The sequence below is a fragment of the Hakea prostrata genome, chromosome 9, assembly GCF_041222555.1.
Source record: "Hakea prostrata isolate BN-2017 chromosome 9, UWA_Hpros_2, whole genome shotgun sequence".
NCBI lineage: Eukaryota > Viridiplantae > Streptophyta > Magnoliopsida > Proteales > Proteaceae > Hakea > Hakea prostrata.
Window position 1 is genome coordinate 40,849,328 of NC_142608.1, and position 72,089 is coordinate 40,921,416.

The 72,089-nt window shown below is 40.5% G+C and overlaps 1 protein-coding gene and 1 pseudogene across 7 annotated transcripts; one reads left to right on the forward strand and one right to left on the reverse strand.

Annotated features, from left to right (window-relative positions):
* The first annotated feature begins 16,982 nt into the window (after positions 1–16,982).
* LOC149005236 (potassium channel KAT3-like) lies at positions 16,983–23,440 on the forward strand. Of its 6 annotated transcripts, none has more exons than XM_089167618.1 (11): positions 16,983–17,154; positions 17,714–17,929; positions 18,054–18,209; positions 18,309–18,366; positions 18,482–18,799; positions 19,234–19,473; positions 19,898–19,996; positions 21,758–21,790; positions 21,871–22,056; positions 22,221–22,950; positions 23,298–23,440. In XM_089167618.1, the coding sequence occupies exons 1-11, from the start codon at positions 17,063–17,065 to the stop codon at positions 23,438–23,440; spliced, it is 2,271 nt and encodes a 756-aa protein (XP_089023744.1). In that variant the 5' UTR covers positions 16,983–17,062. The 6 variants fall into 6 exon arrangements, with proteins under 6 accessions (XP_089023744.1, XP_089023745.1, XP_089023742.1 ...); XM_089167616.1 differs by having other exon boundaries at positions 17,062–17,620; XM_089167617.1 differs by having other exon boundaries at positions 17,062–17,620; positions 18,087–18,209.
* Positions 23,441–24,931: 1,491 nt separating this feature from the next.
* LOC149005237 (ubiquitin carboxyl-terminal hydrolase 15-like) lies at positions 24,932–53,407 on the reverse strand (annotated as a pseudogene). Its single transcript, XR_016169951.1, has 11 exons — positions 52,950–53,407; positions 52,420–52,857; positions 52,170–52,324; positions 51,977–52,065; positions 38,225–38,309; positions 37,971–38,131; positions 37,666–37,789; positions 37,398–37,555; positions 37,209–37,293; positions 36,784–36,996; positions 24,932–26,098 (listed from the first exon to the last, which is right to left on the reverse strand). The product of XR_016169951.1 is annotated as a ubiquitin carboxyl-terminal hydrolase 15-like (transcript).
* Positions 53,408–72,089: the final 18,682 nt, after the last annotated feature.

Consider the following 72,089-nt stretch of genomic DNA (forward strand, 5'->3'; position numbering starts at 1 on the left):
ATGACACTGTGTGGGTGATTGTCGATAGGTTGACCAAATCAGCCCATTTCATTCCTATGAAGATCACTTACACTTTGGACAAGCTAGCTAGACTTTATGTGGACAATGTGGTTCGTTTGCACGGAGTGCCTGTGAGTATTGTCTCTGATCGTGATCCCAGGTTTACTTCTAGATTTTGGAATGGGTTACAAAAGGCTTTGGGAACCCAATTGAATCTGAGTACAGCTCATCATCCACAGTCTGATGGACAATCTAAGCGGACAATTCAAATCTTGGAATATATGCTTAGATCTTGTGTTGTGGATATGGGTGGAAATTGGGACGAACACTTAGCTTTGGTTGAGTTTGCCTATAATAACAGTTATCAATCAACAATAGGCATGGCTCCATTTAAAGCTTTGTACGGTAACACTTGTAGGACACCTTTGTATTGGACTGAGATGGGTGAAAGAAGAGTCTTAGGTCCGGAAATGATTGAAGCTACAAGTGCGATGGTCGACATGATTAGAGAAAGGATTAAGTCTGCCCAGTCACGACAGAAATCTTATGCCGACAAGAGAAGGACCGATTTGGAGTTTCCAATTAGAGAGAAAGTTTTCCTTAAAGTGTCACCTATGAAAGGGGTGACGAGATTCAATGTGAAAGGAAAGCTTATCCCTCGCTTCATTGGACCTTATAAGATCTTGGAGAAGGTTGGACCTGTTGCATATCGCTTGACCTTGCCCCCATCTCTTGCTGGAGTTCACAATGTGTTCCATGTTTTGATGCTTTAAAAGTACAAAGAGAACCCGGAACACATACTATAGCAAGCACCCGAAGGACTTAGTGCCGACCTTTCTTACAATGAAGGACCAGCCGAAATCCTAGATAAAAAGGACAAGCAGCTGCGGAATCGCACCATCCCTTTGGTGAAGATTCGGTGGAAGAACATACCCCGGAAGAAGATTCATGGGAGAAAGAAGAAGACATGAGAAAGAAGTTTCCTCATCTTTTTGGAAGCACAGGTACGCTTTCAATTTATGTATCAAATGTATGCGATATGATGAACTTGAGTATGTGATTGCTTAGGTATAACTTGGGATTGGGGAGTGTCCTATTGACGCTTCTGTCCTTGGGCATCAGAGGGAATAGTATGGGATGTTCTCCGAAGATGCCTATCGACACTTTCCCGGGTTATTGGATGACATACATAGAATTATTTAGTTGTTTGGTTAGGATGTCCCTATCGTATCAGACCCGAATCGGAAGGGCATTGAGACCGAACGACCCATGGTAGCAGTGGGGATTTGTGGGCACTCAAAACCAATGAAATGATCCGTGAGAGGTCATAAATCTCATTGTGGGAGCCATTTATTGGTAGGGTTGCAAATGGATAGACTTGGGCTCACTGGTGCTCGAGGATCGGTGGGTCATATCCATGAGGGGATGTGAGAGCTTCCCGTCTACTATTTGTGGATGACCAATAGGGTTGATAAGTCTGGTGGGTAATATCCATGACTCTAGTGTGAAGGATTCCGGGATGGGAGGAATGGATGTATCTGGATCTGACATGATATGACTAAGTAAATGACTTGCATTGGGCTAGGCTTTACCGTGACATGCGCCAATACTTAGACCAAATGGTGATGTGAGAGAGCAATGACCGAAACCCCAACCATGGATTTGTCCTAGAGGGATGCAGGTTCCAATTCCCCCCCCGGTGATTGAGTGACTGAGACTTATCTAAAGAAGTATGGTGCTATGACTTAAAGCATGTCTACCTTAGAGACTAGCATTCATAGAGTTAGAATCATACTTGCATCATGTGTCATATCATATTGCATCATGTTGTGGTTTGTATCATATGGCTTATGTTGTATGGAATAATTGCCTTGCTGAGTTTTTTTGAACTCACTCCTTTTTGCAACATCTTTGTTAGACTCTATTGCAGGTACTACTACTGTCGACTTTGACAATCAACACTCTGAAGACCAAGTTGATGACTCGTACCCCTCTGGTCACGGTGTACAAGTTGGTAAAGACTAGTAGTCCGAGATTGGGACTCATCTGGAGCAGCTTAGTTTTGCACTTAGGTGTTAGGGATGGGATATCGTCTCATTCCCTTTTTAGTCTTTTTTTTTTATTCGTTGAGACCGTAGTTTAGTTTGTTCCCTTGTCACTTTGGGAATCGGTTGTAAATCCTTATTTTAGTCGATCCACCTTCCACTATTCTTATAGGGTGGGTTTCCCCCTCCTTTTCACACTTTGACTATATATCCTATTTGTATCTTTTATGCACTCTGATGTTCTTTGTGATCCTTCTGAGATCATTCCTTGACTTTTATTATTAAATTATTTGATTACAAAAAATTGTTCTTGCTTTTGATTATATTATTGTGCTAAGTGACTATGATCGTTCCTAAACTTGATCGGCGGGACCGTGTTTCACTCCCCCAGGTAATCCAGATAGGGTACCCCCTTGGTGGATTTTAGGGTGGGATGTGACAGGCAACAACTGAAACATCAGACTGTGGATTCTACATGTTGATGGCTCGAGTAGCTCTTCAGGTTCGGGAGCAGGATTGACACTCAAAAGTCCCGAAGACTTCACAGTCAGCTATGCATTAAGATTCAATTTCCTGGCCTCAAATAATGAAGCCGAATACGAAGCTGTTATAGCAAGCTTGAGTTGCCCGAGCACTCAGAGTACGGGAACTGGAAATAAGAAGTGACTCCCAACTTCTTGTGAATCAAATCAAGGGGGAGTATAATGCAAAAGATGAGAGAATGGCAAAATATCTGCCTAAGGTTGAGCAACTTCAAACACTTTTCGATCGGATAACTTTTCACCAAACACCTAGGAAAGAGAATGAACGGGCAGATGAACTATCTCGGCTATCTTTAGCCAATTACCAGAATCTGGATTCAGCAGTCTACATTGAAGAATTAGATATCCCGAGCACACAAGAGCCGGAGTCTTTCGAGATTAGCAATGATCCCGACTGGACAACACCTTTGGTAACTTACCTAAACGATAGCAAGCTCCCGACCGATCCAAAGGATGCCAAGAGAATTAAGAATCAAGCTGCCCGATTCACCATTATAGATGGACAGTTGTACAGAAGATATCAATTAATTACATGACTCAAGAACAAAGAGAGCTTGGACACTTAGTTACATGACTTGCGAACAAGGAGGTATAGGCCTCGGGACACAAAAAACTTCAACATCACAGCAGCAAAGAGATGTTTCATAGTAATTGATATACTAAAGCATCTTTGAACTCTTCGTAGTCGCCGAGAGCAAGATTCATTTGCCGATCGAAAGCCATGAACTTACCAATGAGCTAACGGCCATCTTGAATTGTCACTCGCATTCTGTCCCGGACGCCTCAATCAACCCTCAAGGATGGACTCTGGGAAGCTTTCTCCTCAACAAATGGCTCAACAAAACCTTCATTCGACACATTAGTGTCAGCAATGGTGTCAGTCGGGGACCCTCTGGCATCGTCTTCAGCTTAAGATTTCTTGGGTCCTCCATCCTCCTCATCCTCAGACTCGCCCTCATCCTCATCCTTGGCTTCGTCCCCGGTCTCCTCCTCCTCGGCCTCCTCCTGAGGTTTCTTCTCGGGAAGATCAATATAATTTGCAAGATCAGGATATGGGAAGTCAGGGATCTCAGGAAGATCTTTTGGCTGAGGAAGTTTAAGGTCATCGTACAACTTTGGGTCCAAAATCTTCTGCAGTTTCTCAGGATGGGGAAGTTATGTTTGCTCGAGGGTAAACCTGAAGGCCTGTCGAAACCCTCTCTTGAAGGCAGGAGTAGAGAGAGCCATAGTCAAATCTTTAAACTCTTTACTCGTAAAATACTCCTCCAGCACCTCCCTCTTAAAGTTCTGAGGCCCCTTGGCCCTCAGCTCCTCGAGTTCCCTACCCAGTTGTACGTTTCTCTTTTTTTCCTCAGCCAAATCCTCGGTAGCTTTCCCGAGTTTCTTCTCGAGCTCCTTGACCTTTCCTTTGTATTTACCTTTACTTTTAGAAAGGTCATCATTGTCCTTTTTCAGGCCAGCGAGTTTCTCCCAAGTCACCTCAAGCTCTTTCTTCGCCTGAGTAGATTCAACATTGGTTTTTTGGTGAAGCTGCTCAGCCAGCTTCAACTGCTCCGATTGGTCACGAGCCCGACTCAGTGACTCGGCAAAGACGTGAGCTTCCCTGGTCAGATACCTAAAGAAAAGACAGTAAATAGATGGCAAAAGAGTAAAAAATAAATTCAGACGGGAAGAAAGGATACATGTATCTATCAGCAAAAAATTCTTTATTCGGGAGATTTCTCAGATACTCCCGATCAGCTTGGAGAGTGGTTTCCTCGACCCACTGTTCAGCAAAACCCGGGTCCCCAAAAATCAAGTTAAGCTTGGCAATTGCAAGAGTGGTGGAAGGCTCAGCACAAAGCTGAGGCTCAAAATTTGAACCTTCTTGGCCGGGGAGGGATGAGGGTTCTCTGCCATAATCCCTTTTTCTCCTCCGGGAGGGGTTTTTCTCTTTGGGCTTTTTACAGCCCTAGCTGCAGTAACAAAGGTTTGGCCTTTGGCCACAAAAGACTTGGCCGGAACATCCCCCGAGGCAGGGGGTTTGCCCAAAGCAGCGCCTGAACCCGAAGCCTTAGACTTAGAGGCAGGTTTCCTCCTCCGGGCTTCCTCATGGACCCAGTCGCCATGGCCAAAAGATCTTCATCCGGGATGTTAGCAGCCACTGCAAGACAAAAAGAAATATAATGAGGTCAGAACAACGGAATACAAGGTAAAGTCAATCGAAACAAAAGCTTACCTGGGGAAAAGCCCCACAATTGAAGAACCAGAACATACTCCATGGAATAACCATGGACTACAAAATCATCCCCCTCAACCTAATTAATGATCCCAACCCTTTCTTCTTCATCGGGATCTAGGCCGACAGGGGTATTCAAGAGGTCAATATCATCCTTGGACCTCTCCTGGAATTCTGTAAGAAATGGCTTGGGAGAAGGAGGTTTGAAGAACAAGAAGAATTCTCTCCATTTCTTGGTTGTGGACGGGAGAGAATCCTTCTCAAGGAAGTTCCCTTGGAAAGAAGAAGACACCCTCTTTGCTATGTAAAACCAGCCACACTGGGAGTGAGGGTGTAAAGAATAATAATGGTGAAACAAGCCAACGGTCGGGAAAACACCTAAGGCATAGAAGAAACCAACAAAGCCAATCATAATACGCCAACTGTTCGGGCTCAAGTTGGTCGGGCTGATGGCGTAATGCTTCAAGAAATCAACAAAAAAATCGTGCAAGGGAAGACGAAGCCCCCCGATGAAGGCATCATAATACAGGGGATAAAAACCCTCCGAGGGACTGGTCACCCTTTCGTTCTCCTTCAGGAGAACAACTTCATACCCCTCGGGAATATTGAAGCTAAAAATAAACCTCTCTAAATCATCAGAAAACAGATAGCAAGCATAAAATTCAGGTCCCGAAGAGGATTGAACTAAATCAACATGCCAAGGAGTTAGAGGCTAAGCCTTTGCCAATGCCAAAGCATCCTCATCTAAGGTTCTCTTATCTGGCTTACGAGGAATGGCTCCCTGGAAATCACTAGGATGGTGGAAAGGTGGACGGGGTGGACCCTTTCGGGAAAGAACGACTTGAGAAGAGGCCGAAGTCTCTGGCCTCAAGTAGGCTCGGGAAGATGAAGCCGAAGGGTCACAAGAAGTGGCCGTAGATTTAGGCCTTAAAGCACTTTGGGTAGAAGGGGTGGCAGAATTAGAAGCAGTGGCAGACTCAGAGGCATCTCGAGGCTCAACACTAGGAACATCATCCACTTGAGCCTGAGCGGCTTGCATTTCCTTATCCCTACAGTTCATCTCAGCTATTTCCTCGAGGACACTAAGATCATCGTCGGGAGTACTATCGCTAGAAGTATGGGTACACTCATCATCTGAGGACTGCTCATGAAGATCTTTCAGACGATCTCTAGTTAGGTTAACTCCTCTCATTTGATCACTATCGCCCTCACTCACATACCCTAACGACGTTTTCTTTCCCGATATACCAAAACGGGAATGCTGGGTTGATGCCTAAAACCTTTCAAACTCACTGTGAAATCTCGCCTAATCCTAACCTTGCTACTGTGCCAAATGCATACCTAACATATACATTGTTAGGTTTATTCTCTGTCGTATGAGTTGCCTAGTTTCAATTGGTAGAAGTTTACCCCGATATTGATCTTTCCTCTCTACTATTTCTTCTTGTGCCTTCTATTCCCTTTGATAGGAGGGTGATCTTAAGTCATTCCCATGATTGATCCTCCTATCCTTGCTATTCTAGAGTGGATCTCCATACACTCTATAACCTTGTGAATTCTCTACATGATGATTTCGAAGAGAAATCAAGTGTGATCTTCACGATTGTTATTCCTTCTAATTGTTTCAAGACCTCCAGCTTTTCATCTCCTATTCTTCAATCAAAGGTTAGTAATCTCTCTTCTGTTGTATTGATCTACTCTTACTATGTTTTATTCTTTGTGATTGAGATTTAGAAGAATATGTTGCATCCTTGCAACCATCTCTTCTATGATCTCCTGTCATTCTTAAGGTTTTATGATCTTCATATTGATCTTCGCCATGATCCTCGTGAAGTCTTCATGAAGCCATGATCATACTTTCGATTTGATTTCAAAGCATGTTAGATTTATTCCTTGTTTTCTTACAAAAGAATTATTGTTAATTGTTTTCTGGAGATTTTGGGAGAAGAAAGTCAAGGTAAAAGCGATGTATCTCCATCTCCTTCGAAAACCTAGTACTCTCCCAATTTCGAGGACGAAATTATTTTAAGGGGGGGAGAATGTGACATCCAGCCCAAACCTAACCAGGACACCCTATTTGTTTTGGGTGAAGAAAGACTTGTTTGATATTAGACCTTAAAGTTGGACCTTGATTTCAGTGTTATTATCTTTGAAAGCCTTAAGAAGTCATGCCAGACCTTTCCTTTAGGGTAGACCTGTAATATCTGGCCTTATCCTAACCTTGACCCGGTCCGGAATCTGTTATGTTTGTAGGTCTGAAGACCCATAGTGGGGGTAAAAGAGACTTTGGGACCCTTTTGGTTGATGATTTGGTGTCGGAGCCCAAGCCCATAGACATTGACTATGATGCCCCTCACTTGAGAGCATTGTCAGTGTTAGTTTTGAATCTGCGCACAGAAGAGGGGTGAATTAGTTGAAATAACTAATGAACCCCTATTCTCAATCCAAATGTATTTCCCAAAACTAGACTTCTTGATGGACTTGTAGAAGAAAACCCCATTCAATTTGACCCCATATAGCCCTCCAAATCCCTGTCCGAAGTTGCTGAACTATGTCTGGCAAATCCTGCTTGCGCATCAAAGAAGGTGAGCTTAGTTGGTGGACCTAATGAACTCCCATGCTTGATCTGAATGTATTTATAGAAACTAGACTTCTTCATTGATTTGTAGGAGAAAACCTCACTCAATTTGACCTCGTATAGCCCTCCGAATCCCTGTTCGAAGTTGCTGAACTATTTCTGGATTTTCTGCTTTGAAACCTGTTACTGTTTTGGTCGATGCCATCAACCAAGGACCATCGACCAAAGTTACCCCAGTTCGAGAAAAAGATGCTTTTTGGATATTCCTTCCTCTATTTAATTGAAACCTCAAACCTAGAACCATATTTCACTCATTTCAACACCTGAGAAAGTGGGAAGGCTCCTCTTAGGCTCCTCCTTGGCTTGGGTGATGATCTTCTACAAGAATCATTGTCTCTCTTCTCTAATCTCTTCTCCAAGGTATGTAATCTCTCACTCTCTCTCTAATCTACTTCTACCCCATCTTTTTCTTGCTACTGAGTTCGTGAAGAAGGTCCTGCAACCTTGCAACCACCTCTTCTACAAGCTCTTTTGCTTTGATTAAACCTCTCTTTATCCTTTCCATGCTATGATTCTCATACATGATGTTCTTGCTTTCTTATTTTGATTTTCCTTTTCATTACAACATGAATGCATCTCTTAATCTGATTTTCTCTTTCAATTAGGTCTGATTATATGTTAGTAATTGTCTATATTCTGTTGTTCATCATTCTATTGATTAAATTCCTAAGTTCTCTTGCAATTTCAATTGATTTCATTGAAGAACATGATTCTTGCAAGTTTGAACCTAAGGCTTCAAATTGGGGGTTTTCAATTTGACCATTGGATCATGTTAATTCTCGCTACGTAGTCTCCTGCTACTGTTCCTAGCATTCCCTCCAAGTTTCCAATCGATCCGACCCCGGAAGACCCATTTCGGACCAAAATCCCCAAAACCCATTATGCAGCCCCGAAGACAATTTTGGTCAATCCTCTTTGGTCGATGCCATCGACCAAGGACCATCGACCAAACTTGCTACTGACAGCAACCTTGCTCCGTTTTGACCCGTTCGACCTCCGATTTTCTCGATTTCTTTTCTAACCTTTCATTTATGTTTGTCTAGGGTCTTATTACCATCTTTGGATCATTCTTTTGAGATTGTAGGAATATCATCATCACGACCTAAGGTAAGGACGGTTGTTACCATAACTCCATAGATTATGTGATTCTTGCTTCTATGTTAGAGACTTAGTAGATTTATCTTCTTTATCGTAATTCCTACAGTATATGACTGTTATAAGTACTTCAAGTATAGTAGTGCCATGTTTACATATTATTTTGTTATCATGATTATGTATTCTTAATAAATTCATATGTAACTGATCATGTCATGGTATGTATCTTTCTATATGATGAAATGTCAATTATGTATGATATGATGGAATTAAGAATGTGATTGAATAGGTATGATTTGGGATTGGGGAATGTCTTATTGACATTTATGTCCTTGGACATCGGAGGGAATAGTATGGGATGTTCTCCGAAGATGCCCATCGACGCTTTTCCGAATTATTGGATGACATAAATAGGACTTGTCTAGATGTATGGCTAGGATGTCCCTGTCGTATCAGACCCGAATTGGAAGGGCATTGATACCGAATGACCCGTGGTAGTGTATGGTTTGATGGGCACTCAAGGTCGGTAACCAACCCGGGAGAGAACATAAACCATGCTACGGATACCCGAAAGGGGCCATTTATTGGTAGGGTTGCAAATAGCTAGACTTGGGCTCATGGGCGCTCAAGGATCGGTGGGTCATATCCGTGAGGGGACGTGAGAGCTTCCCATTTACTATTTGTGGATGACCAATAGGGTTGATGAGTCTGTAATCCGGGATTACGCTGACTCTAGTGTAAAGGATACCACAAAGGATCGCCCGAGGCGAGGAATGGACGTATCTGGATCTGAGTTGATATAACTGAGTAGAAGACTTGCATTGGGCTAGGCTTTACCTTAACATGCGCCAATACTTAGACCAAATGGTGATGTGAGAGAGTGGTGACCAACACCCCAGCCAAGGTTGTCCGGAAGGTTTCAGGACCCAATTCCCGCTGGCTTGAGTGATTGAGACCTACCCAAAGAAGTATGGTGCTATGACTTAAAGCATGTCTACCATAGAGACTAGAATACATAGAGTTAGAATCATAATTGCATCATATGTTTCATATCATATTGCATCATGCTATGTTTTGTATCATGTATCTATGTTATTGTGGAATAACCTGCCTTGCTGAGTTCTTTTGAACTCACTCCTTTTTGCAACATTTTTGTTAGACTCTACTGCAGGTACTACTACTGTTGACTATGATGGTTAACACTATGAAGACTAAGTTGATGACTCTTAAACTACTGATTATGGTGACTACATTGGTGAAGACTAGTAGTCCGTGATTATTACTTATCTGGAGCAGTTCGGCCTTTGCACTTGTGTGCTAGTGTTGGGATATCGTCCCATTTTCTTTTTAACCTATTTATTTGATTTGTTGAGACCGTAGTTTAGTTCATTCCCTTGTCATTTTGAAAACCGGTTGTAACCCTTAATTTTATTCGATCTACCTTCAGGTAATGTTGTAGAGGGAATTTCCACCTCATTTCTGCATGTTGATCATTTATTTTATTGGTATATTTTCCACACTCTGATGTCCTTTGTGATCCTTCTGAGATCCTTTATTGACTTTATTATTAAATGATTTGAAAACAAAGAATTGTTCTTGCTTTTAATTATATTATTGTGCTAAGTGACTATGATCGTTCCTAAACTTGATTGGCGGGACCGTGATTCACTCCCCCGGGTAATCCAGATAGGGCACCCCCTTGGTGGATTTAGGGCGGGATGTTACACTCACCCTAGGTTTCTTCGGAGCCATGATTGGAAGAAAAGAACTTACTGTTTAAAGGTTGAAGGATCTCAAAGCTTAGTCGGGAGAAATTCTTGGTCGAGAGCAACGAAAACAGTGGATTGAAACAAAGAAGGAAAGGCAATATTTATACTACCGGATGAGGCGTTACTTTTCTTGATCAAACGGTTACAACGCTACATGATCGACGGTTCAAGAAAGAAGACGATTCGTCTTCCCGTGGTAGCCATTGTCACATCCACCCAGCCGGTATCCTATCTGGCATACCCGGGATGTGATCCACAGCCCGAAGATCCAGATCGAGCGGCCATGCCTCCCACATACACGATAACATAATCATGAACAATATAATCAATGTATAAAACAAGCAATAAATAGATCAATTGAATAAGAGAAGATAATAAATCAGAGTGCGGAAATATTAAATGTCAACTTCATATAGAGATAGTCTCAAAGAGAAGAAGTGATCAGAAGTCACTCCTCCAGAAATAGTGGAAATGTAGTTAATAAAGTTAAGTTACAATCCGTGCCGAGAACAAAACCATAATAGTTAGGGTGAAGATATCCAAATGATTACAATTATCCAGGGAAATGGGGCCTACATATAGGTTTCTTCTATCCTAATGATTTCTTCTTCAAAAGTGTGGATAAAGTAAACCCAACGTGGCCGCTCCCTCACTAATGTGAGGCTAACCCTGGTACGCACTATAATCCTCCTCGGTATAGCAATCCTGACTCTCCGCGTAGCCATCACCCGAAGTGTAGTATTCAGGATCATAGCTCGGGTCATAGGACGTGCCATCAAGGTCTTCCTGTACTGCAGTATAATCTAACAAATGGCACAAAAGAAATGAGTTCAAAAGTACTCAGCAAGGCAAGTCATTTCATAATACACAGTTCATTCAACACAAGTCACAATATGATGCAATATGATATGAGACAATGATGAAATATGATTCTAATCTTAAGTATGCTAGTCTCTAAGGTAGACATGCTTTAAGCCATAGCACCATACTTCTTTGGGTCGTCAGTCACTCCCCCTCAATCATAAGATATCTTGAGTCTGCCGTGGTAATTGGGTAAGGTCCTCATCAAGCCATGGTTGGGGATTTAGTCACCACTCTCTCACATCACCATTGGTATAAGTATTGGCGCATGTCGCGGCGAAGCCTAGCCCAATGCAAGTCATCTACTCAGTCGTATTATGTCAGATCCGGATACTTTCCCTATGGCACCGACCAACTCGGTTCCGTATCCTTCACACTAGAGTCAGCGTATCCTATGGCACCGACCAACTCGGACTACGGACTCATCAACCCCATTGGTCATCCACAAATGGTAAACGGGAAGCTCTCACGTCCTCTCACTGGTTGGTTACCGGTCTTGAGCGCCCGTGAGCCCAGGTCTATCCATTTGCAACCTTACCAACAAATGGCCCCTTTCGGGTATCTGCAGTATAGTTCAAGTCCTCTCACAGAGTGGATACCGGTCTTGAGCGCCCTTCAACCATACTCTACCACGGGTCGTTCGGTCTCAATACCCTTCCGATTCGGGTCTAATACGACAAGGGAAAAATATCCTAACCATACACCTAGACAATCCTATATATGTCATCCAACAACCCGAGAAAGCGTCGATGGACACCTTCGGGGAATATCCCATACTACTCCCTCCGATATCCAAGGACAGAAGTGTCGGAAGGACACTTCCCAATCCCAAGTCATACGTAGTCAATCACAAACTAAATCTCATCATATTATACTAAATCAATGATTCATCATATAAACAAATACATATCATAACATGATTGATCATATATAAAATCATAGAGTAAAACTGAACATGATATTCTAAATGATATATACATTTTATTACTGATAAGAAAACACATAATAGTCATGTATAGTAAAGGAATATTCATATGAACATAACCATTAAGCTCCCATAATGTAAGCATGTTGATATAATTAACATACTTGAGTTAACGACTGTCCTTACCTTAATCAAGTTGTAAATAGATTCAATGATTACCAAATATGGTCCCAAAATCAGTGTTGATACCTTAGATAATCATACAAGTAATGTCAGAGAAGAAAAGCAATTGAATCGGGGTTCAAACGGATCAATTCGGCTGAGTACAGGGCCTTAACAACTCTTGGTTGACTAGCTTGGTCAACTGTCAGTAGACCAAGACTTGTTATCTTCAGGACAGCAATGGAAACTTGATCCGAAACTGCCCTTCCGGTGCTCCGATCGTCATGAATTTTGGAGGGCATGTTTATAACAGTAAGGGGATACTACACACAAATTTTCATGATAATCCAACGGTTCAATCAAAAATACCCAAATCGAAATTTGAGGTTCTATAAGATACCTAGCAAGAATTAAATTGGAATTGATAGAAATTGTAAAAGATGATAGAAATCAATCAAATGAGTGTTAAGAATCAAGCTAGAATCTTAATTTTATTATAGTCTAAGCTTATCATGCATCTACATATCAGATTTGAATCAAAATAGGTTAGATTGAATAGAAATCAAGTGATGGAGTGCAATTAATCTCATTTGAATCATAGCATAGCAAGAGTGGGGGAGGATTAAGGAATTGAAAGGGGGAAAACTCATGGTTAAGTGTTTGCAAGGTTGCAGCACTTCAGCCATGGTTTCAAGATCATTAATTGATAAAAAAATGAATAGATTAAGAGAGGAATAGAAGAAATCATACCTTGAGTTGATGATTAGTGTATACAATAATGATTGGAGTCAAAGATTTTCCCAAACATCAAGGAATAGCCCAAGAGTATCCAACCTCGAGCTCTGGAGTGCCAATGATTAGTTTAGGTCCTCATTCATGAGTTCCAAAAAGGTAGGGGCAAAATGGGAAGAGATTTAGTGTAATTTCGAATTCCATTACTCTTGGTCGACTGGCTGGTCGACTGTTAGTCGACCAAGCACTTGACCAAGCTACGACAGCAACTTCAGGAGTGGATTCGAGAGGCTATACAGGGTCAAATCGAGCGGGGTTTTCTCCTACAAGTCATTCAACAAGTCTAGTTTCAGAAAATACCTTCAGATTGATCACGGGTTCCGGGAAGTGCTTCAACTAATTCAATCTTCATCGATGCGCAGATTTTCACCCAATACTGACAATGTGCTCAAGTGAGGGGCATCATTGTCAATGTCCATATGCTCAGCATCAAGCATCGAATCATCCACTAAGAGAGCCCACAGGTCTCTTCTACCACCACTTCGGGTCTTCGGACCTGCAACAGTATAAAATCCGGGCCGGGGCAGGGTTAGGATAAGGCCGGATTTTACAGCCATAATGGTTATAAGCTTAGTCGTTTAACGTGGCAAGGCTGGACTGGACATGGGCTTCAAGAAAAACTGTTAGTGTAATGGCTAGTCACTCCACACCAAGCATTAAATGCGCCCAATGACAAGACTCCCTTATAATCCCGAACGACTAAAGCAACATTCGGGATAAGATGATTTTGTCTGTTATACGGGAACTTCACACCCGACTCTCATAAGCCCGGGCACACCCAAACTGACTACCTGATCGGGACATATGACATGGGACAACACGCAATTTCCAGCCATAGATACATCTCTCACTCTTAACCTAGCTCTCTCTACATTACATATGACTGTCCTCGGGGTGTTCACCTACAGTTTCCTCAATCATGGATAGTCAGTACTTTCTCAAAAACTTGGCAGGTTATGAGATGGTATCGCATGAAGAAGACCCATTCAAAATAGGGATCGAGAAAGTCAAATACACCCGACGGTTTAGCTTCCTTGTTATCCCACACGATGTAAACAACGTCCGGGATAGGGGGCTTGTGAAACGGAAGTTTCCTACCCGACCGGGTCAGACCCGGTCAGGGCTCCACATGCCATGTAGTCGGGAGAGATACCGACCAGCTTGATTAAAGGCGTAACGTACGCTGGACTTGTATGGCAGCCACACTCGATTGGGAAGGTCAACTTAGTAACCGATCAAGCGGGACCAACAACAAGGAGGCATAATCCCAAGAGAAACAACGGCTCTCGTCGGGTACACTTACCAAATACAGAAAAGGTAACACTTACAGTATAAAAATAAGAACATATCCCTCCGGTAAGCATCCAATACATTCTGAACATAGTCTTGTGTAATTCTTGCACGGGACCTTAACCTGTTCACTGTCTGGACTAAGCCATCGAGGCGGTTGCCCGGTATTTTAGCCAGCCCGCATCTAACCTTTCTTGCAGAACTCATAGTCTTCAGAAAGAGAGGAGGTTTAGCCGGGAGCAGCAGCAATATAACTATGACATATCAATTAAAAAAGTGTTAGCAAGGTAATTACTATGCTCAAACATTGGAACATGCAAAATTCCACCAATCCCTTGTAAAACAAAAACTAATCATGTTGATGCATCTATTTTTGTCTCTGCTAGTGCAACCCAAACAGCAATTTCTTACTCAGTTATAAAATGTTAGTTGCACTGGAAGACAATTCTTCGTCAGTGAGCATAACTCCTCCAACGACAAAATGAGACATATATTTATTTGCCACATGATAGTACAAGTGTTAGTCTATGTAATACTCATAAGATGTAAGCAATGTAACTCACAAACCTTATCGTCATAAAGTCATAACAAGAAGCTACGGAATCTACAAAAGATTCACATCAGATTTGGCTCGTGATCTTTGGAAGAGTCTGGAACAGTTACTCAATAATACAAAAGGACCACATATGAGGAAGTTAAGAAGGCTTTAAAAACCTCATTGAGGAAACACCACAAACTTAAAAGAGGACCACTAGGTTCTTTCTCACTACTGCCAAGTGAAACTCACGAGAATTCCATTTCCCTCTCACATGTCAAGTGGGAATGGTCCACCAAGCAATACAGCTAGCTCACCGACTCACCCAGGGATCGAAGGGGCCGCCCGCAACATGTTTTGTTTTTTTTCACCCACCCATTGCTAGTTTCATCTTTCATGACCAAATACATGACTGAGACACTTAACTATTTCTTTGGTTACAAGTTTAATGAAACTAACCCCAACCAACGGATTCAGTGAGAGTTGGGTCAATGGGGACTCACTCGATCTCCCAAATGGCTTTATCATCTATTTAAGGGGATCAAGGTGTTGAGCCACAACTTAAAATGGGAAAACTTATATTAATGCAAATTATAATAACGCAATTTTCACAAGTAATACAGGAGCCTTGTGCACTAGTTACAACATTTAATCTACAGCAAGTTGGACCTTTCAATAATGCACCTTGAGGAACATGAGGTTAACAGGATAAATATGATGTGCTTAGTGATGTTCCAGAAAATCACAAGAAAAATCTTAACCAACTCTTTTACAATTTCAGAGAACGTACATGAATATCTTGTATGCATTGGCATACAAATAAACCATTTTTTGTTTTTGTTTTGGGTAAGCATACATGGGATTAATGTTGGCAGAATCATCGATATTTGATTGAATTAGATTTTGAAATTTGATACATAATTAATCTAAACCACCTTCCCCCTACCTAAATATTCGAATCGACATATTGTCTATTTATGTGGTTGAGCGAGTGCAAATGTGTCTTGACACATTTAGAAAATAATAGAGCTTTGTGACAATAATAGTTTAGCTAATAACAAGTATATAGGACAAACCGTAAATCTTCCCCACATCTTGGCTCTGACTATGTAAAGTAAATAACATAATAAGATTTAACTGGGTTTCTTAAGAAAATCTTACTCTTAATTCTAAGGTAGCTATAAGCCGTGAAATCCTCCAACCTCGGCTCCTATTGTCTCAGTTTGTCATGTTTATTTTGGAAAATTTCACCTACCCACAAAATAGGGGGTTGGGCTCTTGGACCAGGTGTTCTGCCCACATCTGATGAAATTGGGGTCTCTACCCTCGACTACCCTGACGGCTCTACACCACACATTCAGGTGGGAACCTCTCTGACTTTCTGAACATTGACAAAGTAAGGAACCCCTCCCCAAGCGGATGTATAGTGACGGGGGATCAGGATATTGTTATCATCTATCCTCATGGGTAGACTGCACCAGATGGCCTTGTCCCGTATACTGGGTTTCAATCCCAAAAACGAAAAACAAAACAAAACAAAACAAAACAAAACGTGCACAATCCAAAACATTATGTGGGGCTCACGGGACCATCTAGGACATCGTGCTGTGCCAGAGAGGAGCCCAACCTGAGGTGAAGAGGAGTTGCTGAATGCAGAATGCAGAATGCAGAATGCAGAATGCAGAATGCAGAATGCAGAATGCAGAATGCAGAATGCAGTTCAGTGGTCTCTCTAATAATAAGATCTTGGAAAGAGATAAAAGGAAGCAGACGCCACAATTTCCATGCGCATGACCGTGCTATTATCATATGTAAGTAGTGACCAACACATCAGAAAGGGATGATTTGGTTTATGGTGTGAAACGTTTCCCATAGCTTGTATGGTCATGCTTGCGTTTCATATGCATCCTTGGCTTTTACTAAACAAGATGACATACAGAGTTGATTGAAACTGATTTGGGTTTTGAATTTCCTCAAAACCCCATTTTTATTGGTCCACATGGCACCCGTGACCCCACTGCACTTTCCAGGAAAGAAGGGTTATCTGGGATACCTGGTCTCATTTATTTTTGGGCTTTTAAAGAGGAGAGAGGAAAATAAAAATAAAAATAAAAAAAAAGATAATCTTTCTAGACATGCAGATGAAAACTAAATGCGTAAAGGACTTACTTAGCCATATTTTTGCAGATTATGGAGCACCCACCGCCATTCTGTAAACCTTCACACACTCAAAATATCTCTGCAATTGCATTTCTAGAAGCTTTTTGTCTGTCACTCTTGGGGTATTTTCTCTTCAAATCAACCCTGGAATCTTGATTTTTCTAGCACTCTTCTTTTCCTTCTTGTTCCTTCATTTCTTTCTTGCCATATTTGTTCAAACAGAGGGTAACACCAATCCAAGCTTTTTTTGTTTAATTACTTGGATCACATTCAAAGCAAAAGAAATGAAGCCTAACCCCCTGTCACCAGCTTTGCTATATATAACTACTCCCCCAAGCCTTACCAACGAAAAGTTTTACAGCAGCCTCTGAGCTCCTCACTAGTAATAGGGTTGCCTTTGGAGAGTTGAACCGCCATGTCATTTTCTTGCACATCTTTCTTACGCCGCCTTTGTAGATATGAGTTCCACATGGAGAGTGGCCGCCATGGCTTCTTCTCCAGTGATCTCTTGCCATCCCTTGGTGCCAGGATTCACCAACAAACCAAGCTTAGAAGACATATCCTTTCTCCTTTCAATCCCTGCTATAGGTCACAATCCTATACAACCTTCACAGTTTGATCGTTGTTATTTTCTTAAGCAAATATGGAAGACCATTGCTTATCAGTTTCTCATCATTTCAGGGCCTGGGACATGTTTCTCATTGTTCTCGTCATTTACTCAGCTTGGATCTGCCCGTTTGAGTTTGCCTTTCTAAGTTACAAGCAAGACACACTGTTCATCATAGATAACATTGTCAATGGCTTCTTTGCCATTGATATCATCTTGACCTTCTTCATTGCATATATTGACCACCAATCTTATCTTCTGGTTGATGAACCCAAGAAAATTGCAATCAGGTCAATGTATTCTCCACATCAATCCAGCTCATAGTTTACTTTGTTTCATATATGTTGCACCTTAGCTGACTTACTTGGTTCTATTCATGAAAAAGGACTTGAAATAATCTAAACCCATGCACAGGTATATATCGACCTGGTTCATTTTCGACATCAGTTCAACAGCACCAATTCAACCTCTCAGCCTACTGTTCACAAATCACAGCAGCGGTCTTGGTTTTAAAGCACTCAATATGCTCAGACTCTGGCGTCTCCGACGGGTCAGTTCCCTGTTTGCAAGGTTTAACACCAAATTAAAATCTTCACTTTTGTTTTTTCCCAAATTTCAAATGTGTTGATGGAAGAAAGAAATTCATTAAGCTAGTTTCCTTTGCTTCAGACTAGAGAAGGACATCCGGTTCGACTATTTCTGGACTCGGTGTACAAAACTCATCTCGGTTAGCATTCAAAACATTTTTTGCCTTTTCTCTGTCTTTTTCCACTTTTATTGTCATACTTACTTCCATCAGCCCCATCAACATTACACATGATTTCCCCTTAATTCAACTGCAGGTGACTCTCTTTGCAGTACACTGTGCTGGATGCATTAACTACCTCATAGCAGACAGATACCCAAACCCGAAAAGAACCTGGATTGGTGCAGTACTGCCAAATTTCAAAGAAGAGAATCTGTGGGACAGATACATAACTGCAATCTACTGGTCTATCACAACTCTAACTACAACTGGTTATGGTGACTTGCATGCTGAGAACCCGAGGGAGATGTTGTTTGATATCTTCTACATGCTATTCAACTTGGGATTGACAGCTTACCTCATTGGGAATATGACAAACCTTGTCGTACACTGGACCAGTCGCACCAGAAGTTTTGTATGTTCTATCTAAAGACATTTTGTTTTTCCCATTTCGTAGCTTTCTCTGTTCATTCATATTAAAGTTGCACATATTTAAACAAATTGGTAACCCAAAAAGCAGTAATAAACTGCATGGCAAGAAACTGCTAGTCTAGAATCATTCTCATGAGTAATCAGAATACATTCTTTTGTATTTAGATACCAAGACTTTTATTCCCTATTTACTCCGCAGAAACTGTCAATCAGTAATGCTACTACACAGCATATTTTAAATGCTGATCTATTGATGAAAATAAATACTATTAATAAGATGTAGAAAACACAAATGCATCACTTCAACAGCAATTTAACATTGAGTTCTAATCTATTTGACAATACTTTCCATACTTCTTGTCAGATAAATGTGTGGTTTAACAATGCACTAAACAGCCCATTCTTTTGATGCTGCAGAGAGATAAAGTTCGAGCTGCTTCTGAATTTGCAGCACGGAACCAGTTGCCCCGATGCATACAGGATCAAATGTTGTCCCACTTATGCCTCAAGTTCAAAACAGAAGGGCTGAAACAACAAGAGACCTTGAATAGTCTGCCAAAGGCCATTCATTCAAGCATAGCACACCATCTCTTCTTTCCTATCATACAAAAAGCTTATATTTTCCAAGGAGTGTCCCATGAGTTCCTTTTTCAACTGGTATGACTTCACATACTATCTGTTAGGGGGCAGGTTGGAACTTGGAGTAGGGAGGAGCTAAAAATTTCAATCTTAAAGGCAAACTGTTAACATGGTTCCTTAGTACCTTGCCAACAGAGTTTAGGCCTCAAAAGGTCATGGGTTAACTCTCTTGTCTTCACCTTGTCCCCCAAGATACCTCCCCCTTCAACCATCCACACAACCCCCCTGCCCCCTGGACAAATATTTTTTTTCACGGATTGCAACATTGCAACATGAGTCATCAACCAATCTTTTTTTTTTTTTTTTTTTATGTTTTTTATTTTGGGGGGGGGGGGGGTAACCCATCACAACTGATAGCAATTAATTTGTCTTTTTAAAGGTGTGCATCAAATCCTAGCAAAATTTCGAGAATACTGATACACTATTGTTCTTCCATGGCAAGGTTTCAGAAATGGAGGCTGAGTATTTCCCACCAAAGGAGGACGTGATTCTGCAGAATGAAGCCCCAATAGATCTTTATATACTGGTTTCTGGAGCAGTGGTAAGTAAGCTTAAATACAAACAGATTTCACATGAATGTTACCATAGCATCTTAGTGAAAACTAGCTGTAGGGTACAAAATAGCATAGAGTAAAACTAGACCAACAGAGACAATCAAAATAACCACTAGCAAAGTGTTGGATTCTAAAGCCATGCCGAGATTTCACACAACAGAAGTCCATATCAAATCCAAATCCTAATGGATCCTAAATATGAACAGGTTATGGGTTGCACTTAAATCCTTATCTTCATATAATCAGTATATAAACCCTATGTGAATCCTGATCAATCAAGATCCATATCAAATTGTAAAACTGCTTCGACCCTAAATTCAGATCCCAGATATATTCATACAATAGGTACATCAACCATATATGAATCATGAAGACATAATTAGTCAAGATCCATATAAATGGTATCTCATATAATCAACCTGCTCAGATCAATCTATAAAACCATTGCAAGCCTAAATTCAAATCTGGTTTATATGTTGGGGACAGTGTGGATCTTGGATCTTGCATAGTCCATTTTATTCCCCGCCTCACCCCTGGTTGGGATGGGTAGGCCCACCACTTCACTTTCACTTAGGCCTGGGCCAAGTCAGTGAGGGGAACCCTGTCGGGCTCCTTCCCCCAAAACAAACTGTACGTGGGAGTTTCCCTTCATACAGCTCGAACCATTCTCAGATTCCCCAAAAGGCATCCTTTCCTTCTTTGTTGGGTTGGTTCAAGCGCGTGCAAACGAGCACCGGCCGCAACAGCAGGGAACTATGACCAATAGAGTCAGACACTATAGATAGTGGTCTAATGACAAGGGCCGATGATGGAAGCTCGGGACAGAGCCGTATGATGCGGAAGTCTCACCTACGGTTCCCTACCAATTGCCCAAGTCCCCTAGGCACCTAGGTCCTTTTTAGTGACTTTGGCATACTATATATAGAGAATTGAGAACCACCCCCACAGAATGTCTCCAAAATAGGGATGGCAATGGAGCAGGTTCAATAGGAACCCCACCCTAGCCCATCCTAATGGCAAGGTCTGATATGCCTAACATTGGACCACCTTGACCCAGGCGTTCTCATAGTTGCCATACAATGCAAAATTAAACACCATGGAAGCATGCATGTTCAACATAGCGTTTAAGTTGATGTTCTGAGACCAGGCCTACTAACATCCTTTATATAGCAGGTGCTGAGTCAGCAAGTCACCCAGGTTCAACTACCAGATTGTAACAGTTCCTTTTTTTTTTGGGTTTGTGAGGATGGGGAATAAGTAGATTGTAACAGTTCTGATCCCACAACCAACAGGTTGCAATGGCGAAACTTAAGTAGGTCTGCATTACAAAAGTATCTTGTAGCACAAGCTTTGACATGTTGGGAACTAGTTGACAAAAAATTATCTAGATGGGTTTTAAGGGTTTGACTGTCTTGGTTTAGTTGCTCAAAGATCTGGGTCATTCTAGTCAATGACAAGTCAGTCAACAAATTTGAAGGAAAGACAGGTTGAGGTTGATCAACATTTTTTCTTCAGAAGAAACATGTGATGATCAACCTGTTGAAGTGATTGGTGATGATGCCACCAACTAACTGGAAGGACCAAGCCAGGTCTCAGAACACTTGCACCAACATATACTGAAACAACCCAGTTCACTCTTCTCTACTAGGAAACTCATCACTTAGTCCTTGACTTGCCATAAAGATGCTACAGAAATCTAGAATGCTAAAGATGACCTATCTAATGTAGTTGCTCTTCTTTGGTTGCAGAATTTGATAGCAAATATTGATGGGCATGACCAAGTATGTATTGCCTTCATTAATGACATATTTGTTAGGAGAAAATAACCAAAGTTAAGAAACTTCCTCTGTATCCCATGCAGGTTCATGGAAAGTTAGTTGCAGGGGAAATGTTTGGGGAGATAGCGGCTTTATGTTACAGGCCACAGCCATTTACTGTTCGCACAACTGAGCTTTCTCAGATTTTACGGCTAAACAGGAATTCACTAATGAACGTAATTCAGGCAAATACAGAGGATGGGAAGATGATCATGGACAACCTTTTCCAAGTAACCATTTATGTATTTGTGTGTGTTTGTATATGTGTGTTGGTAATATAGAGGATGGGAAAATGATCATGAACAATCTTTTTCCAGGTAACCATTTATATATTTTTGTGTGTCTAGTGGGACAAGCAATAAAGCTAATGGTTCTGCATTCCATTTTCTTCCAGAAGTATAATGAGATGGAAAGACTAAGGTTTGCAGACGCACCTAGGGATCCAGGTATTATCCTCAAAGAATGGCAAGACACAAGAAAGCTAGGATTTGGTTCTCAAGTGGGATATCAAGAAAATTATCCACACGGAGATTCAGCAATTACAGGAATGGAAATGGGAATATTGGAAGCTACAAAGCACAGAAAGACAGACACAGTTTATGATCTTATTAGACAAGGAGCTGATGTGAACTCTACAGATGCAGATGGCCGAACACCTCTTCATGATGCTGTCTGCAAGGGGCATCCTGAAATGATTAAGATTCTGCTACAGAGGGGGGCAAATGTAAACAAACCAGATGCAATGGGGTGGACACCAAAAGCCTTGGCAGAAAAGAAAGGGCATAAAAGCATCAATGACCTCTTACAATGCGACCAAAACCAAAACAAATGTCCAGGTGACCATGAGATAGATTTCATTGACACAGAAAGCACAACTTACAGAGGAAGTAACCAAAGAAGCTACTGCCAAAACTTGCCAAATTTCACAAACTCACATTTTGGAAAAGTACCACCAAAGTTCACTCCAGGAAGCTATTATTCTCCAAGTGACGGTACAGTTGCGAAATTGACTGATAGAAGAGTGATAATCCACATGAACTTTCCACAAGAGAGTTCATCAAAACAGCAGCTTGGAAAATTAGTAGTACTGCCTGATTCATTAGAAGAGCTACTCAGAATTGCTGGTAAGTTGGATTTGATATCTATGAGCATTGCTGGTTCACCTACAAACTAAGGGGAAGCATATTAGTAAAAATAAACTCATCCATATAAAAGCATTTAAGCAAAATCGAGAATAGGAAAGGAAAGAACTCACCTTAGCTTGGTCCTGCAATACTCACACCTTCTCCATAGATTAGTTAAAGCATCATTAGTTTAAATCAATATAACTGCATTTAGGAGAAAATGGATAAAGAACTAACCCTGTCCTGAAACATTCTCACCATAGATATGGACTAGTTAAACACCGAAAATGAAGAGCATTTATTGCTTGATTTTTGCCTGTCTCATACCAGTATCTTGTAAAATGCAGGTCAAAAGTTTGCAGGTTGTCATCCTACAAAAATCATCAATGCAGATAATGCAGAAATCGATGACATAAGCGTCATCCGAGATGGGGATCATTTGTTTCTCATTCATGATAAGAGTGAAAATTTCAGTACTGATTTACCTTAAACATGATTTGTGAATTGAGGCAACTCAGAATGAGAATAATAGATTGTGAAAGTCAAATAAATCTCATTGTTCAAAGCTAGGAATGAAACTAGTATATTGGACAAAAGTCACATTTGACTCCACTTAACTCCCACATGGTGAGACGGGGAGAATTTTTGGGAGGGGAGTGGGGGAGGCATACAGCAATATCAATGCCCTGGAAAGAAGTCAGAGTAGAGAAATCAAGAGCTTTTGCCACTGTAGTCACTGTAATGCCACTTTACCACATCACCAGTGCCAATCTATGCATAGACGATCTTGACAGAGAAAGCATGTAAGAATGGCTCCATAACATCAAAGGAAACTGATTCAGTTTGCCCACCCAGGATACCTTCAAATCCTTGCATGCTTTCTTTTCCATGATAAATAAACAATCGTGACAGATAAACTTCATCCCTTTTTTTCTGGGCTTTTGATGGGCAAAGGGTGAGATTCTGTGTTAAAAACAAACTTATCCATAGGAATAACACTGTTGTCGCTGAACAGCTAGTATAAATAATTCAATGTCTTCGGCAAGAAGGTATCCATCTTGTCTCTTGTTTGAGGAGGAAGATGGGTAAAAGCATCTACAGAACTATAGCCCCAGAATCAATCTTCATACATTTTTCAAATGCCTCAAAGATTTGCCAGCTCAATTCACAAGATCTGCAAAGGATAAATGCACTAGAATGTTTTAAATGGCAGATGAAAAGAAAATTAAATAACTACTAACTGGTGGTCTATGAAAAGTAGAATTCCAACAGGAAATCTTTCTGGAAAGAAGGATGTACCAAGTGCACAAGGCTCCTGACATTGCTAAGATCTGCGGAGAGTCATAATGTAAGCATCTGTAACCCCACTTCATTGAGAAGCTGTTTTCCTTCTGAAACCCAGGTCCACTGGGTAGCAGTGGACAACCTTACGGTTGAGCCAAGGTCCACCATCTAAAAGGGAAATCATTTTCATTAAGGAAGAAATTTTAAGCATACTTTGGATTTTCTGCAATGCAATACAAATCAAATAATGATTCAACAGATTCTGGATGCAAAAGACTGGCAATCAGCACTCAGCAGGTATAGTTATCATCCACATGTACAGAACTCTTGTTTCCTCCATCAAGGCCTCCTTTAGAATCTAACTGTACCAATACTCAATCATTGGACAAGTAAGCTAATAAAGGGACATACACAGTTGATAGGCTCTGGTTACTGCATGGTCAGGGGAGGGTCTACTGTAATAAACCTTACCCCTTGTTTGCACAGAGGCTTTTCCAGACTCAAGCCCATGACTGTTGCACCAGGCCCCTCAAAGTCCAACTAAGTAAATGCAACTGTATCCTACCAGAATGGGAGTAGGCAAGGATAGTGCATTAACTTAAGTTCACATTCACTTAAATCTAATACAATTAACTGAGAATCGCAACATTGGTACTGGAATTCAACTCAGTAAGCACCAGAGTTCCTGAAAGCAAACATACCTGGATAGGCATTAAGATGCTGTATGAGTTTATACTTTTAACAGTAGAATAGAGGAGTGAAGAAACAAAAGAGCTTTACACCTGTGATACCTAATTTTCGAGTAATACTTTTAAGGTACATAATATAACATTTAAATTTATGTTTGAGGAAATACAACCAGAAATTATTTCGGTCCACGTCACCAGATGGAGCTGAAGTGGAAAGATGCCACAAGTTACTATATCTATCACAAAAAATCCCAACTGAAAGGCAGAAAAGATCAAAGGCAGGTTGTCAGTGTAATTCATGAGACCAAGAGGGAGAAGAAAGCAGGCTCACAGTTTGGCTAAGAACCTGGCTGTGAACAGTATGGCATGTTTATGACACAGTGACATCAGTGAGTGACCAGTATACCACCGATGAGTCTGTTAAAAGTTAATAGAAGTTATCAAGCCTGGTTGAATATTCATGTTAGTTAGTCACCATTGAGAGGAAATCGTATTCTTAGTAGCTAGTTAGGTTACTTCCTTTCCTAAAGCTTTCACTCTTTCAGTTTCCTAGTATGGTTCTAATTGTATTGCACCAGAACCGGTTCAGAAGAAGCAAGGGAGAAAGAGAGATGATGGAGAAGAAGTGTCTAAACCGAGCAACAGTTTCAGATTGTGTCCTATCACTGGAACCTTCCTTTATTTATAACAATATCTGAAGAAGAAGAAGAAGAAGAGGTAAACCCAGAGAAAAAGAGAGAATGGAAAAGGAAAAGTGTCTAAACCTAGCGACAGATCAGTCGGTGTTATATTGCTAATAGTCTGACTCTCCTTTATACAAACAAGCTATACAACCACAATCAGACAAGGAAACTGAAGCATAGGAAGTACTAGAAAAAGAAAGCATCCTTGGTAATGACAGCTAAAACTCTAACTGAGAATAGGACTCTTTACGATAGGGACTTAACTATTGCAAGTAATCCAACCCAACTCCACAATGCCTATATTAATTAACGTCTTCTTGAAGCTAGAGTATACGTACCAAACCATGTGGTTTGGAAACAAAGAACAGAAATTAAAACCAACAGAAACCTTGAATAGCAGTTGTAGGCACCAGTGGGCAGGGAGAAACATCATCCAAGGACCAATTTCAGCTCAACCATACTAATCATCAGCAGCACCAGTAGATATAATCTCTGTGTCAAATAACCCAATCAGCAATGAGCAAAAGTAAGTTGTCGTAATCCACAATATCATAGCAACACATTAGTATTATCAAATGCACTTCCCAACATAGTTCAAAAACTTGACGAAATTTTGTTAACATTCTGAATCTTTTAAGTATTCAGAGTGGCTGAAACAGAATGCCACTTTGAAACCAAAAATTACCATAATTCAGTCAAAATCTTGGAAATTTCGGTATAAAATCTTGAAAATTTTAAAAAAATTCCATTGAAATCTCAGATATTTTAGTGAGATCTCAAAACTTCCAATAATTAATGTCAAAAAGAATATTTGAATCAATAGACTCTTGGACAGTTGGAATGGTCCACCAGATGTTCACAGGATAACTTAATCCCTAGTAGCAAACATGGTTAAATTTGAAGCACCGGAAAGCATGGACCAATAGCTAGTAGGCTTTAACTTCAAACTTCAGAAACATAAACTGAATTCTGTTTCCATCACATCTAAACATTATTTCAGATCTGGACATTCATGTTTACAATGATTTCTCTCAGTTCTCAATATTACCTTGAACCTTAGATAGGTTAGAATCATCTATAACTTCTAACATGATTTTCAGTTTTCACATATCAACCGAATACATATATGACAACGACAACAAGCCTTGTCCCAACTAAATGGAGTCAGCTACATGGATCCTTGCCTTCCAATCAACTCAATTTGAGGCCATACCAGACACGAAGCCTAAGCTATGCATATCCTTCTCACCACTTCTACGATTATCTTAGGTCTGACCCTAGTTCTTCTAATGCCTTTGATCTAGATTAAATCACTCCTCCAAATAGGGGCATTTAAAGGCCTCCATTGAACATGATAATGCCAGCTCAATTGACACTCTCATAGTGTTGTAAGTCAAACAAGGGTAGTTTTGTCTTGTTAGGAGTTCTATAATTTTTGAGTCCCACATCAGGTATTCTTGTATTCTTCACTTCATTATAGTATTATAAATAAGGGATAAAAGTTCTGGAGCTCTATCTAAACCAAGGGACACTTTGAACTCAGGTACATACACTTTCATGTCCATATCTTCACCTGGCTGAGCATCTTTCTAGAGTTCATCTAGTGAACTCCACAAAGATCACATCCTTCTGTATTGCAGGCTAAGAAAAATACAGAAGGAAATGTTTTACATTTTTCTCATCGATAAGAAAGGACCCATTTGTTGCATAATGAGATGATCCTAACATATGCAAAGTTTAAGATTGTCTCTTAAACTCAACCCTGCCAGCATCCTGCAGAAGAGGGGCCTGTGCTAAGTAATGGACTTATTAGATGTATTCAAGTAGCATTCATATGCCTAAAATTCGCATGCAGCATCACCGTTAAACACAAGATTGAACCAGATGGTGAATAAACAGCTATTAGAATTAAACACAGGATCATACATTGAACCAGATGGTGAATAACACGCGGCAAGGCGCAACTCATGTTTTGATAATTATTAATGAACACTCAAAAATTCCCATGAAACACAGACGAACTACACATTTGGATTTTAAAACAGAGTCTAAACAGCTTTCGGAATCTATCAACTTAACTAACATCAGATTGAATTGAGGTGGGCAAATGATGTGGCAGATGATCAAGAAAACCAAAAATGAGTGCCGTCAAGATCAAATATTGGGATTAGTTTTCTTCTAAAGGAAATCCCAGCAGTGAACCTTAGGACACTTACTAACGACCTCCTTTGCTGTCCTTATCTTCTCCGACAACTTAGAGAAATTGTTCCTTCGATGATCTTCTAACGTCAACTCCAACCTTCTCCGATCTTCAGTCACAAGTATCACATTATGAAGAGTAGCTTCAAGTTGTTCCGAGTATGAATAGAAAATAAATAAATAAAAATTAAAAAACAAAATCGGCTGATTATTGGTTTCTCATATCGCACGCAGCAAAACCTGCCTTTAAACCCCACTACCCCAGTTGATTTCAACAAAAAGGTATCCCAGTTGATTATTTATTTGTTTTACCAAATCAACGTGTCAACCTAAAAAATATGTCCGCTGTAGACAGCAGTACAGCACCACCATGTGACACGTGAAAATATCACTTTAATTGTTGAGATTAACAAGGTGACTTTTAGGAGAATTTTATCTAGTCCATTTCACCATCATTTCCTTTGATATATGCCCTAGTATCACATCAAATTATTGAAATTCATTTATAAGTCATATCAAAAATTTATGATTAAGTTTAAAAAAAAATGATGTGACTTGCAAATAAACCTCAGCCTTTTGATGTAATGTTAGAACACATGTCACACATCTACTAGACTAGATATTAGTCCGACTTTTAGGTGTAAAAACCCTTGAATAAAACCCATTTTAACTTATACCTTATCTATTTGTGAAAAATTGATTGATTAAACACTTCAAAAACCCCATTTAAAACCCCTTTATTCACTGACATCGTCTTCTTCCTTCATCCATCCCTGGTTATGAGATCAATGTTTTTGTCTCCTTGGTAGCCGAAGCTTGTGACGCCGACAACAAATTCCTTCTCAAGGTCAATGGTTCCATCAAGATCCCTTACATTATCAGCGAGAATGCCGATGAAAACCCTAAAATCAAAATCACAGTTAAGGATGATGATCCTATTGGGAGAAGACTACAGGGGGCATTCAATTCAAAGGGGAAAACTTCATTTTTATCCCCATGTGTGAGGCGGCTTGTTCATCAATTCTTGCAGTTGGATGTGTGTTAGATGGGACTTACCGGAAGAAGAACGAACTCGACAGGATGAGAGTTCTTCAACTACCATCAAGGAGCGTTTTCAAGGTCTTGCCTGCTAGTTCAACTTTTGAATTTATTCAAAGGAATGAAATGTTTGCTTGAAAGTTCTTTGAAGAAATGTATCCGTTCAGTGGAATAATTTGAAGAGTTGTACCTCTCAAGGGATTGTAGCCCTTCACACATGTTGAGGGTTTGTCTTTTAAGTTTCTATCATCAAACATAAAACATTAAAGATGTGTCTATGAGGTGGGTGCGAGGGGTTTTGGGAGCTTACAGGTATTGTGGGAAAGGTTGGTGGCTTTAGGTGGGGGCATTAGGTGGGGGCATCTTGGTCAATGTAAAAAACATACCATAATTGTTTCAAGTTCTCCTTTTATATAGTAGTATAGTATAGAATGATAGTATGGTATGACAACAACAATTAATTGTCTCTTACGTCAATAATTCGTTACTTTATGTGTTTAATTAATAACTAGATATGACTACTTTTAATGAGTACTAAAAGCAAAATATGAGGGGTTTTGTCTTAGTTAAAATCAAAAGCTAACTAATCTTTTGTAATTAAATCCAAAATGTTTCCTAACACCCCCCCCCCCCAAGTATACTAATACAATTTGAAATCATTTCTCATTCTTTTAAGTCTCTACAACAAAAATTACAAGAAAAATATGTAGAAATCATTTCTCAGATTCCATTGATTAATTCATTGTCTATAACAAGAAATATATAGAGATCAGTAACCACATAACCTTTAAATTCATAAAATAATGTTCATGCCCTTAAAAAAATATATATTGCTCTATATCAAATAGTGCAAGCTTGTGTCTATGACAGTATGGGAAATGAGTATTGAAGATAATGTTAAGAAAATAGAACAAAATGCACACGCACACGAAACAAAGAATTTACGTGGTTCACCCGAAGGCTATATCCATGGCCGAGCTGATATGGTGTTTCACTGTGAAGAAGAAGAATAAGATAATTATAGACTAGCTAATTTTTTTCTACTTACTCTCTATACCTCTCTACACCTCTCAATCTTTGTTAAGAGACCATTAATAATTATAAGAAAAATAGACTATGACAAAAATGTCCCTGTATTCAAAAGGAATGCCCAAAATTAACAGAAGAATTTTCAAATTTTCCAAGACACATTACAACAACTCCCTTGTGTGAACTGTCTATACATGGAATCTCTAGCTAACACAACCTTGCCTAGGCCTTTAAGTGAGTCCAGGTTCATTTCATCACATGTGTATTCAACCTTGACAATAGTAGATTTTCTAAAAGTCTTTCTTGACAAAATTATACTTACTTTAATTTATCGAATTAGCTCAACACCTTTTGTCTTTAATGAACAATTCAAGTTTCAAACATTTGAATTTCAAATTTGAATTCGTCTTTATAACAAACCGATCCCAGAACATTTCACATGCGAAGAAAATTAGTCTTCACCATAACAATCTCCCACTTGAAGATAATTATTGGCTCTTCCACCTCAAAGATCAGCAATGCTCAGGCAACCAAACTGACCATTAATAAAGATTGATCAATGTTGAGCAAAAGCTCAACTTTCCCTATTAACCACCTTCGTTAACATGTCCACAAGGTTCTTGCAACCCTCAATTTTATCAATATTCAATAGACCATCCTCCATAACTGACCCTATGAAATGATATCTCAGCTAAATATGTTTTGTCTTTAAATAAAATATGAAATACTGAATTCTTATAAACTGCACTCTGGTTGTCACTCCATAATTTGCTCTTCTCTTGCCCTCTTCCCAGCTCTTCTATAAACCTATAAAGCCAAATCATCTCATTATTTGCCTCGGTAACTACTACATATTTGCCTCTGATAGTTGAAAGTGCAATCACCTTCTGTAGATTTGAAACCTAATTAATGGCAGTTCCACCTTTAGTCAAAACATACCTAATAGTGCTTCTGTGTATTTGTTTCCTAAATTATCTTAATCAATATAACCTTGCACATTAGCGTTAGAACCTCCAAAACATAAGTAGTAATGGGAAGTACCTTTAAGGATTCTAAGACCTTCACTTGTTTAATAAAGAGTTAGATGGGAGTCTATGTTGCAGCATCTACTGCATAAGGCTGGTGAGTTGTTAAGTATATTATTCAATTTAATTTTCATTATATTTTCACACTATTAAGTATTAAGTATTAACTATTCCCTTTTATGACGTACTTTTTCTTACACGGCATACTATTTAAATCCCAAGTACCATTACAAGGACAATCTTGGGATAAGACAAGATTTGATAAATGTTGTCCAAACTGTAGTGGAGAAGTTGGAACTGGATCCATCTAAACAAGCAATCATCCTTATGGAAGTGAGATAGTGATTTGATATTCACAATTCATAGTTTTATACTAAGTTATTAACCTAGTAACTAGTTTTTTTTTTTTTCCTTTATATATTAGATAAAGGCATTTAGGGATGCCATTGGGAGCTTCGGTCGTTCCATGGCCATATCGGGACGGAATCTGCCCCTGGGGGTAAGTTCATTCATTATACATTTAATTATTATATTATATCTTTAACTTAGTTATTTAAGTATTGAAATGACTTGGAGTCTATGTTTGTCGCAGCTGAATGGTGGTTGCAATTTGGACGTGACTCACCCCACTTGAGTACGTTTGCAAGCAAAGTGCTTTCCTAGATATGTTCCACCACTGGTTGTGAGCGAAATTGGAGCACCTTCAGCCTCATTCACTCAAAAAGACGCAACCGATTGGGTGTGAAGCGTCTAGAAGACCTTGTCTACATACACTATAATATGAGACTGAGGGGGGATCGTATTAGACAGGGGATGGACAGAGAGAGTAACAATATCGAGTTGGCCGACATATTTGAGATGGATGATGATGATAACCCCGTAGTTGACTGGATCAGGGACAGTGGAAAGCCATTACTGGATGCGGAGGGAGGTTGTCCCAGTAGACAGATTGCAGAGGAGGGGGGGCTGATGTGGAGGACTTCATGGCCTAGGAAGGGAGTGCACATGCAACACCAACCCGTCCCTTCGTGCCACCCCCTAGTGCATCCACCTAGAGTGAGGATTTGATTGTCTAGTCTGACACTGAGAATGATGTGATTTAAGCCTCCGGCGATGACAATGATGGTGATGATGATGACGATGATGAAGATGATGGAGGGGATGAGGAGGGTGTTGGACCTCATGATCAGGATTCAACTGATCCTAGGGACAGACCACCACCACCAAGACGTGAGAGTCAAGGGGGCAGGACGACCACCGAGATTCATAGGCGAGAGTCAGTTCACCCACACGACACAAAATTCTAAACATACTTAAGTTGCATTTCGAGGCCAAAATGTTTCCTCTACATATTCGAGGAAGGGGAAGGGGAGACAGCATGGCTATAGCACAGAGAACACGCCATCATATGGGTCCTACCGTCTAGCTGATGCCGAGAGCTTGGTGGGAACTATGAGATCGATGAGCATAGATGATTCCAGAGACTCCACCTCTAGAGGATCCGGATGGCATAGGCCTGCAGAGTCCTCATATGAAACTGCAGTGGAGAGTATTGGTTTTACTGGGTCGACTTATGGAGCTTATGGTTATGGACCATATGGTGTCCCTCCTATCAGACTTAAGGTCAGCCACCAATGGAGCCTTATGGTTATGGAGCTTAAGGTGTCGCTCCCACTGTCACCTATCAGAGTCGGCCACTGGAACCTTATTGCCAGTATGGACCTTATGCTGACAACCAGAGTGCTTCTTCATTTGTTGAGCAAATCTTCCACTCTATACCATAGCCACCACCACCAACCTTTCCATATGCAGTTGAGCCAGTTCCTTATCCGGAGATTCAAAACTTCCCACCATCAAGAAATCTTACGCATGTGGATGAGGCCATATACAGAGCTGCAATTGCCGACTATGTCAACAACTATATGGGGCAAACATCATGGGACTTATATTGTCATTTGTATAGGGTGCAAATGGAAGAGGGAGACATGGAATAAAGTAGACTTGTAAATGGTAACATTTTTGCTTCTTCTCATATGTAGTATATACTTGGATGTTACATTTTCAATGGTTTTTTTGGTAAACTAGTAGTTCTATAGTGTTTACTATGCTTGAAATAGGTATTATGCAAGAATCCAAATCATTTTGAGTCCATATGAGGCCCGAAATTGAAGTTCCAACTTTCAGAAGAAAAAAAATGTCCAATTTCGACCGAAACATCAAAATTTCGGTTGAATTTTCTTCCCTGCTTCTGACTAGGTCCTTCAGTTTCTAGATCCATCAAGTGCTAAGTTTTGGTATTAGAGTCCTTTTGAGTTGCTCTGAAGGCCTATTTCTTCCTGATCTCTGCTGATAAGTCCAAGGGTAAGAGTACAATCCTTAAGCCTTTACATGTAGACTTAACACTAGTTTTCCCTCTCCATGATAGTTACATGGTTATCACACAACTAGGGTCTCCCTAAAATAATTTTAGACAACCCCATGGGTACTACATCACACCATATCTCCTCTGAATAAGAATGGAGACTGATGGGAAGTAGGCACCTATGAGTGACTTCTAATTTTTCATGGTTTACAAGGAAGAATCTATGGGGATGGGGATGCCTCTCAATTTTTAAAACCAGCTCTCTTTACAAATTCTTCAGACACCACATTAAAGCTACTACCACTATCAACAGTTACCAATGCTTTGTGCTCACCCCGATTGGACTCTAGTGTAGAAGAGGCGACTCCTCGTCCAGTCTTCGTCTAGCTCTGCTGAAAGGATGCTGTAGATGACATTGAGGGAGGGGCTGCAATAGAAGTCTTCATGTTCAGATCCTTCTTTGTGGCAATAGATTGAGTCATCCATGGTGCTGCCTAGTTTTGGTTCTTGTAGCTCTCATACCACTAATGTAACCTAGGGACTGGGTTAGATTTCCAGGACCTTCTAGATAGGAACCAGCGCTAATTAGGATTTCAGAATCTGAAAGTCTCCTAGTAAGTGCAGGAAGTTTTGAAAAAAAATCTGGTTTCCTATTTTACTGCCAAATAGTGAACCGAATGGGGGTGGGGAGGTTCTAGGGGAGCCTATAGGTTTGAAACAAAAGGGGGAAGGGGTTTCTAGGGCTTGCGAGAGGTGCGAGTGCTGCTGGTTTGTTGCTGCAGCCGGAGCAGAGGGTTGGGGAAGTTGCACAGGAGAGGGAAGAGGCTGGGGGTAGGGTGCGATGGCCGCGGGGGGGAATCTGTGCTCACTTGAGAATCAAAAAGCCTTGCTGGAACTGTCTCTGGACTGCCTTGAAGAAGATGAATTGCTGCTAGAATTTCTGAAATTCTTTGAGATTTACTCTCAGCCCAGGCTGTAAGGATTTCCTTCCCAACAGCTCAAGCCTTTGTTTAACTCAATGAATCCAATCTGCATTATTCAGAAATAAAGAGGTTATTTATAGTAAATTACAAGGCACTTTGACTCAACTTGGGATACCCTATCTAATAGATCCAACAACTTCTAGCTTGGACTTTTTTAAGTTACAAATTCTTACTAAATATGGACTCAAATTTCAGAAATAAGTAACTCTAAGAGACAAGAGACTTAAATAGGTGACTTCTAAATAGAAACAAACACTAAAGGAAGTTGAAGCACTTTGGATAAGGAATCAGTATCTTATCCACAACTAACTCAAAATAACTTAAAAAATGACTATAACTCTCAAACTACTTACTCAAATAGAAACCAAAAGTAGATCCATGACCCTTGGATCAAGAGGATTCTGTCAAAGCATCCGCCCAGGCGCGCCTAAGCGGCCGCCTTGGTTTTTGTTGCCCTCTATCAACTAGCATCGCCTTGTCGCCTTGACAACCATGATTGAGCCCCAAAGGGGAGGGCTTGAAAATGACCAAAATACCCCTGGGCTGTTCGGCCAGCTTTTAGTGTCTCTTTTGGGTCTGGTTTTTGGGCCCAATTTTAGGGGTCCAACCCTAGTTACATTAACAAGACTTTTATCTTAAGATGGTACAACAGCAACAACAGCTACCTACTTGGTTTGTAGTAATCCACAACCTTTTACCTACCAACTTGTTTTGCTTTAACCCATACTGCCTTTTAAACACATACTTGGTCAACAGTAACCCATGATGCCTTTAACCTACTACTTGGTCCGTGGTAACCTAAACTACCATTTACCTAACTACTTGGTCTGCAATAACCCGCACTGCCTATTCGATTCACAATAACCTATATTTGACTTATTGACCTTTGTCTAAGGCTCTATTTCTGCCTCTGGATAAGCAAAATTACTACCTACTATCTACCACCTGCCTTCTCGCTAAGAGCTTCCCTGCAGACATTAGAGCTGTATTTGTTATCTACTTGAGTGGACATTGAAGCTACACTTCTCATCTTATCTTGTGGAGATTCCTGCCTACTACCTGCCTCTCATGATGTAGCCATCACAGATGCTACACTATTGAGACAATTACTAGTTACTACTACTACCATTATTTGGATAGCATCTTCGATATTATTGTTGCTACTATACTTATGGATGTGATTCATGTTTACTGCTGCCTATTGTTCTCATTGTGTTATGGTTCATCCAACATGAAGATTATCTTGTTCTCATTGTGTTATGGTTCATCCAACATGAAGATTATCTAAGTAGTTGATTATCTACTTGCTGAAGTTCTCTCAGCGTTTACCGGTGTCTGCTATGCTACGTGTGTTCAAGATTATGAAGATTTTTAATATACATTCCTGTTATCCCAAGCTGGAGCTTCTAATATATATACTCTAGCTTGAGAGGGAGTATTAAGATATGCATGATTTACCACTTGAGTGGTAACCCCACTATGTGGGGTCCACTCCAGATTTTATAAGATTGATCTTTTCTATTCAAATTTTTACTTCCTTACCTTCTACTCATTAGATTAGGAGATTACTTTCTATTATGGCTTATACTTCTACTTTTTTTGTAGCTCAGTTGACAAACAAACCTAGTCAAGTCTCAGTTCCTATTTTCTGTTAAGTAAATATCTAGTTTCTATTTTCTGTGCAACTCATTCTAGGAAATAAGTTCTAGAGTGGGATCAATTACTTTGCTATTAATAAAGTGCTACGTGAGGGTGACGGCATCAACTGCAAGTTTCTCCCCTCTTCTTCTTCTCTCCTTCTTCCTCCTCCTCTTCTTACCATGGTTCTGGTGTCCTGGAACTGCAGCCGGCAGTAAAAAATCATTTTGTGGATCTGAAAGTAAAAACTGGATATAAATGAACCCATAGATCAACAAAGGAGGGTGGTGAATGGGCCAAAGTAGATCTCAGTTATCTACTTAATTCTTTGAGCTTCTTTCGTAGTTAACATCCACATAAACTACATCAATCATTTACAACTACTGACCTCACCCCCCCACCCGGGGCCTCCCCAACAAAAAAAAAAAAAAAAAAAAAAAAAAACAGCCCATCCAGAAAAGGGGGGAAAAGAAATTGTTGTTAACTTAGTTTTTCCATTATCCTTTTTCCTGGTTAACACCGAGGTGACTTGAATAAATAAAATTATTTAGTACTTGACCAGCCAATTCTTCTGATGGATTCTATTTCCTGTAGTTCTCAAGAGCCACGCACTACAGCTTGCTATCCCAGTGAAATATATTTCCTTTTTCCTTAGAATTGTTTTCCTTGTTGTTTTCCCTGTTTTAATGGATAATGTAACCATTAGTTATAGCTCAAAAAAGAGAGGATAAAGAAAGCTAAAGACAGGATATAATAAGAACCTATTCAACATTTGGATAAGATAATGGCCAGAACTTATAAATAAGTCACTTTATCTGCCAATGATCATCCCAATATCTTGAACATCAAAACTAAAACAGAGTTATAAGGCCACAAGGAGCATTTCAGAATAGAGAAGGCTACCTCAGTGTCATCTATCCTGAACCACGTCCCCTGTGCATCTTTGACATGTGACACATAATGCCCAGAAAATGAAGCATTCAGCATATCCAAGTGCACAACTACAGCATACAGCACATAAAGAGATGGATTGTCTCCAGTCCCAGTCATGAACGGTATCAAGTCCAGCATCTCCGGAAAAGTTATGCACTTATTTATTTTACCATAGCTCCCCTTCTGACAAAATACAGAGCCCAATAGTTGGTAACCATGAAAGAAAAAAGGTGACAACTGAATAAGTTCAGCCCAAACATAACCTAAACTCAAAGCAAAAACAAAATGTTCTACACTGAAAGTCAGTAACCAAGGATCAATGTGTCAACATCAACTTATCAAAGAAAATATAGAAAGGAAGTGCTTCTCAAGCACACTATTTTCAGAAGTCATACCTGGAACCTCTTCAAAACTATTGTAAGGATGTTTGGTGCTTCATGTATCCTCAGTTGCTTTCGTGCTTTAACATATTTGGCACACCTTTAATTAGAACATATGATGGTTAGCCAACTTTAGATGATTAATGCATAACAAAATCTGCAGCACTTCATAGAGGTTTTCCCAAGAAATCAAATAAAGCAGACCTTCCACATCTGTACATGTTTTCTCCATCCAAATCCTCAGAGGCTGTAAATTGAGTAAGTGCATCCTCCAATGACTCAACCCAACCATTTATCTCCAATGTAAGATCCATAATGTTTTCATACCGTTCAGATTCATGGTGACATCTCAGACACTTGACCTGGTTGAGCAAAAGAAAACTCACTAAAGGTGCTATTTATGAAGAGAACACCGACACCAAAAATATTTATTGTTCAGACACCTGACATAAGTGATGAGTAAATTAGTTACCTTTGATTTAATGCAACCACCAAAAGTATGTTGTATGAAGGTAGTTTCTTGCAAGCTTGAATCAACATGCTTCTCGCCACCTAGTCCCTCAAGACATATAGATTGCATGGAAGAAACCAGAAGCCTGTACGTAAAAAACACTTCAGAACTTTTTATTAGAGAAAAGAGAGGGAAAGAAGGATCATGGCAACAAACTGGAAAAAAACCACCAAGAGAAATCACCATTTATTAATCTATGCTTAAACAGAAAGAAAGGGGAACCAAGAAAAAGGAAAAATCTTCAGGTCTTGTATATTTTGACATACCTTAGAAATTCATGAGCATCTTCCTGACTTACAGAACCTATTCGACAACCAATTTTCTGCATATACCTGAGGATTTTGTCAGGAGACAGAGGGAGTACGGCTTCTCTTAATATCATTACACGCTGCTCAAGTTCACACATGAGGCACCTCTTTTGTGCAGCCTAACAAAAATAGGATAGATCAAAGGAAGTTACATATCTTTAAACAACATTGCATCAAATGTAATCAAATCAATGAGAAATATTAGGGTATACAGTTTCTGGAATGTGATCTCTGGACCAGGTAGACGAACAGTGGCTTCGTGCTGGCATACATTGCAATATAGCATTGGCATAGCAGCTGCAACATTAAAACATGAGAAAGGAAAAAGGTTGGGAAACTAAAAAAAGCAAAGAAGATGCTAAGAAATGAGAAAGCAACCAAAAAGGTCACACTTTTACACTAAAGCTGAAACAATCAACTTCCACTTACCAACAGAAAATGCTGATTCAAATCAAAACCAAATTTAACTTGACCCCTAATGAGATATGGATCAACAATTGTTGTTACGTGTGATAGACCCCCCCCCCCAGTATTTCTTGAACCATTAGGTTTTAGACATTTCAGAGCCAATTTTGTCCAGCATTCCAAATAAAAAACCTCAGTTCTACGTTTAAACAACCAAAAGTTGAGTCATAAAACCCAGAGCTCTCAGACTAAAAGTTTGCAAGTGGCAAAGTGAGCATAACAGAAAGAAGCAGAGAGAGAGAGAAAGCTCAGTGAATCCTGATAGGAACCCCACATGCATGAGAGATCAATTGTTTCTTCACCTCAAACCTGAAGCATTTGAAGTTTCTCCTCCTGCAGCAACCTTGGGCTCCATTGTAAAATGCTAAAAGTAGTGAACTAAAAAGGTATGAAGGTTTGTATCAAGCCCATAAGCCAAGATTCTTTCCTTTGATGTGATGTCTCCTACAGGTGTGGCCTTTTCCACTGCTTATTCTTCTTTCATCCCAAGGATATTAGTGAAGCATGTCTGACCAAAGTGGAAGCCATGTGTAATGAAATGAGAGCTCTTGAGAAGAATGGTATCTAGCAACTTGTTTATCTTTCCAGACGAAGGATTTCAATTGGATATAGGTGTGTGTACACAATCAAGTACCAACCTTATAATACTGCAGAAGTACATAAAGCTCAAATAGTTGCCAAAGGGTACAATTATGCATATTGGATTGATTACTAGGAGACCCTTGCATCTGTAGCCAGACAGTACTCAAACAAAATCAGTCCTTCTATCTGTGGCAGCCAATATAGATAAGCCATTATACCAACTAGATGTAAAGAATGTTTTTCTTTGTGGTAACGTAGAAGAGGAAGTACAAATGCAACCTCCATCAGCTTTCAAGTTTCATTCTGTTGAAGGGATATTATCTCTCAAAAAAAGAACTTTATGGCCTTAAACAGTCCTCCAAGACTTGGTTTGAGAGATTCAGACAGGCCATTCCTTAATTCACTCTCAAAAAAGGAACTTTATGGCCTTAAACAGTCCTCCAAAGACTTGGTTTGAGAGATTCAGAAAGGCCATTCCTTAATTATCTCTCAAAGAAGGAACTTTATGGCCTTAAACAGTCCTCCAAAGACTTGGTTTGAGAGATTCAGACAGGCCATTCTAAGGATGGATATTCCAAGAGTCAGGCCAATCATGCCTTACTTATCTGGCAAGGTAACTATACTATCACAAGTCTTATTGTCTACATTCATGGCATTGTAGCAACTAGGAATGATAGAGCTAAGATTAGTAGGTTGAAGTCATACTTAGCCCAACAACATGAGACTAAAGACCTCACTTTCTAAGGATTGAGGTGTCAGGTTTAAAGGAGGAAAAAAATATCTATTGAAGGAACTTTTTGCTGGATTTATTTAAGGAATATGGATGTCAAACTATAAATCAACAAACACCAATTGATCAAAACCAAGAAAATGGTTAAGATTGTGGTCCTCCCCTTATAGATGCGGGAACCACCAAAGATTACTTGAGAGGGTGATATACTTTTTCTTAACTCAGCCAGAGATACTTATGCAGTTAGAGTAGTGAGCCAATATATGCATGCTCCCAAGAGTGGTCACTTGGACATCGTTTAGCGCATTATAAGGCACTTGAAGATACAATCATTTGAAGACAGACAGCTATAACAATGTTGTGAAACTGGTTTAGTTTCCAAAGGCTATCTACATTAGGCCACCCACCATACATTTGTATGAGGGAATGTTATTACATGAAGGAGCAACAAACAACCCATCGTAGCAACTAGCAAGTTCTAGAGCCAGGCAATGTAGCCTCAAGTGATGAGGGCCAATTCTTCCAAGATCTTTAGATGATCAACAGTGAATAAACTTGGAGTTAATGATTAGGGTTTGGGGATCTAGGGCTAGGATGTTAATAGTTTTAGAATTATGGTTATAAGGATTAGGTTTCATAGTTTTAGGGTTAGGACAGCAAAGGAATTAGGGCTTAGATTATTTTTTCCGTTGGTCCAATAGAGCTGTAATTGTGATGGAAGGACACTAGCATTGGGGGGATGAGGCTCCTTGAGTTTGGGACAGATCTAACAGTTAGATTCATGTAGATCTAACCTTGAATTTTGGTTCACAAAAACAACAACAGCAGCAAGCCTTGTCCCAACTAAATGGGGTTGGCTACATGGATTCTTGCTTCCCAATCAGCTATGTTGAAGCCATGCTAGATACAAGGCCTAAGCTATGCATATACTTTCTCACCACTTCCCTTAAGGTTATCTCTTCGGTCTGCCCCTGGCTCCTCTAATTCCTTCCAAATAGGGACATTTACCGGCTTTCGTTGAACGTGGCCGTACCTCAAATGACTTTCTCGTAGCTTATCACTTATAGGAACTACTTCCATACCAACTCTAATATGATCATTCCTTATCTTACCCTTCCTAGTTTTGCCACTCATCCATCTCAGCATGCTCATTTCTGCTACATTGAGTTTATCTACATGATTCTTTTTAACAGACCAACACTCTGCATCATACATCATAGCTGGTTGAATGACGATCCTATAAAAATTTTCTTAAAGCTTTAAAGGAATACATCAATCACACAAACCCCTAGACGCACCCCTCCACTTCATCCACCCTGTTTTAATTGTTTGGGAAACATCATCCTCTATATCACCTTTCTTAATTATGAATGAACCACGGAACCTAAAACAATCACTTTAAAGACTCTCCTTATCATCAAGTTTCACCACCTCATCGTCTTCCCAATCATGCCCAAAGTCACAAACTACATATTATGTCTTCGTTCTACTTAATTTAAAGCCTTTTTATTTTAAAGTTGCTCTTCATGATTTTAACTTAATATTAGTCCCCACTTGAGTCTCATATATCAACACAATATCATCAGCAAAAAGCATACATTAAGGAACCTCGTCTTGAATGTCTCTGGTTAATTAAACCATTATAAGTGCAAATAAATACGGGCTTAAAGTTGATCCTTGATGTAGCCCAACTGTAATTGGGAATTCATTTCTTTATTCCCCCATATTTTTACATGTGTCACTAAACCATCATACATATCCTTAACTATATATCATCAACTATCTATTTTTTTGTTCTCAAAAAATGGTCCAAAAATTCAAGAAAACTCAAGGAAGAAAACAGCAGTGTAAGATAGTAGAAGATGAATGGGATGAACTGAATGGCTACTTACCAAATATGGAGGGACTGGGATGGAGATTGATGGAGGAGTAAAGGCAAACCAAAAGTCTACAGAAGGAAAATTCCTTCAATCTGAAACCCTTAATTTGACACCTTGATCTCTACTTGCAAGGAAACTCTCAATAGTTTTATTCATCAGATCTATCTTTGTTACAAGCATAGGTTGTCTATTTATAGCCTTTATTATGGACTCCTAACAGGACTTAACATCAAAAACAGAATGTAAATAAGCAGTCTATCTTAAATGGGACTCGTACTTCAAATAAGACTGTTACTTATCTCAACCAGGACTGATTAATATAATAGCATGAACTCAAAGAACATGGCTTCATTTTTATTACCTAAAATACCCTCAAATATTGTTACTAATTTCTTTATTTACCCTTTGACTCTTATACTTCTCACTAAACTTTAATATACTTACTTTACCTTTTATTAATCTCTATTCGTTCCCTTGGATTGTACCTAGACTATTAAAACAATTGCACTACTAAACTAATAAAATAATTATATCCTATTTGTAGGTTCAATAATAAAAGTAGAGCTAATGACTAATATAAATTGTTTCGATTAAAAAGATGGAATTTGTTCAAGATAGATCTAGATAATACGCAATGTAAAATTGAATCGTATAAATCAGTTTATGTAATTCATAATTGAATAAAAATCAATACATCCATTTGCACATCCAACTGAGGTGCAAAGTTTCATTCAACCTGGTCCAAAATACCGAAATTTTGGCGAAATATTGCCAAATTTCGAAATGTTACAGCCAGATTTCGACCCTTCATCTTAGGGGGTATTTGGGGTCATTTTGGCCTAATTTTTAGTGTCTAGCCTAATTTGGGGCCAATAAACACACCGGGAGTGTTCTTTTTGCCTAAAAGCTAACCCAAAGTAGTGTTCTTGATCAGCACATACTCACTGTATGGGGCAAAACTGGAAGTTTGGAACATGAATTTTAACCAACGTAAATATGGATATTATGCAAGACAACACTAAGATTTTCATTAAAATGCAATAATACATACAAGAAGTAGAATCAATATACAAGTATGTGTTGGGTTAGATCCATCCCCTGGGTCATGGAGGAGTACTCTGAATACTAAATATAAGCATGTAATGACATGGTATGGATATAGTTATCCATATAGTCCGTCACTGGCATAACTAGTTGTGCTAGTTCTAATGGACCTCCAACGATGGAGTCACAAATGATGCACTTGATCCATCTCCATACTCGTATGCAAACATGCTACTACAATCAGCAAATGAACCACCATATGCTCCACCATATCCATATCCATAAGCTTTGTATGGTACAACCACTTGGAATTCTCAAATTTTCACTTGGATTTTTTAGATTTTAGGAAAATTTCCAAAATTTCACCGAAATCTGAGACTTCTCGATTTCCTTGCATATTTCATTTCGCTACCAAAATTTTGCTATGTTTCGCCAAAATGGAATACCTTGCGTCTAACCTTACTAGTACCAATTTATAAACAAATTTGGACCCCTAACAGAATCCTAATTGTAATCATGTCCAGCTGAGTCTGAGTGGTGAGGTCAAAAATAACAAAAATACCTCTGGTATCAAATTATGCTTCTAATAATGCTGGGGCAGTAACCTAGGCTGCTGGACCTGCATCACGAGGAGCCATGGCTGATGGGATATGTGCACGTGTATATTGAAAAGATTGATCCATTGCAATTTGATTTTGTAGGACCTATGCAACTTTATTGTGACAAGGTTATCATAGTACTGCTCACAAATCTGTCCAACACGATCAGACAAAACTTTTAAGTTAATAGACATTTCACCAACAGAATAGTGACTCCAGTTGTGTTTGTATTCCTTTCATTAAAATAGGTGATCAACTAGCAGACATCTTCACCATAAGACCTTATCCCTTACATCTTCACCAAAGACCTTATTCCTTACAAGTTCAGGACCCTTCAATTGAAGCTGGGAATGCTTGATATATATTCTCCGACTTCAAGAGAAGTATGTCTATACAATTGTAAGACTTTAATCACTGGTTTCTATAGTTGTATTTCCCTTTCTTTCCTTATTTACCTTTAATTTGACTTAGCCTCAATTGAATGAGGACCAGATGAATTAAGATCTTGTCATAAGCTATAACCAGCAATACAAGAAAGGGCCTCTTGCAATTCTGCATACGGAGTCTATGGGCTGAAAATAGGGGGAAATCCAAATTGGGTTCCAGGGGTAGGATTGCTTTGAGAATAAAGAAAATGGTATTTCTTTACAGTCAAAACAAGGTTTAGAGAAACTAGTTCTAATCCAACAGTTTAGAAAACCAAAATCGAAGAGAAGAGATGAGAGGAATGACAGAGACAATGTAGAGGAGGACAGGAGAGGAAGACCTGTGCAAGCTAGACTCCCTTTCACACACGCACACCTCCCCCCCCCCCCCCCCCTTATTCTTATAATATGTCAGTGAAAGATAGTCTAGGAAATCTTTTCTGAACTGGTTTACAATGAAAGAAAGTAAATATTGTCCTCAACAAAGGAAACTATTCTAAAATAGAAAGTGTCCTAGATATGGAATTTCTTGTCAACCAAGCAAAAGGGAAAGGGGCAGCTAGTAACTACGGATATGGATGCATAACTGTGTACCCCCACAGTATACTTAAAAGGACTGTTCTTCAAAACATTAATGTCAAGATTTGTAGCAAGGTGTCGTGGTTACTTGTAAATTCCATGCTCTACTTGATGGGTCTTTAGCTTAAATTGGCAAAGCACTTGAAACATGATCATATTCCGAGGGGATGGTGGTTGAATCCTCCAAGGGCCTTTTTTTTTTTTTAAAGTTCATAGCTATCAGTGAATATGGAATTTTCATTCCATAAATTGCAGATCCTCCATAGATGGCAATCATGGCATATTCTTATTTAATATATTGCAGATATTCCATAGAAGGCATATTCTCATTGCATATATTGTAGGTCCTCCACAGATGGCATATTCCCATTCTATATACTACAGATCATCTACCGATGGCATGATATCCACTTTCCATTAGTTCAGCTGAAAATCTTGGCCACCACACCTCACAATCTTGACAGTCCATATTTCCATTGGTGGCACCTTATCTTTCATTTTATTCACAACGTATATTGTCTCCGAATAATCCTTAGTTCGTCCATACCAGAGAAATACATTGTATCGCATAAGATTTATTATAAATAAAGGATGCACCTCCATGGTGCAGAAAGGGTCTTGGATTCCAAGCTAATATGGTATCATCAAGCATTCTTTTGCTCTAACGAGCAAACTCTCAAAGTTCCACTGAGCTAGTTTTATTTCTCACGAGTTTTCCTCTTCTATAGTTGGTGTCTTCTCTTCCTACTGGGCACCGAATCCCCTCCCACTACTCCAAGATCAATGACTTCAAACCCCCTCCCCTTCCCTTCTGCCAGCCATTTTCTGTCTATCAAACTCACACCAACAAATTTTCTGGTCTGGCGTAAGCAAGTTGTGCCCTTTCTCAAAGGCAAAGGCTTTTTCCACTGCTTGGATGGCTCTCATCCATGCCCATCCGATCTTGCTGCTACTGCAGCCTGGAAAAAGCAAGACTCTTAGCTAGTCAGCCTATTGATTGCCTCACTCTTTGAAGACTTAGTGCCTCTTTTGTTGGATAAAGAAACCAGCCATGAATGCTAGTCTACTCTACATGATGCCGTTATTTCGGCCTCTACAATAAGGCCGATGTCTCTTCATTTAGATCTCCAGAATTTGCGCCAAAAATCTAATGAAACCATTACTGTTCTTCAATTCGCAAAATCCATTTCAGATGAACTTGAAGCATCCGGCTATCCTCTAAAGCCCACTGAATTTAATATGCATGGTTTACGTGCACTAGGAGATGAATATCAGGATGTGGTTGCTGGTGTCCTAAATTGCCCTCAGCCCCCATCTTATGCACATGGACTTCTTCCCAGCCATAAAAGTATGAAGGCGTTTTGAAAACTTGCAGTCTTAGATGCTAATCATGCTCCCACTCCCCCTAAAAGCAATACAGTTCAATGGTCCCCCTCTTCCTTTGGTGACCACGGTTCGTCCACTAATGGTGGAGGTTCATCAAGAGGTCATGAGGGAAGCGGCCGATTTGGCAAGGGACGTGGTGGCTTGCGGCTTTCCTCTAGGTGATTGCCTCTTTTTGCACCATTTAACCTCTAACCCCCCCCCCCCGACCACCCACCAAAAAAAAATCCCCATCCCCATCTTACCTTTCTCCACACCGTACTAATCCCTACCCACTGCAAGCCTATTATGCCTAACCCCCACCAAACCCATATCCAAACCCCAACCTCATTTGACATTAATTGGTACCCAAACATGGGGTCACTCATCATGTGACCTCAGATATTCAACCAATGTCCTCCTATGATTCCTATTCCGGCAATGACAAGTGACAACCTTCATGTTGGTATAGTAAGGAGCTACCCATTCTGAATATCGGCAATGGCATAATTTCCTATAATAACTTAGCATTTCAATTGTCAAATATTTTACATGTTCCCTCCATAACTAAACCTCTTCTCGTTGTTCAACATTTTGCTTGTGACAATAATAATTTCTTTAAATTTCATCCCCTTTTTTTTGTGTCAAGGACCAAGTCACCAAGGAGATCCTTCTTATCAGACCGAGAGTAAAGGCGGCCTCCACACACTTCCCTCACACCCCTTCTTTTAGTGTTGCCGAACATACTAGTCTAAATGGGTGGCATTCTAGCCTTGATAACCCACATGAGTGTTTTCTTCATATGATGATTCAGGTCAATAAGTTACCTTATAGCAAATCACCCTTTTCTTCTATGTGCCCAGCATGTCAATTAGGCAAAGCCAGTGGACTTCATTTAACATAAAGTAGTTCTAACAATTTATTTCCTTTTGATTTAGTTTTCAACAATGAGGTCCCTCCCTTGAACCCTCTGTTGATGGCTACCGTTATTTTGTGATTTTGTGGATGACTTCTTTCAGTACATTTAGTATCATCCCTTAAAGAACAAATTTGATGTGTTTACCACCTTTCATCAATTTCAATCTCTTCTTGAATGACACTTTTCTCGCTCGCTCGCTCAAAGTAATCTGAACAGATTTCGGGGTGAATACTGGACCCTCCCCACTCATTTTGCCTCCCTTGGCATTGCTCACAGAATCTCTTGTGCTCACACACATAGAACAACAAGGCTCTGTTGAGCTTCACCACCGACACATTGCTGAAATTGGTTTATCCCTTCTTGCTCATTGATGGGTTCCTTGCCTTTGAAACCGTTGTTTACCTCATCAACCGGATACCACCTCAGTCCTCCAATATCTCCCCCTTTCAAATTGTTCACTATAAGGCTCCCAATTACACATTTCTCCACATGTTTAGGTGCGTCCATTTTCCTCACATTCAACCATAAAACCATCATAAAATGGATTTCCGCTTTGTTCCTTGTGCAATTTTGGATTATAGTCCAACTCACCATAGTTATCATTGCCTTAATCATGCCACTGCATGTCATGTTTGCTTTAACGAACACTACTTTCCCTTCTTATCTTATATCCTTAGACCACCTTACTTTGTCTCCCCATCATCAAGTTCCCACCCTTGTCTATAGCCCCTCTCCACTCCATTCCACAAATAAGGGAGAGCCTACCTTGGTCCCCCACCCCAATGGACAATTCCCAACCATATTCTGTATGTGTTGTTCTTTGCTATATTGGTGTTCTTGCTGTGATTTTGGTGGTGGTGTCAGTGTGGAGTGGGACTTATGCGACGACTCTTCTTTTCTCTTTTTTTCTTCTTCTTTCTCTGGCTCATCTACTCCGTTTCTCCTTGTTTTTTATTTCTTCAGGTCTGATGACAAGGCTCTGGTTTTCTAACAGATTTTATAGGCAACCAACCAACACACTCAAAAAAAAAAAAACCCATCAACATACAACCTCAAGGGGAATGGTACAACAGGACAAAAGACGCGAACACCCTTAAGAACCTCTAATGTAACCTAGGTTTGGGTTAGATCTACCAGGATCTTCTAGATAGGAACCAGCACGAATGGGTCTGATAGACAACAGAGATTAGGGTTTCAGTAACTAGGATGCTTCTATTAAGCACAGGAAAATATGAAAATTTTTCTATTTTTTTTATCAAGACAGAGAACCAAATGGGTTGGGGTCCTGGGGAGGTTCTACAGGAAATTGTAGTGGCTGGACAGGTTGGGGAGAGGGACTATCGAGTCGCAGGAGGCTGGGAAGGGTACCTATAGGCCTGCAACAGCAAGGGGAAGGGTTTCTGGGGCTTGCAGGGTGTGGGGGTGCTGCTGGTTTGGTGCAGCAGGGATACGGGAGGGAATGGTTGCACAGGAGAGGAAAGGGGTGGGGAAGGCCTGTACTTACTTGTATGTTGAGAAGGTTTGCTGGAATTGTTGCTTGAGTGCTTGAAGAAGAAGAGAAAACTTGAAAATTGAAGAAACAATAGCTTAATACCAGCCGTGGGTCACCCCTAAGGCTCCCACGACTCTAACAATCAATTCTTCAATCAATTTCCATTCATAAACTCAACCTGAAAATTACAATGCAAGAATAGGCTATTTATAGCCTAAAAATAAGAGACTCTGACTAGAGTTGGGAATCCTTAATAGATGAGGATCCCAATACTAGACTAGCATACTCAAAAAGTAATCCAATTACTACAAGACCACAACCCTTAGATTGGAATCTTGTTAGACACTTCACAACTTGCAAATAAAAACCAATTCTAAAGTATAAGATCCTCTCTCGACAAGGAATCTTATCCACAAATTAACTAACTCAACACAACTTTAAAAGGACTATAACTCTCAAATTACTTACTCAAATAGAAAACCAAAAGCAGATCCATGACCCTTATTGAGCCCAAAAGGGGGGCTTAAAATGATGAAAATACCCCTGGGTGATTCGGCCAGCTTTAAGTGACTTTCTTCGGTCTGGTTTTTTGGCCCAATTTAGGGGGTTCAACCCTAGTTAAATCTACCACAAATCATGTGATAGGATAAGCATCAAGAGCTTCTTAACATTGTGATAGAAACCCAATTTTAGGGTTAGGCTTTCTTTAAGGATTCCCTAAAATTAAGGGTTTGCCAAGGATAAATTTCTCTGAACCAGCAAAGTAATTATCAGACCTAGGTAGGAAGGATAATACTGTTAAATAAAGATGGGGATCTGAAAGTGGAGATTGCGGGTAAGATATGGGTTTAACAAAACTAGATGGGATGGAAGGGGAATAAGTTTAAGGCTTCACAAAGAAATATGGGATGTATCAAATCTTCCCAGGAAACCTACAGTTGGGCATGTGGAGGGTTTGGGGAGGATCTTGGGATGGTTTGGGTTATGGGATTTGGGTAATAGAAAGTGAAGGGTTTCATGGGATAATTTTGGGGTTTTAACAAACCCAAATTGGATGATGATGTAATGGATATAGGTTGGATCTTTTTAAAGGGAAAGGATCTTGCTATTCCTCTTCCTATCTTTCCTTTCTTTTTCTTTCTTTCTTTCTTCGATTTTTTCTTTCTTTTCTTCTTCTTTTTTTTCCCCTTCATTTTTTCTTTCTTTTCTTTTTTTTTTTTTCTGTTTTTCTGTTTCTGGCTGCCGCAAGGAAGAGGAGACAGAGAGAGAGAGAGAGAGAGAGAGAGAGAGAGAGAGAGAGAGAGAGAGAGAGAGAAATAGAGAGAAATAGAGAGAGGCCGAGAGGGTTAGAAGGGGAGGGGAGGTGTCACAGCATACGGGAGGGATGGGGGGAAGGCGTAGAGGAAGTCACAGGGGGTAGGGGAGAGGATCAGGGGTGTCGTGGGGGCCTAGGGATGCTGCTGCCATGGTGAGGCAGCAAGGGGAGGGGCTGGGGATGCTTGAGCAGAACAGGGAGGGTGGAGTAGGGTCTTACTGCAGTTAGGGGAGGTGAGGGAGGGGCTGGGGGTTGCTGCAATTGAAGGGGAAGGGGTGGGGGAAGCCTGCAATGGTAGGGGAGAGGAAGGGGCTAGGGTTGTTTTAGTTATTTGGAAACTTCATGAAAGCTTGGTGAAATTTCAGGAAGAAGACTGCTAGACAAAGTATATTGCTGATCTTTGAAGGAGAAGCTTGCTAAAATCCATCGAGGCCCCCTCAAACAGGAACCATGGTCTTCAAATAATCAGGCTCAAGAAATACAAAGAAAGAACAGGCTATTTATAGCCTACTAAAAGACTCTAATCCTAATTGGGTTTCCCTTATAGATTAGGATCCTCTTACAATTAATCTCAACCATCCAAATAAATAATTAGAGATCTAATGGAATCTCCTTGAAGATAGATTCCCCCCAAGACTCTACAACTAAAGGAACTCTTCTTGAAATAAAAGACTAACTTATCTATAACAGTCCTATTTAAAGAAAGAATCCTAAGGACTTAAGATCTCAACTTACAAAGCAAATCAAGACTTCTAAATAAAACAAGACTCTGGAAATAAAGAGATATATTCTAAAATTAAATTCCAGCAGATAATTACAGTTGAAATTGACCAAATTACCCCTGTTAGGGTTCGGTCAGCCTTAGATGCCCCATCTTGGTTGGGCCTAGGGGCCCGAGCCAGGATTTTGGCAAGGTGCTGAATTCTGGTTCACATCACATTGGCTTCCGAATAAACAAGAAATTCCTCTATTCATAAAACTATAGAAGGCTCTAGTTCTCCTAATCAGGCATGCAGTCTCCATGGTTCCATTACATCACTGATTGTAGATTTTCACTATGCAAAAGAAACATTTAGTTGCTTATCATTACTCTTTGTTGATCATGGAAGCTATAACGAGCAGTTGACTGAAACTTGCGAAACTTCCTTTTCATTTTTCACCCACTTTCCATGCAATGATACACATTTAATTCCATCAACAACGAAGCATCAAGCATGCTGATCAATTTTGGCAGCAAATGTGAATTTTCCCACAAAACTTCTGCTACAGCTTTTAAAAACATTGATCCATGTCTCTTTGTTTGCTTCACAGAAATGTAGGATTACAGAAATCTACACAGTTCACCAGATATCTTCTGTTATCCATTTCAAGGACAAGAATGTAGAAGACAAAAATAAGGTATAAATATCCTATGAAGCTGTTTCAGACTTGTTCATTAGTATTAGGGAGTCGCATAACAGGGACAAAAACATTGTGCATTGGATATGGGAAGTGTTGGTGTTACTTGCTGTTCTATCTGGCAGTTTTGCAACAAGGGTGGTAATCTCTAAGATCAATGTGAATCTAGTGAAACTATTGAATGCCAACCATTGCCTATTGGATTCAGGTTGATAACATTTCTTTCCCATTTGAGGCAAACAAAGAAGTAGTATCCTCTCCTACTCTTTTAACCAATATATCCTTAGCAAGCCCTGTCTGGGAGCAATCCACAAATACAATTTTAATGGTTGCAGCTGCCTCCTCCCACTTAAGTAATCGATCAGAATGGCTTTTTTTAATTGTACATAGAGATCCCTGCATCCATCAGCAACCAGAATCACTTCTGATAAGCTGATACTCGGAGGTAATTTTGAAGGCTGTTTTCCTAGGATTAACATGAGCACAGGATTATCACCATCAATTCCACCAAATCTGGACGAACTCCTTGAAGATTGACCAGTTACTCACAGCACCAAGTAACAACCATAATCTTCAGTTCCCGTACTTTTTCGTTATCTCTAAATGTCTTTCATTCACCCGAATGTATTCTTTGCTAAATCCCAAGATACTGCTTTGTTTGCTTTTGCAAACTGTCAAGCAGTCTCGGCAATACAAGAGCCATGTCAAACTTATTGTAGTCCAGTATGAGTCTATGTATTTGAAACCCCATTTTTATTAATGTATTTTCCTTTGACACCAAAAATACAGATAGTGCTTTGTTTGCTGTTGCAAACTGTCAAAGCAGTCTTGGCAATACAACAGCGGTGTCAATCTTATTGTAGTCCAGCATGAATCCATGTATTTGAAACCCGAGGATTGTCACACACACACACACACTAAAGGTAAACAAATATCCAGACAATTTTCTGGAGAAAAAGTTAACCCAAGGAACTAAAATATATCTGGCCATTGAAACTAGTAGGACGTGAAATTCCCTTTGGTAAAGAGGGAGAAGTAATAGCTAGGAAATTCAAACTTAAGACCTGGTGAGCTTGGGCTTAGAGCACCACAGCATCACTAACTGCATTAGGCAGTTGTTGTTCAAAATTTTGGAAGAGTAGGGCCCAAGAAAACTTGAAAGACATGAAATTACCTGTTCCCACAGTTTAGAAGGCCTTTAGGAGATAAATCCCAGCTTTCACATTGAAACAACCTTATAAATTCCTCATAAGGAAACAGCACCTATGGAATCAACAGGGTCAAGTATGAAGTTGTATATCCAGAATTTGAGTGATTGAATAAAGAATATACAGCAGGGGTGGTTGTACATCGATTGAAAGGTAAACCTTGTTCCTCTTCCGGCCATGACTGGTAACTTGTGTAGTGTCCTGTCTTGGAAGTCTACATGACTTCCTTAGACCCATCTTCCTCATGATGCTGTCCGAGAAAACATTTTTGTCCTTCCCAAGGACAATAGTAGAAGCACCTTCTTGGCAGACTTCTGCATATATAAAACAATAATAGATGCAGTAAGGGCCAACAGGTTGAAAGAAAAATGCAACCACAAATATAATGAACAAAGCCTAAAAAACCCACTTGGCTCATTTGTTACACTTCTTTTACTCTGCATTCCTGAGCATGTGCTTTCTCTTGAAGCTTTCAACGTTGTTCCTGGGGATCCTGAAATTTTGGACCCAGAAGGATGTAACATACTCCTAGATTTCATGCTTCCCTTGACCAAGATCGTTTCAGGAGGGCATACTGAGTCAACAGTCTCAACATTAGAAGCCAGTTCTTCCCTAAGAAAACTGTCCCTACCTTGCAATCTTATCCTGGTTTTCTCTGAATGTAATGAGCCTGTGGTACAAGGCTCAACTATTGATTCAGATAAACATTCAGTTTGTACTTCTAAGTTATGATTATCACGAATAGTAGTTCTTCGAGTAACTCCCCCCTTTCCTAGAACAGGAAGGCTATTCATGTTATGCTGTTTGGAACTTGTCCAGACGGTGCAACAGAATCATCATTTCCTAACTGAAGGGACCAAAGAATTAAAATATTAGGGGATACACAGTGAATGAAAAAATAACGCAACGCAAAGAAGGAAAAAAATTAAATTTATATACCTTATGTCTTATAGAAACTTTTCTGGATGAGATATTATTGGGCAAAGTTGAACTGCTATCAAAATTTCCACAGGCATTTTCAAAAGATCCCGACAAAAAAGCATCTTCTGTTTTCAATATGTCTTGGTGAGATTTGCGAGAAACACGCTTCTCTACAAACTTTTTCCCATCTCTTGGAACCTGGCATGCATTGACCATGGTAGCATCAGTAGAAGCGATAGAAGCATCAGTAGACAGATGATTTGGTTTGCCGGAAGGACATTATTTGGCATACAATGCTTAACCCCATATGCTTCAAAAACACCATTTTGGTTTTCATATGGTAGAGCCCCCTCATGGACATACTCATCAATTGAGGCAGGCTTAGTAGATGAACTTAGGCAGGTGGCCTCCAACTGCTGACATTCTTCCTTGTGACCCATCCTCCAATGAATAATTTGGCACTTCCCTGAACTGAAAATTTGCAATCAATTCAAAGCATTATGGATGATGAAGAAGGTCATGTTATGTTGCAAGAGAGGTCTCACATATATTTGAACCCTAATTACCCATTAAAAGAAAAGGTATTACGGTTAACATATGTATAAATCTACAACAACACCTATTCTTTTATGGATAGAAATCTTGTTAAAAATATAAATAGGGCTTCATCAGATACCATAGGAGGGGAAGGATAACACAGATGGTCCACAAATAATACTAATATTGTGGACACATAAGTAGGTTGAGCGCAACTTTCTCTTGTCTAATAAGGAATGCAACTGGAATGGTAGAATGACTAAAATGGTCATTCTATATCCCCTGGTCTAAACCGGCAGTTGAACGGTCCGACCAGGTCCAATACGTAATGAAGTTCGACCTTTCGGCCTATGGTAGGACCGATCAATGGCATTACCCTAACAGGATAAGATCTTATAAGGTTAGAGTCCTACCGACCAACGACCCTGGAGGAGTCCCTGTTAGGCAAAAGAACTCACCCAAAGAGTTACTCTCCTAAGGGAACTCTCATTAAAGTTATATTCCGAATATAACTCTATTACCATACTCTATATAAGCACCTCAGGTAAACACTATGAGGCAGGTAATCATACTTCTTGTGATCAATTACTTGAATTCTCGATTGAGTAGTTGAGATCATATTATTGGTACTGACTTGTTCGTCGGAGACGTACCTCGACCCTCTAAGGTCGAGCTCGTATCTTGCAGGTTCTTGACAGGGAAGGACGAGCGAGATTCCGTATCAACAATTGGCGCCGTCTGTGGGAATTGCATCAAAAAGTCATGGTGCGATCGAAAGTGAAAGTCAGTAACTCGAAGGAGGTGGAGGATGATGCTTCGAAGGGAATTCCTCAACTCTGAAAAATCGGTAATTCCCGACCAGGTGGAAATTAATTCCGACCAGGTGGAGATAAATACCGATCAAAGGAAGAAAAACCCCGAGCACCTGAATCATGGAGCATTAGCAAATCAAGTTGAGACACTCCAGAAGGAACAAACAAAGCTTCGGGAGGAATTATCCTCCATGAATGAACTACTCAGGATGGTCGTGGGTCATATAATTGCCCCTAATGCAGATCCTAAAAATACTCAAAAAATATTTGAGGGAAGCAAGAATAACCACTCGGTTCTTCCTGATCGAACGCCTCGACCATCTCTAGAAGACGGACAGAAGTCAAAAGAGAAGGTAGGCGAAAAATCCCGGGCATCTGAGAAAGAAATTCCAAATAAAAATCCTCTGTTCAATGAAGATCATGATCGTGGAAGTAGCAACGATCCTCTCAAAGAACCAAAAAACAAGAGAGTTGAGTCCGGACCGAGCAAGCGGGAAGATCGTTTGAGCAAACAAATCAAAGAGTTAGACGAGAAGGTAAACAAGTTAAACGATCCAAAGAAAGAAGAGCTATATGCTTTTCTAAAAGAGGATCCTTTCATCCAAGCTATCTCGAGGCGGAAATACCAAAGAGTTTCAAATGCCCAACTTTCATACTTGTTTGATGGATCGCAATGTCCAAAACATCACATCACTCGCTACGGATCGACCATGTCAATTTATAAGCATAATGAGGCAGCCATGTGCCAAAGTTTTGCAGCCTCTTTAACTGGTTCCGCATTGGACTGGTTCCTGGCACTGCCAAGCGGTTCGATTATGAGTTTCGATCAACTAGGACGAGTGTTTGTGCTGCGCTTCCAGGGAGGAGTCGGGTTGAAAAAAAGAGAAGATACTTTGTTTGCTATAAAACAAGGTAGAACGGAATCTATCCGAAGTTTCCTTCAAAGATTCAATAATCTTACCATGCAAATTGAAAGCATGGACGAGAAAATTGCCTTTCATGCGTTATACCAAGGAATTACTCATGAAGGATTGCTAGAGCGACTCGCTCCAAGATATGCCAAAAACATATGCAGAACTGAACGAAAGATGTCACAAACAAGCAGAGATTTTGGAAACCATAGAATCTCGAAAAAGAGAACCAAGGGCCGAAAGAAGAAGCAGTCGAGAAAGGGTTCAACCAACCAGGATGTTAGGGATAAGCTCGACCAAGAAAGCTCGAGCAGAATCCCCAAAAAAGCAAGAGATTAGTAATCTCCCACCACTGAATACAAGAATATCCGAAATCTTGATGCAAATCAAAAATCAAGGACATATGAAGTGGCCTCATAAAATCCGAGCACCGCCAGGAAAACGTGATAAACGAAAGTATTGTGAATATCACAAAGATCACGGCCATTGGACGGACGATTGCAAAAATCTAAAGACGGAGATAGAAAACTTAATCTCCCGAGGACACTTAAAGAAGTATATCCAATCTAAAGAAGATGGCCGACCACGGGACAACCCTATCCCGAAGAGAGAAAGGTCGAGCCACGAGAAGAAAGAAGAAGTCCGGCCAAACGCCGACCTGAGGCGGATGAAAAACAAAGAAAAAGATCTCCAGTCTATACTGTATTTGGTGGTCCGACAGAAGAATCAAATCGACAAGCAAAAAGAAAAGTACGATATATTGGGAATATCGAAACCCATAAAAATATATCTATCGAGCCAATAATTTTCTCTTCCGAGGATCTACGGGATATCACAATCCCTCATGATGATGCCTTGGTAGTCAAAATTCTCCTGGAAGGAACTGAAATTCATAGAGTGCTGGTAGACACTAGATCGTCAGCAGACATATTATCTTTAGATGCGTTCAAAAAGATGAAGCTAAAAGAAAACATGCTCGTCCCATGCGAAACCCAGCTTTATGGTTTCACGGGATCAACAACCCGAGCAGAAGGAACGATCCGATTAGAGCTACGGATTGGAGAGCACCCACGAGATAGAATCATACAGACTAATTTTATGGTCGTACGAGATTTATCAAGCATACAATGCAATCATAGGGACGACCCACCCGTGCACCCTGGAAGCGGTGGTCTCCTCGCTACACATGAAGATGAAATTCCCGACCACTGAGGGAATTGGAGAATGTGTAGCCGACCAGAAAAGTTGTAAAACCCAGCCCTAACCTTGACCCGGAAACCTTGTTATTTGTAGGTCCAAGCCAGGTAAAGTAAAAGAAGTCAGCTTTGGGCCATCCCAGTGGAGGACTTGGTGTCTGGCTTTGAATCCATGAGAGTTGATGATGAAGTTCTATTTATGGAAACTGAATCTTGATGAAGATCGGATTAGTTGACGGACTTGGAGTGCTCTCTATCTTGGTTTGAAGGCATTTCTACCTATTAGGTAAGTCACTTGACATGTGTGCAAAACCCCTTTAGGATTGGATTTGATCCGGGTCTTCAATTCCTCGTTTTGGAATTCTTCGGCGACGTTGAGTGACGGATTGGTCGACTGGACCAGTCGACCAATCCACTCGACCAATGAGTGCTTGTCTTTGGCAATTAGGTCTTGCTTGCTCTATTTAAGTCCAATCTCGAGTCTACTTCCTATTTGCTGCCTCCAAACTCTTTGGAACGAACCAAAGACCTCTGCAAGTCATCTCCCTTGCATCCTTGGTGATTTTCTTGACGGATCTTCGTCGAAACTCTTCCTTTTCATCAAAAGGTATGTCTACACTCTCTTCTTCTCCTCCATCTCTTATTTTCTTTCCTTTTTGAGTTGAGACAGTAGAGGAGATGCTGCATATTCTGTTGCAAACATCTCTGGACTTGTCTCTCATGATCATCCTAAGGATTAATGGCTAGAACAATGATCTTAACCATGATCATTGCAAGCTTTTGAAGGAATCATGATCAAACCATGATCTAATCTTTGTTTAACTTCTGATTTGAATTCTGATCTCCTTGGATCTTCTATATTGATCATGTTAGTAGTCAATTGCTGTGTTTTCTTTTCATGATCCATGATCTATCAATCTCTAGTTGTTCCTCTTCTACCATACCATGTTTTCTTCATGAATCATGATAGTTACATATATGGTAGGTTTTGTTTCCTTATTTAGATTTATGCTTTTAAGCCTATTTCCTTGAAGATCTAAGTATGTTTTTCATGATACCTTTACCTGAAGCAATGATCCATCCTCCTATTGTTCTTGTCTTTGATTTCTATCTTGAATTCTTCAAGATCCATGGTTGATCTAATTATGGTAACTTTTTGTTTCCTAATTTGGATCTTGATGTCTTGTTTGGATTAGTGTTTTGAGGTCCCCTATATGTTAGAATACTACTGATGTAGTTTACCCCTTGATTAGTACCCTTTTGAACCACCAAATTCGGATTTCATATCTTAAAACTCTGTTTTTTTTTTTTTTTTTTAGTGCCCTATGCATTGTCGATTGGTCGATTGATTGGTCGATGGACCCCATCGACCAATCCACTCGACCAATGAGTACAAAGCAACTCCGAATTGGTCTGTGTTGGATGTTTTGGTATCTTTCCTGTTAGGGATCTTTCCTAATATGTTGTATGCACTTGTTTAGGACCTTCTTCTCAAGTTTGCCAAGATCTTACTTGATTTCTTAGGATTCCTTTGCGAGTTATAAAAGGTAAGGATGGTTATTTCCTTAATTGCATAGATAGCATGAATCTAGTTTCTATATTTGAATATCATTGATATGTTTCCTTAATTAGATTCTTACAATGATATACTACTGTTGCATAACCTTGATTACAGTAGCATTACTTGTTTATGATTAATTGATTCATGTATGATTTACTTACCAATTATATACAAGTGATTGTAATTGTTGATTTCTTTCCATATATGAAGTTACCATATATGTGATGGTATGAATTGATGCATGTGTATGCTTAAGTATGGTTTGGAAAGGAGAGGTGTCCTTTTGACACTTCTGTCCTTGGACTACTACAGGAATATTATGGGATGTTTCCGGAGATGCCCTCTGGACACCTTCCTAAACTGTTGGATGACATATCTAGGATTGTCTAGTAGTGTTTGGCTAGGATGTCCTGTTATGTCAGACCCTAATCGGAGGGGTATTGAGACCGAACGACCCGTGGTAGCAATGGGGATTCATGGGAGCTCAAGACCGGTAACCAACCCGTGAGAGGATAGGAATCACATTGTGGGGGCCATTTATTGGTAGGGTTGCATATGGTTAGACTTGGGCTCACGCTTGGCGCTAAAACCGGAAACCAACCCGTGGGAGGAGCGGTGAGAGCTTCCCGTTTACCATATGTGGATGATCAATTAGGGTTGATGAGTCCGTAGTCGGGGACTATGAGGACTCTAGTGTGAAGGATACCGGAAAGGATCGTGCGGGGACGAGGAATGGACGTATCCGGATCTGACTTGATGTAAATAAGTAGAAGACTTGCATTTGGCTAGGCTTAACCCGACATGCGCGGTGAGTCACTTAGACCAATGGTGATGTGAGAGAGTGGTGACTTAACCCCCAGCCATGGAATGTCCCGAGGGATTGCGGACCCATTACCAACTGATGATGAGTGATTGAGACCTTCCTAAAGAAGTAGGGTGCTATGACTTAAAGCATGTCCGCCAATAGAGACCAGCAAGCATAGAGTTAGATTCATTCATTCATTGCTTGTCTCATATCATATTGCATTTATGTTTGTTCCCAAATCCGTGCCATTTATGTTATTATGGATTTAACTACCTTACCTGAGTTTCTTTGAAACTCATTCCTTTATTGTACAATGTTTGTTAGACTATTCTGTAGGCACTTGAGTATTATGACGGTCCCTATGAAGAAGCGCAAGGCGAAGAGGCATATCTCCGGGGAAGGTGATTGCGGTTACCACAATTACACTGAAGATCCCGCGAGTGGTTATGCTCCGTACGATGCTTAGTCCGACCATTGAGTGGAAGCGCCCTTGTGCCATTTATGAGATTTATACTTATATGGATGTTGTCTATAAAGTGGAGAACAATTTAGTTACCCATTGTACTTGCTACTGGGATTAGATTCTGTCTTGCTTATTCTCTTTTAGAGCTACTTTTCCGCTGGTTGTAGAGTGGGATTTTTGCCTCACTTTACTTATCTGTTTTGACACTCTGATTATATCTAGTACTCTGATTTATTTATGATTCATTCTTTCCTTATTGGATCTATGGTTTATCTTCCGCACTTTTATTATGAATGTTCATGATTATGTTATTGTTTATGTGGGAGGTTGATTACTCGATACCTGATCTTCGGGCTGTGGATCACACTCTCGGGTATACCAGATAGGGTACCGGCTGGGAGGATGTGACAAAAGTAGCCGGCAAAGTTACAACGACTACATGCGGAAAAAGAAAAGGACGAAGTCGACCATGACCATTGAAGTTAGAGACGACCGCGATGAAGAAACCTTGCAAAGAGCTGAACCAGTGGAAAAACTAGAAAGAATCCACTTCAATCCCGACCATAATGAGCAAGGTACCATGATCGGTTCCGAGCAAGAAGCAGAATTCAAATCAGAGCTCACTGAGTTTCTAAAGAAGAATTATGATGTCTTCGCTTGGTCGGCTGAAGACATGCCGGGGATCGACAGGGAGGTGGCTGAGCATAAACTCTGTATTGATCCACAGGCAATTCCGGTTGTTCAGAAAAGAAGAAACTTCGCCATTGAAAAACATGAAGCCATTCGAACTGAAGTGCAAAAGCTAAAACAATCTGGCTTTATAAAACGCACAGACCACCCGCAATGGCTAGCTAATGTGGTAATGGTCAAAAAAGCAAACGGGAAATGGCGGATGTGTACTGATTACACAGATCTGAACAAAGCCTGCCAAAGGACCACTATCCACTACCAAGAATCGACCTTCTTATAGATGCAACGGCAGGACACGAAATGCTCAGTTTCATGGATGCATATTCAGGATACAATCAGATCCTTATGCATCCTGATGACGAAAAGCATACGGCATTCATGACTGATAGGGACAGCTATTACTATAAAGTAATGCTTTTCGGTCTAAGAAATGCGGGGGCAACATACCAAAGAGCGGTAAATAAAATTTTCAAACATCAAATTGGTCGGAATATGGAAGTGTATGTGGACGACATGCTTTGGTGAAAAGCATCTCAAAAGAAAATCATCCCGACCGACCGGCGAAGTATTCAAAGTACTCCGGAAATACAAGATGAAGCTCAATCCTGAAAAGTGTGCTTTCGGGGTATCTTCGGGCAAATTCCTCGGGTTCATGGTATCCCAAAGAGGAATCGAAGCCAATCCTGAGAAAATCAAGGCAATTTTGGATATGAAAGCACCCAAAACCATCGGAGAAGTCCAATGCCTAACGGTCGGGTGGCAAGACTTTGAATAGATTTATTTCTAGATCGGGGAGAAATGCCCGCCATTTTTCAAAATTTTAAAGGTGTAGCAGTGTCGAAAGGAAACATCTGGAATGATGAATGCCGGGAGCATTTGAGGATCTAAAAGACAAACTATCCGGACCACCCTTACTTGTTATGCCGACCAGAAAGAAGGAGCTACAGCTATATTTAGCCGCTTCGTCGGTAGCGGTTAGTGCAGTTCTCGTGCAAGAAGAGGGTAACATACAACAACCTGTCTACTATGTTAGTCATGTCCTGAATGATGCCGAGACTCGCTACCCAGAAGTGGACAAACAAGCCCCCGGCATTGGTTATAGCGGCCGAAAACTCCGTCCATATTTCCAATCTCATCCCATTACGGTGATGACGAATTTACCACTCAAAAAAATTCTTCACCGACCAGACCTGGCCGGAAGGATGGTGACATGGGCCGTGGAATTGAGTGAACATCAAATAGAATTCAAACCCCGACCAAGCATCAAGGCTCAATCCCTGGCAGACTTCATTGTTGAAAAACAAGAAACAAGTCAAGAGGAGGACGAGCAAGGGGTAGAATCAATCAAAAGATGGACTCCGTTCGTGGGACGGATCGAGCAACTCGCAAGGAAGTGGAGCAGGCCTATTAATGAAGAGCCCTGGGGGATTTGAAATAAAGTATGCCCTTCGTTTCAAGTTCAAAGCATCCAACAATGAGGCTGAATATGAAGCTATGTTAGCAGGACTCAGGATGGCCAAAGCTCTAAGCATTCAACATCTGGAGATCAAAAGTGATTCACAGCTGATTGTAAATCAAGTAAAGGGAGTTTATGGAGCCAAAGAAAGAAGGATGGAGAAATACTTGAACCTGGTCAACAACTACAAACAGTACTTTAAAGAGCTAGAAATAACTCAAGTACCAAGGGTTGAAAACGACCAGGCTGATTCATTATCTCGCTTGGCTACGGAAGGAATGATTGTCCAAGCACCAGTGATCTACCTGGAAGAACTGGATAGCCCTAGCATAAACAAGGTCGACCACATGCAAATTACAACCGACCTGGGTTGGATGGAGCCGATCATACATTATCTTGACAACGACCAGCTCCCAGAAGACCAAAAAATTGCTCGGGCAATAAGATAGAGAGCAGCCAGGTTCACCATTAGGGACGGACTGTTATATAAAAGATCATTCACTCGACCACTTCTAAGATGTTTGGGACCAGTAGAAGCTACAAATGTGTTAAGAGAAGTTCATGAAGGAACCTGCGGATCTCACGTAGGATCCCGAACACTCTCTAATACAATTATACGCCAAGGATTCTATTGGCCGACCTTAGAAGAAGATGCCAAAGACTTCGTCAAGAAGTGTGACAAGTGCCAGGCACATGCAAAGATCTCCCATATCCCCGCAGTTCCTTTAACATCAATTCTATCCCCAATACCCTTTGCAAGGTGGGGAATAGACCTGGTAGGGAAACTACCTAAAGCATCGGGGGGAAGAGAATACTTGGTAGTGGCAGTAGACTACTTTACAAAGTGGGTAGAAGCTGAACCCCTTGCAACTATCAGTACTGAACAGATGAAACGTTTTGTCAAGCATAACATATCGTACAGATATGGAGTTCCAAAAATATTAGTAACCGACCATGGAAAGCAATTCGAGAATGCAGCATTCTCAACATTTTGCAAAGAACAAGGGATCGAGCACAGATTTTCTTCAGTAGCTTATCCCCAAAGTAACCGCCAGGTCGAGGTTACTAATAGAACCATGCTCGATGGGCTCAAGAAAAGGCTCGACCAGCTAAAAGGGAGATGGGTAGATGAACTACCTAGTGTACTGTGGTCGTACCGAACAACTCCAAGGACGACCACAGGAGAATCTCCATTCCGGCTAGCATATGGAGCAGAAGCTAGAGTCCCAGTTGAAATCCAAATTGGATCACTTCGAGAAATAGAATTCGAAGAAGAGGCAAACATCGAAGGAATGAGAACCAATCTGGATCTGATTGATGAAGTAAGGGACAAAGCCCAGTTCCGTCTTGAAGAATATCAAAGAAGAATAGCGACATATTATAATGCCAAGGTTCGAAATGAACAATACTTGCCAGGCGAACTAGTACTTCGCCGAACAACTGCTTCAGATCCAACCAATCAAGGAAAGTTATCCCCCAATTGGGAAGGACCATACATAGTCATACGACAAGTCGCTCCCGGAGCATATCATTTACAAGATCCGGAGACGAGCGACAGGATCCCTCGATCATGGAATTCGAACAATCTCAGGAAATACTATCAATAAGAATTGTCACATCCTCCCAGCCGGTACCCTATCTGGCATACCCGAGAGTGTGATCCATAGCCCGAAGATCAGGTATCGAGTAATCAACCTCCCACATAAACAATAACATAATCATGAACAATCATAATAAAAGTGCGGAAGATAAACCATAGATCCAATGAAGAAAGGATGAATCATAAATAAATCAGAATACTAGATATAATCAGAGTGTCAAAACAGATAAGTAAAGTGAGGCAAAAATCCCACTTTACAACCAGCGGAAAAGTAGCTCTAAAAGAGAATAAACTAGTCAAAATCTAATCCCAGTAGCAAGTACAATGGGTAACTAAATTGTTCTCCACTTTATAGACAACATCCTTATAAGTGTAAATCTCATAAATGGCACAAGGACGCTTCCACTCAATGGTCGGACTAAGCATCGTACGGAGCATAACCACTCGCTGGATCTTCGATGTAATTGTGGTAACCGCAATCACCTTCCCGGAGATATGCCTCTTCGCCTTGCGCTTCTTCATAGGGACCGTCATAATACTCGGTACCTGCAGGATAGTCTAACAAACATTGTACAATAAAGGAATGAGTTTCAAAGAAACTCAGTAAGGCAGTTAAATCCATAATATCATAAATGGCAAGATTTCAGAACAAACATAAATGCAATATGATATGAGACAAGCAATGAATGAATGAATCTAACTCTATGTATGCTGGTCTCTATTGGCGGACATGCTTTAAGTCATAGCACCGTACTTCTTTAGGAAGGTCTCATTCACTCATCATCAGTTGGTAATGGGTCCGGCATCCCTCCTGGGACATTCCATGGCTGGGGGTTAAGTCACCACTCTCTCACATCACCATTGGTCTAAGTACCGGCGCATGTCAGGGTAAAACCTAGCCAAATGCAAGTCTTCTACTTAGTTACATCAAGTCAGATCCAGATACGTCCATTCCTCGTCCCTGACGATCCTTTCCTGTATCCTTCACACTAGAGTCCTAATAGTCCCTGACTACGGACTCATCAACCCTATTGATCATCCACATATGGTAAACGGGAAGCTCTCACGTCCTCTCACGGGTTGGTTACCGGTCTTAAGCGCCCGTGAGCCCAAGTCTAACCATATGCAACCCTACCAATAAATGGCCCCCACAATGTGATTCCTGTCCTCTCACGGGTTGGTTACCGGTCTTGAGCGCCCATGAATCCCCATTGCTACCACGGGTCGTTCGGGTCTCAATACCCCTCCGATTAGGGTCTCGACATAACAGGACATCCTAGCCAAACACTACTAGACAATCCTAGATATGTCATCCAACGGTTTAGGAAGGTGTCCAGAGGGCATCTCCGGAAACATCCCATAATATTCCCGTAGTAGTCCAAGGACTGAAGTGTCAAAAGGACACCTCTCCTTTCCAAACCATACTTAAGCATACACATGCATCAATTCAGATCATCACATATATGGTAACTTCATATATGGAAAGAAATCAATAATTACAATCACTTTGTATATAATTGGTAAGTAAATCATACATGAATCAATTTAAGCAATGCTACTGTAATCAAGGTTATGCAACAGTAGTATATCATTGTAAGAATCTAATTAAGGAAATATATCAGAAAAAAAGAAAAGAAGCAAGAATTAAGGAAAACATGATATTCAAATATAGAAACAAGATTCAGGCTATCTATTTAATAAAAAAAAAACCAACCCTTCCCTTACCTTTATAACTCGCAAAGGAATCCTAAGAAATCAAGTAAGATCTTGGCAAACTTGAGAAGAAGGTCCTAAACAAGTGTATACAACATATTAGGAAAGATCCCTAACAGAAAAGATACCAAAACATCCAACACGGACCAATTCTGGAGTTGCTTTGTACTCATTGGTCGAGTGGATTGGTCGACTGGTTCGATCGACCAATGACCAATGCGACGATAGCCTAAAAAAACAGAGTTTTAAGATATGAAATCCGAATTTGGTGGTTCAAAAGGGTACTAATCAAGGGGTAAACTACATCAGTAGTATTCTAACATATAGGGGACCTCAAAACACCAATCCAATCAAGACATCAAGATCCAAATTAGGAAACAAAAAGTTACCATAATTAGATCAACCATGGATCTTGATGAATTCAAAATAGAAATCAAAGACAAGAACAATAGGAGGATGGATCATTGCTTCAGGTAAAGGTATCATGAAAAACATACTTAGATCTTCAAGGAAATAGGCTTAAAAGCATAAATCTAAATAAGGAAACAAAACCTACCATATATGTAACTATCATGATTCATGAAGAACACATAGTATGGTAGAAGAGAACAACTAGAGATTGATAGATCATGGATCATGAAAAGAAAACACAACGATTAACTACTAACATGATCAATATAGAAGATCCAAGGAGATCGGAATTCAAATCGGAAGTTTAACAAAGATTAGATCATGGTTTGATCATGATTCCTTCAAAAGCTTGCAATGATCATGGTTAAGATCATTGTTCTAGCCTTAAATCCTTAGGATGATCATGAGAGACAAGTCCAGAGATGTTTGCAACAGAGAATGCAGCATCTCCTCTACTGTCTCAACTCAAAAAGGAAAGAAAATAAGAGATAGAGGAGAAGAAGAGAGTGTAAACATACCTTTTGATGAAAAGGAAGAGTTTCGAAGAAGATCCGTCAAGAAAATCACCAAGGATGCAAGGGAGAGGATTTGGAGATTTTTTTTTTTTCCTTTAAAAAGGTTTGGAGGCAGCAAATACGAAGTAGACTCGAGATTGGACTTAAATAGAGCAAGAAAAACCTAATTGCCAAAGACAGCACTCATTGGTCGAGTGGATTGGTCGACTGTCGTCCGATCGACCAATGCCGACAAAGAATTCCAAAACAGGGAATTGAAGACCCAGATCAAATCCAATCCTATAGGGGTTTTGCACACATGTCAAGTGACTGACCTAATAGGTAGAAATGCCTTCAAACCAAGATAGAGAGCACTCCAAGTCCATCAACTAATCCGATCTTCATCAAGATTCAGTTTCCATAAATAGAACTTCATCATCAACTTTCATGGATTCAAAGCCAGACACCAAGTCCTCCACTGGGATGGCCCAAAGCTGACTTCTTACTTTACTTCGGGTCATCGGACCTACAAATAACAAGGTTTCCGGGTCAAGGTTAGGGCTGGGTTTTACAAGAATAGTATGTGAGAATGTCGTAAACATGACAAATTTTGAGCGTTTTATTTTTGCCATTTATTTCAGTATGTAGACAACATGGGAGATTCATAATCCCAAGAAGTCATACTAGTTTTTATATATAAATAAAGACATGCGTACAAATTATTATTCAACTCCAACATGACGCTCAAGAAAAAGACCTTAAAATCTCAGGCAGAAAAGACCTAAAAATCTCAGGCAGACAAGACCTGAAAATCTCGAGTGAGAAAAGACCGAAATTCTCGAATGAGAAAAAGACCTGAAAATCTCAGGCAGAAAAGACCTAAAAATCTCAGGCAGAAAAGACCTGAAAATCTCAGGCTGACAAGACCTGAAAATCTCAGGCAGAAAAAGACCTAGGCAAAAAAGACCTGAGATTCCGAGGAAGGCCCTACGAATCTTAAGGCACGGAAGACCTAAGATATCACTTAGGCGAGAAAAAAGACCTACACTCAATAGGCAATAAAGACCTAACATTCATTAGGCACGAATACTTCAAAAGACATACCAAGTTATCATGCCGGGAGGTAGGGGTTATGGACGAATAGCTGTTGACGAACACCTATTTAGTTCATGGCCGAACAAACCCTACTATACCGAACAGCATGGCTTGGAATGATACAAGTACATGACAAGAACGAGCATATATACCGAACAAGTAAACTTGTACAGAAAGGGGGAATATGCCAGAAATGATATATACCGAACAAGTATACTTGTACAAAAAGAAAAAATTCTGATACCATTGCTAAAAAAACCATTGACAAACAAAAATTTACATAGGAAAAATAACCTATGATAAATTATCCATTACAAAATCATCATGGTTTAAAAAGAAAGCTAGTCGGCAACAACATTATCAGAAGACATCAAATCAGTTGAATTGTTTGGACTAGTGGTCGCCAAAGTATCAGCTGCATCGGTGGTCGTCGAGGGGCCGGCTTCATCCTCCTCCCTCGGGGCCAGTTCCCAGTCGGAGTCTAAAAAATCCTGTACACTGACCCTCTTCGGCAAACGGAAAGCCTCCTTACCAGCCGCCCAAGATGGTCGAGGAAGCTTCAGTTCATCAAAGATGGCCGGATCAACATATTTCTCCAACAGTCCAAGATCGATCTCTGGGTAATTTTCAATAACCCTAGTAAAGGCGTCTCTCCGACCATAATTCAAGCCTGGGGCTGCAACCTTGGAGACAAATCCTATGCAACCTTTAGTGCGTACCCAATTCTGAATAACTTCCCGACGTAACTCCTCGGAAAGATTCTCGAAAGTGGTCGGACACGCTCGAGCAAGTTGATCGGTCAAATCTCTGATGAACTGATCCTTCTCTTGCTCGATCTTACTATGGGCAACATCTTTATCCTCCAAGGAAATTTTCAAATTGGCAACCTCACGCTCAAGGGTCGAAATACGTTCTTCAGCAGATAAAGCCCGAGCATCGGTGATCGCCTTCTCATCCTTCAAGGCGGCATTCTCGCCAATTGCGCTCTCCAGCCGACCACTTATATCCTTGACCTGGTCGTTAAGCTGATAAATGGTTGACTTATCTTTCCGAGCAACCTCCAAATTACCTCCCCATGCCTGGGTTAAGGCACAAACCAACCTACCAATGGAAAATACAAATAATGAGAAAGGAGGACTGTACGGGAAAAACAACCGTGTACAGAAACCACATACCTGGTCATTATATCCTCAGTTCGAGTAGGTCCTATTTTTTGAAGAAACTGCTGGTCGGTAGGAAGTAGAACTGTAGGCAACCATGCCTTGGCAACTTCAGTACCATCAGTAGTGTTACTCAAAACATAAGATCCAGCTTTAAGTGGACCGCTGGACGGAGCATCAGCAGATTGAGTGCTCGGAATATCCTCAGGAGGAGCAGAATCGGAGGCACCCACCTCAACTTCCGAACCTGCTACGAAAGACAATGGAGCCTTTTTCTTGTTCGGCCTAAGTGTAACGTCAGACACCTCAGCCGATCTCTTCGGGCCTGGCAGAACTTGCTTTTTTCTATCCGAACGAAGACGTTCAGGTTTGGTAGGAATCCGGGCTTCAGCCTCTTCCATATCCTCATTAGCTGCCCGGGAAACATTTTTCCGATTGAGCATCACTGAAAAAGGATAGAACAATTAATGTCGAACTCAAAGAGATAGCTCAAAAGATGGAGGTACAAACAAAGAGTGCTCACCAGGAAGGAAACCCCAAAAACGTAGTATATTGGGGTATTCCGGACAATAGCCGTGAACGGCAAACATGTTCTTATCCTCGGTTGGAAGCCGAAGAATCTTCTCCCTGGCACGTTGCTCAGCTTCGGAAAGGTTAGGGGTGTTATTGGAACCTGTAGTCGGTCCACGAACCCAGAATATTGGGAAGGAGGGTTTGGACGGTGGCCGAACAAAAAAATACTTGGGACGCCACCCTTTCGTGTTGGATGGAAGAGTCCCTGTCCCGACAAAGTTGCCATCCCAGCCACATTGAGAAAAGGTACGCTTTGACAAGTAAAACCAACCATCTTGTTCTTGCTTCTTCGCCATGAAGAAGTGAAGGAATAAGGCAAGGGATGGTCGGACACCCACTTTCTGACAAAAGCCCCAAAAACAAATGACATTTCGCCAACTGTTCGGCACGAACATCCCCGGCACATATGGAAATGTAGCATGATCTCCCGAAAAAGAGGATGCACGGGAAGACGAAAGCCACTCTTAAGGGCATCCTCATACAAGGCAAACTCCCCGGGACGAGGAGAGTTCGCCCTCTCTTCGGGAGTGGGTACACGAAGGACATGATCGGAAGGAACATCATATTTCTGCTTAAGATAATCTAACCTCTCGTCGGTCATTTGGGAGGGAAGGAAATCTGGGCCCGAGGAATAAGGATCATAATCTATGTGGTCGGGATTCAAATCCTTAGCCTGCTCGAGCCTATATTCTTCAAGAGTCAAGCTAGCTTTCCATCTCTTACGCTCAGCTTTGAAGCGAGCTCGGGCACTAAGATGGTCGGTCCTAGGTCGAGAATCCATTTCAGCCTCTTCGCCATCATTACTGGAGGGTTCTCGACCACATTGATCGTCAAACGTATCTTCGGACTGGCCACTTATGGGAAGCCCGGGATCAGGAAGCTGTTCGGTTTCTGGTTCAAACAGTGAAGAACCAGAAGGTTCTTTTCCTAAGTCTCTCCTACGATTTTCTAAGGCAGATCCTCTCTTTAGGATTACCATGTCCTCCTAAAAGAAAAAATAGAGGACAAATGCTACAAGAAACGTACCCAGAGACAAAGGAAAAAGGAAGGAAGATAAAAACAACAAGAAGAAACGCTTATGTCAAACTCTGAACTTCTTGCTTCAAAACAAGAAAAAATAAAAAGCAGAGGACAAAAGAACTTACTTGTTGATAGTAGGATGACGAGGAAGAAAAAGGAAACTAGTGATAGACCTCCTCCAACAAAAAACCGAAGCTTGAAGCAAGGCAAAGAAGAAGTATCCAATGAAGAAAATCTCACGATTGCAAAAGAAAACGCAGAGACAAAAGGAAATGCGAGCAAAAGGGAGAAGAAGAAAGAAAATGGGAAGGTTATATTTCTATAAGTCCAGATGCTAATCTAAGGGGCAATATGAAAATACCATCAACGGACGAAAAGCATCACCACCAAGGTCCAGATCTAACGACTAGGACAATACACAGATGGACGGTGGAAGACGAAGAGCCCCCCCATGATTTCAAATCATCTACATCCAACGGCTACGACAAGAAGTAGGTAGACGGTGGGAGATGAAGAGTCTATTGGTCATCATGACAAGTATTTAAGATAAAATGACAGTTGTGACACGCGTCGATCACACACGAACTTGGAAGAACGTGCATCGATAAAAGCGCTCAAATGACGGCTAGTCATGAGTGAGACGTTACAAATTTCGATGATAAATATGTAGGTCAGTTCGACCATATACCTCACGAATTAGAATAACATACTCACTTGATCCGATCACACAGTTCTCGAACACAATGGACTGGGGGGCTTATGTTAATGACTAAAATGGTCATTCTATATCCCCTGGTCTAAACCGGCAGTTGAACGGTCCGACCAGGTCCAATACGTAATGAAGTTCGACCTTTCGGCCTATGGTAGGACCGACCAATGGCATTACCCTAACAGGATAAGATCTTATAAGGTTAGAGTCCTACCGACCAACGACCCTGGAGGAGTCCCTGTTAGGCAAAAGAACTCACCCAAAGAGTTACTCTCCTAAGGGAACTCTCATTAAAGTTATATTCCGAATATAACTCTATTACCATACTCTATATAAGCACCTCAGGTAAACACTATGAGGCAGGTAATCATACTTCTTGTGATCAATTACTTGAATTCTCGATTGAGTAGTTGAGATCATATTATTGGTACTGACTTGTTCGTCGGAGACGTACCTCAACCCTCTAAGGTCGAGCTCGTATCTTGCAGGTTCTTGACAGGGAAGGACGAGCGAGATTCCGTATCAATGGGGGGGTCAAGGGGGGGGGGGGGGGAGGAAACAAAAAAACTTTATTATATTATTGGTTTTTTTTTTTTATTTATTTGGGTGGGGGGGAGGTGTATATTTTTTTTTTCCCATAGGACTCCCCTGTAATGATTGCATTCCCCTCCTTTGAATGGAACAACAGTTCCCTACTCGCTAGCTAATAGACAACAGTTGGCGAGAGGGCACGGATTATTAACCAAGTCTTCCCATTCTCCTAGTTGAGCTTTGATGCCTTGCGCCGAGCTCAACAGTTTGTTCCGATTGATCGTATCTGGATAAAATGTCAAAATATTGGATTATATATCTCTTGATCAATTGGAAAACCCTCGAAATATCCAATTCAGTAAACTCGGATTTTCTTCCCGAAGGAATTCATGACTCTATTACAAAGTAGAATAACCAACTTTAACACAAATTTGAAAGTGGCCGAGATCAAAGTAGTCACACCCTCAACCGAAGATGGGATTGCACATGTTAATGAATTGAAAAAAGATTCAAGCCGAGAATGGCTTTATTTTCCAGTGTTGATAAAGGAATAGCATTGAATCCTGAGAGTGAAATAGAACTTGTCAAGCACCCTGGATGTAGTAAGGATGTCTCCACAGGAAAGGTACTTCAAGGGCATGTGGCCGACACAATGGTGCCAAGGTTTGTAATCTCAGGATTGATCTCGTGATCACTCCCTGGACCAGCACTGGTATCTGCCTTGGTCACACCCTGAATCCGGTCTAACTTAACCAATGAAGCATAACAGAACATTCCGAATAACATACCATAATTATACTTAAACAAATGTCACTAATGCAAATAAAAGAAATGTGCATAATATACAATAATTAAGTGAAACAAAATGAACTTCATTAATTTCAAAAAGCGTTTACAACGATTACATCTGAAATGCATAAATGAAAACCCTAAGGTACAGTCTATCTAGGTGATCTCCTCTGATCTCTGTATGCTCTGAACTCCTCCGCTAGCTGAGTCACCTGATGCTCTATCATATCCTGTCGTGACTCCATCCTCTCATACATCTGCTCCTGTCTAACCTCCATCCTCTCTAGCATGGAAGTCATCGATCTCATCTTTGCCCCAAGATCTGAAGTCTCTGGAACTGCATGAGAGGGGCCACCTGCCTCGAAGTGCAATGAAGGAAACTCGTGATGCACCGGCCCAGCCTCGTGCATCTCTCAGATCGTCTCCGGCCTGATCATCACTATCGGGACCGATATCCTCTCCTCCATCCCTCGACTCCGATCCACATCCTCTGTCTCCTCATCATCCTCACCCTCCGGACCAGGAGATCTCCACGATCTCTGCAGTCTCATCGACGAATGGTCCGAGTCCCGATAACATATCCCTGTGAACCAGTGTCCACTGGTGTATCCTCGAAACTCACCCCGAAATTC

Excerpts from the sequence above, each read along its gene's own strand:
- LOC149005236 (XM_089167616.1), top strand. The coding sequence starts at position 17,448 with ATGTCATTTTCTTGCACATCTTTCTTACGCCGCCTTTGTAGATATGAG. Across the intron at positions 19,474-19,897 it reads ATGAGTTCCTTTTTCAACTG|GTTTCAGAAATGGAGGCTGA; the intron begins GTATGACTTCAC and ends TTCCATGGCAAG. Across the intron at positions 19,997-21,757 it reads TACTGGTTTCTGGAGCAGTG|AATTTGATAGCAAATATTGA; the intron begins GTAAGTAAGCTT and ends CTTTGGTTGCAG.